Source organism: Cryptomeria japonica, chromosome 6 (assembly GCF_030272615.1).
Source record: "Cryptomeria japonica chromosome 6, Sugi_1.0, whole genome shotgun sequence".
Lineage (NCBI taxonomy): Eukaryota > Viridiplantae > Streptophyta > Pinopsida > Cupressales > Cupressaceae > Cryptomeria > Cryptomeria japonica.
Genome location: NC_081410.1, coordinates 167957717 through 168029805, shown reverse-complemented (window position 1 = coordinate 168029805; position 72089 = coordinate 167957717). Strand labels below are relative to the sequence as shown.

The window sequence follows — 72089 nt, the reverse complement described above, 5'->3', positions numbered from 1 at the left end:
ATGCCTAAATTGATATGAGATGGGATCCATATTTCTCCAAAATGAAGGGTATTTGTAGGAATTCCAAGGCCAAAGCTGAGGTGGCAGGAATTGACGGTCCAGATTTGATCTAAAGATATCAAGGACCAAGATTGAGGAAGTTGGAGAAGAGGTTGGAGGAAGGGACACTTGTCATCTCTGTGGTGACAAGTGTCAAGGAGCCTTGCTCATGAGAGGGCAAGTGTCCAAGGGAGGAGACATGTGGCAAAAGTGCCATGTGTCTCAAGGAGAGAATATTCACACCATGAGAGGTTAGGATAAGGAGGTTAGAATGTGCAAGATAGGATAGGTTTAGTTAGACCCAAGATTAGATTGAATGGGTTAAGTTAGGGGATGGTTAGGTTGGGTGGTTAAAGTTAGGAGCCATGTGCTCATTTGAATTTAGAAATTCAAATAATAGAAAAATGGTAATTAATCTCAACAAACTTGAGTTTGTTAATCTTAATTAGGGATTAGAAGAATTGATTAGTATGGGGAGACATTAATTAATTGAGAATTAATTAATCAAAGGGGATGTGAGATGAGCTATATAAATAAATCATTTAGATTTATTTACTAGTAGATGAATAGAGAAATAAATAAAATTGCTTGTGAATTCAATTAATTGGGAAGGGGAATTAATCAAATAACTGCGTATTTAATTAACTATTTTCAGACCATTTTTAGGTGTATACATTTCCCCCCTCTTTGAAGCGATGTGTGACGACGCGTTGGTTCAAAGAAAACTTGATTGATGATGTTGCTGATATTGATTCTGATAGGATGCAGATTCGATCTTGATTGGATGCGGATTTGGTTTCGATGTGATACTGATTTGATTTGGAGATGATAAATCTCGATATGATGCCCCTGACTCTGATTGATAAAAATTGATGCGAGGATGCCCCCTCGGGAGATGAATCGGATAATTTTTGAATGTTTTTGAATTTTTCGCAATTTTTTTATTTTTTTGAAATTTTTGAAATTTTTGCGATTTGTAAATTTTAATGATTTTCTAATTTTTAGAGTCAATCCGATTCATATCCCGATAATAAATTTGAAAATATTGTCCTGCCAGGTTGATTAGTTGATTAGATGATTAACAATAAGTGGAATAAAAATCCCACTTAAATGCCCCATTATGAGTTTAAAAAGGTGAATTCATTTTTCCACTCCTCATTTGTGCACTGCAGTTGTTGGAGAAAAAATGCTCTGGAGGAAGGAAATGGCAATCTCGTATCACCAGCATAGGTTCGAGCGAGTTCAGCGATATGAGTGTCCTCCGGCATACGGTCCATCGATACGTACTTTGAGAAAACCCAACTTTGTTGATTTTTAAAAAAAAATTAGCTGTTAGCATAAAAAATTATTTTTTAGCATTTTTGTCAGATGGGTTGGGAAAAAATTGCATTTTTGAGATGGGTTTTTGAAAAAGTGAAATGGGTTTTTTTTGGTTTTTTTACAAAATTTTCACTTTGCATCTCAAAAATTTATTATTCATGCATTTTTCAATTTTTGAAAGGGAGAGGGAAAAGGTGGGGCGATGGAGGCCCAACGGCGGCCACCACCGGCACTGCGGGCATCGTGGGCGGCACCACCGCGGTTGCCGCGGGTTTTTTCGCGATTTTTTATTTCGATGAGTTAATTTGATTTTTCGATTCTTCAAATTTGCTGTCAATTGGATTTGATTTTTGAAAGGGTAAGATTTGATTTAATTTTTTGATTTTTGATAGGGTAAGATTTGATTAGCTATCTAATTGATAAAATTAGATGCTCCTGATTGTTAAATTTGCTGATCGGTTCTGATTATCTCGATACATGCGCGAGATGAGATAAGATTGATAATGACCTCATGATAGATGAACGTCATTGATAGGGGTCGAATGAGATTTGATAAAAATCTCAATTGAGCAAAATAGACTGATAGATAGATTGATTTGATAGATAGATAAATCAAGAAACTGATATGATGAAGTGATTTGATTGCAAGAGCACTTTAGCATTCTTCAGTCTCGGGAGTGTTTCCCGAAGACATGGATGCTGATACCCCGCCTCAGTCAGGCGAAGCAAGATCACATTAGCAGATGTGGTCTGTCTTCCCTTCTTGACATACCTCGACCTATGATAAATCGGGAATTACTGACAGCTTTAGCAGAGCACTGGCATAGTGAACATAACACGTTTCACTTGTCGACTGGAGAGATGATGGTGACACCCGAGGACGTCTACCAAATTTTGCGGATCCCTGTAATGGGTGATTTAGTATATTATGATCTTAGCAAGCAGGGTGGGACAGAGGCACTTTGTCGCGTGTTTGAGGATGACAAGATCGGCGGGTATGATATTGCGTGGCAGGAGATGTTAGAGCTAGGGTATGCCACGTTACCGACTATGCTTGCTGGATTTATTGGAGGCTTCCTTTGTCCTGATCATAGGTCAAAGGGATTATCTGTTGAATGGGGTCATCTGCTTGAGCAAATGGTGACAGAGGGGACCCAATTTTCATGGGGATCATGTATGTTAGCACACTTGTATCATGACTTGCACCGAGTTGTGTACCAGGGATCAGTTGTGTTATTAGCAGGGGTGACTTTGCTTTAGATATGGGCCTGGGAGCATTTACCTATCGCATGACCATTGGCAGACAGAGAGAGACCTGTAGGCAAACCTTATGCTGACGGGTATCCTAGTGTCATTGTTCAGCGAAAGCTCGACAAATTAGAGTATAGGGGACGGACCTTCTATGACCTAGATACTATGATATGGAGGCCATACAGGGATTGCGAGATTTGGCCCGAGGATGCAGCAGAGATGCCATATGTATTCATGACGCGATATCTGATTGGCTCGACACCTTATGTCATCGAGCAATTCCTTTGTATGAGGGTGTTGAGACAGTATGGCAAGATACAGGGGATACCACAGGGTATAGCTCATTATGCTCATCGGAGATTGGATGTGGCTGCTTGGGGGCCTTCTATTTCATATGACCATGCCTACGCAGAGTATCGATCATTGGGGCCTATGGATTGGGATTATCTTCTAGGTGTGATGGATAGCAGGATGACACATGAGTACCTCGTGCATTGTATTGTACACAGGTTTCCGAGGTTGACACGTCCGGATGAGCCAGAGCCATTGTTAGATGAGGATGATGAGAGGCCACGACGCAGAGCTCCTAGACGACAGAGGGATGGTAGAGACATAGATGATAGCGAAGATGGAGATGGATATGGAGGAGATGCAGGAGATCAGGGTGCTGGGGATGATGGTGGAGGAGATGATGATGGGGGGATGGGGGAGATGATGATGAGGGAGATGGTCGAGTAGTGGCAGTGGTAGCAACAAGCACACTAGGAGCTAGCAGTTCCAGATCTGCTAGGGATGTATATACATATTGGATGGCCTGGGTGGTTAGACGCAGGAGATTAGGTCTAGGGGATCAGGAGCATCAGGTTCTAGAGCAGGAGGCTCCCCTGGTTGAGCAGGTACCTATGACAGTATCATGGGCTGAGCAGCCACAGGCAGAGGCACCTTGACGGATCCTCATTAGGACGCTGTCACATCAGCAGCAGGCTCAAATTATAGACCTACAGGCTCGGGTTCAGCAGCTAGAGAGTCGACTAGCAGAGAGGGACTCTCAGATGGCCCAGCTAGAGACTCATATGGCTTCTCTCCTAGTCGAAAGAGACGCGGCTATGGATAGGTGTCGATAGGCTAAGACACAGGTACAGTTGTCAAGAGGGTCTACTTCAGGGAAGAGCGCTCTAAAGATGATGCACCAGGGGATCCGAGAGGCTGAGTATTACAGGACATTATATTTTACTATTGTTCCTCCTGAGCGGAGGGCTCCAGGATTTTCACAACTGAGTAGGAGATCAGGACAAAGCCAGACTGAGAGATCGAGGAGTGACAAGGCCACTTCAGAGAGCTCCCCCAGGTGGGGACTTAGGTACAGGGGTACTAACTAGTGCTACTCTACCTGCTGCATCAGGACAGAGTTCTGCTCCACGTCCGAGTGGTCACACTGATATGGGACATTGATCTATTTATGTACACACCTTTTTGTGATGAGATATTGATTATTCCTGCGATGTATATTTGTGATGTATCTCATATATTTTGTGATATCATTGTACCTTGGACATTGATCTTGTTTTGATGATATGATATGCAGTCGATCCTATTCGTTCTACACGACCTATGAGATGATGGATGCATTCTATTTGTATATGATTATGATGTGCAGTTACTTTCATGATGTATGCTTGATGTATGCTTTAATTTCTATATGCTTATGAATTCTATATGATGAATATATGATGATGCAGTATTTACATGATATATGCAAATGCAAATATGTATGGTGATGCTTATAATTTCTATGTGATGTTTGTGCGATTGCAATGCTTTCTATGTTTATGATATTTTTTTATGATTTCTCATGCATGTTAATATGAGATGGATGCAATGCAATGCAAAGGTGTTATTTTATATGATTTGAGATTTGATGAATGCCATGCAATGATCTTACTAAATGAATGAATGATTTGATGCTTTATATGAATGATGCCTTGGTATGCAATGGTTACATGAGATGAACTAACTTATCATGCAGGATGAATGAATTGATTATTTTTGTTATTGTCCAATGTACTCAATCACGTAATAAGAGAGATAACATCATGTTAGCTTTGGCCTTGGAAAAGATGAGCATTGTGATCCCATGCAGAATGAAATGCAAATCTATCTTAAAATGCAATGCAATGCAATGATCGGATCGGTCATGGAGTCATTACTTTGTTTCATCATTGAGCCTTTAAAATGTGGAAAGTGAGTGCAAACATTAATGGTATAATTGAACCATGATGACCTGAGCACTACTTTCCTGGGTTTTGATAGTGCAAGTTAGCACAAGCATCAAGGTATAATTGAACCAAGATGACCAGAGTGTTGCTTGCGTAAAACAAGCAGTATTAACCATTTCTATATGCAAGTCCAAAATGTCTTCCATGATATTCTGATGATCATTTCCTTATACAACTTTGCACATATTAATGATTAATTTACAAACAGTAGACAAGAAAAATATCATGTTCCTTCCTCGTTCCTCTAGTCAAAGACATCCTGGAGTTACTCAGAAATCATGATAGCGAAAATCAAAATAAAATAATTGAACCATTATTGCCAAAGTGTTAAAATCATGAGTCAAGATATATCATCCATTGATATGTGTTTTGTCATGTTTAGATTGATATGTGATAGTTAATGGTTGACAATGTGATCTTATGTTCAATGTTGGATGTATCTCAGTTTTTCACTTGACAAGCGTTGTCTGACTGTTGTTCTACCTGTTTTGATTAAACTCAAAATGATTGCAACTTTCTGCCCCCAACCAGGTTCAGGATTTTGCCCCAGCCTAGAAACAAGCCTTATTATGATATAGTCAATGATCCAAACCATGATGAGAAATCACCTGGGATGCCTGCATATGTACAAAAGGCTTTATGATGAATATGAACAGTGCTGACGGAAAAGAATGCAAGTGGAAGAATGCGGGAACCAATAGATGACAGAGCTAGCTGACAGATAGCGCCTGTTTGCCAAGTTTTCACCATCTGTTTTTATTGCACTTTTTCTCATATTTGATTTTTTTTTGTTTTTTTTTTGCTTTTTCACTGTTTGGGGATTTTTTGCTTTTTCACTGTTTTTGGATTTTTCTGTTTTTTCACTGTTTTTGGATTTTCTGCTTTTTTTGATGTTTTTGGATTTTTCAGACATAAAACTTCTTCAGATGCATGCTATTGATGGGTTCCTCGAGCTGATCTCAATCTTGTGTTGATAGCTGATATGCCCCTAACCCAAATACTGTTGTGACCACAAATGGACCTAACCAGTTTGGTTCAAATTTTCCTTTCTTTTCTCGATCTGACTGATTTCGTGGATTTTCCTTTAGTACTAGTTCTCCAACTTGAAAGATTCATGGTTTGACCTTGTGATTATAACTTCGGTGCATTCTTTGTTGATATACCTTTAAATGGTCAAAGGCATTTTGTCTTCATTCCTGGATCAGTTCTAACTCTTATAGTCTAGACACTCTTTGTTCTTCATCTGGGATGAGACCTTTTAGTGATACACGTAGAGAGGGAATCTCTACTTCGATAGGCAATATGGCTTTTGATCCGTATACAAGAGAGAAAGGTGTGGCACCTGTTGGTGTGCGGATACTGGTGCGGTAGGCCCAGAGAGCAGGGTTTAGTTGAATATGCCAACTTTCCCAGCATCGTTCATTGTCTTTTTGAGGATTTTCAGAATAGTTTTGTTAGATGCTTCTACCTGCCCATTCCCTTGTGGATAATAGGGTGTGGAGAATCTATGTTGGATATTAAACTTCTCACATAGCTCTTGTACATCCTGATTCTTGAATGGTCGCCCATTATCAGTGATAATGGTCATTGGTATTCCATAGCGACAAATGATGTAATTCAAGATGAATGCAACAATTTGTTTTACTGTGATATTTGTGAGAGGTACTGCCTCAATCCATTTTGTAAAATATTTTGTAGCTACAAGGATGAATTTGTGACCATTTGATGAAGAAGGATTTATCTTTCCTACTAGATTAAGACCCCATTGACAAAAAGGCCAAGATGTTGCCAAAGCATGAAGTTCTTGTGCTGGTGCATGGATCAAGTTCCAATTGATCTGACATTGTTTGCACGTTCTAGCTATCTGAAAAGAATCTCGTTCCATAGTCAACCAATAATAGCCCAAGCGTATGAGTTTTTTCGAAAGGGTAAGACCACTTGAATGAGTGCCACAAATGTCGTTATGGACTTCCTTTAAGGCCTTCTCAGATTCTTCTTGTTTGAGACATCTCAAAAGAGTACCATCTAGACCTCGTTTAAATAGGGTATCTGCGACAAGAGTATAATGGGAGGATTGGCGAATAAAGTTTCTCTTTTGATTTTTCGATAAGTCAGGAGGTAAGATGTTATCTTTTAGGTATGTGTAAGTTTGGCCATAGCAAGAGGAATCATGTCCTATAAGTTGACAAATGGTTTGGGAATCGGGACAATTATGAGACGGGTAAAACAACTCTTCAACCGGGAATTCATAACGCTCTTGATTTTCTTGTGTTTGTAATAGAGAAGCAAGTGTTGCCATGACATCTGCTGCTTTGTTATCATTTCTTGGAATTTGTTCAAAAGTGATTTCAACAAAATATTTCTTGAAGTCATCCACCATCTTTTTGTAAGGCATGAGTTTGTCATCTTTTGTTTGATAGTCATCATTGATAAATTGATGACAAGTTGAGAGTCTCCAAAGACCTGAAGTTGTGTAATGTTCCATTCTACAGCCATTTTGATACCTATAACAAAAGCTTCATACTTTGCAGTGTTGTTGGTGCATGGAAAGCTTAATTTGTATGCTTTCGGGATGGTATGACCTTGTGGTGTGATAAATAGAATTCCTGCTCATGATCCATGCTGCGTGTATGAACCATCAAAGTATAGTTGCCATGCTTTTGTTGTGACTATTAGGATATCAGCGTCAGGAAACTCAATCTATAGAGGATGATCATCTTGAAGTGGTGCCTCTGCTAGTTGATCTGCGATGACTTGTCCCCTAATAGCTTTTCTATCTACATACTCAATATCAAACTCACTTAGGATCATCATCCATTTTGCTAGTCGTCATGTCAATGTTGCCTTGTTGGGCAAATATTTCAATGGATCGATTTTAGCTATCAACTTGATGGAGTGAGACAATAGACAGTGTCTTAATTTTTGAGAAGCAAAAACTACTGCCAAGCATGCTTTTTCTGTTGGGGATTAGTTGAGCTCGTATCCCACTAGTGTTTTGTTGATGTAGTAGATGGCTCACTCTTTTCCTTCATTATCCTGTTGTGTCAGCAAAACTCCTAACGATACTTTAGTGGTCGATACATAGAGCAATAATGGCTTGTCTGGAATTGGTGACATTAGAACGGGTGGTTGCATGAGATATGCCTTGATCTTGTTGAATGCATCCTCACATTGATGGAACCACTTGAAATGAACATTTTTATGTAATAGATGGGTGAATGGTTGACATTTATCTGCTAATTGAGCCACAAATCTTCTGATTGACTGCAGTCTTCCTTGTAGCGATCTGAGTTGACTTATATTCTTGGGAGATGCCATTTTCGTGATTACTTTGACCTTAGTTGGATCTACTTTGATACCTCTAGCTGAAACAATGTATCCCAATAGCTTTCCTGAAGTGACACCAAAGGCACATTTCTTAGGATTTAGCCATAGCTTGTACTGTTCTAACCGGTCAAAGATCTTTTCCAGTATTTTGATACGTTCTTCTCTGTTGTATGATTTTGCCAAGATGTCATCCACATAGTCTTCCATGAATGTATGCATCATGTCATGGAATATCGTTGTCATAGCTCTCTGATATGTGGCACCTGCGTTCTTTAATCCAAAAGGCATGACGTTCCAGCAGAAAGTACCCCATGGACATGTGAAAGCTGTCTTTTCTTGATCTTCAGGTGCTATTTTAATTTGATTGTATCCGGAGAAACCATCCATTAGAGAAAACAGGGAGTGTCCAGCTGTTAAATCTACAATGATGTCAATGTTAGGTAAAGGAAAGTCATCCTTTGGACATGCATTATTAAGATCTCTGAAGTCTATGCATACTCTGATACTTTTGTCTGGCTTTGAAACAGGAACAATGTTTGATACCCATTGAGGATATGCTATAGGTCTGATGAATCCTACATCCAGTAACTTTTTTAGTTCTGCTTTGAGCAAGAGAGAAATATGTGGATGCATCTTTCTTAATTTTTGTTTGACTGGTTTGGCTCCTGGATTGACATTCAAGTGATGCATAATAAGCTCTGGATCCAACCCTGGCATGTTTGCAGATGACCAGGCGAAATTGATTTGCCGTCATGTAAAGAATTCCATATATTCTTTCCTTTCTTTTTTTGATAGAGAAGTTGCTGGATGTAGGATCTTTGGTTGTTCTGCTGTCCCAATATTAATTGCTTCTGTTGATTTGATCAAAATTGATGACCTTTCTTGATAGTACTCAGGTAAAGTGTCAAATCTCCCATCTTCCGACTCCTTGAGGAGGTTTTCACCGTTAGATGCGTCCTTTCTTTTTACTTTTTCCTGATCTAATGTTGCCAAGAAATGGTTTTCAACATTAGACCCGATATTGTTTTCTTTATTTTCACTTTTGCGACTAGGAGATTTGGCAACCACTTGACTGGAAGATGCGTTGCTGAAATTCCTGGTGGAAGTTGTTGCGGGTTCAATTGCATTAAGATATATAGATATGGCATAGTCATTTGGAAAGGTATCAATGGTAGTATGTCCTTCATTTTCCCATTCAATAAGTTCGGGGTGGAGTAGAGGTAAAGGATCATCTAGTTGAGATGTTTCGAGAGTATTTAGGGTCATGATTGAGTTATCAAAGTTTTCAATATATATGTCAGTGTCCAGAACGGTACCCTCATCGGAATGACCTCACCCAGGAAGTTCTTGATCGTCCTCAATTAAGTCCAAGTCAGCCGAATGTGATTCTAATTCAAGTGAACTAGTTCCTAATGTTTTCCCTGCATACGTGTGAACTACATCGACTCCTACATCTTCTTTAAAGCAATTTTCTTCAGCTGATTCTTCAGAATGATAGGAATCCCATTCCCATTCATCGGAATCTGTCTCACTTGCAGTTTGCAATCTACAAATTTGTTCATATAGCTTTTGATGTGTTTCTTCTGTTTGTCTTGCTATATCTTTCCTTCTTTCATATTCAACTTCTTCTGGACTGAGATTGAGTTCTGTCAACTTTACTATCAGTTCTCCTTGATTAGTACTAGGTTCATGCTTGTTTTGATTGAGAGTTAATGCTTCTTGGGAGGTATTATTGGTTTGTTTCTCTTGGTGGGCGCCAATTAATGTGATGCTAAAAATGTTGTTAGTATAAGAGGCATACACATATAATGAGACAATAAAAACATAATTGAAAAGCTTAATTGAAAACTAAATCAAAGATGCAAACCATAAGCCTTCCTCGAAATGTCCCATTTTCCTCTATTCTTGAGGACCATGAGGGTGTTGGATTGATGGGCTCTCAGTGGAGCAATGACCTCCAAAGTGGCAACTCAAGAGTTGAGTAGCTATTTGATCATGATTGACTATGGAGATGATATGAAATGCATGATTCGAGAAACTAGATTAACATGCTATGATAAATCCAAAAGCTAATTACTAGATAATTGAAATAAAATTTGCCTATAGTAACAATGCCTAAATTGATATGAGATGGGATCCATATTGCTCCAAAATGAGGGGTATTTATAGGAATTCCAAGGCCAAAGCTGAGGTGGCAGGAATCGACGGTCCATATTTGATCTGAAGATATCAAGGGCCAAGATTGAGGAAGTTGGAGAAGAGGTTGGAGGAAGGGACACTTGTCATCTCTGTGGTGACAAGTGTCAAGGAGCCTTGCTCATGAGAGGGCAAGTGTCCAAGGGAGGAGACATGTGGAAAAAGTGCCATGTGTCTCAAGGAGAGAATATCCACACCATGAGAGGTTAGGATAAGGAGGTTAGAATGTGCAAGATAGGATAGGTTTAGTTAGACCCAAGATTAGATTGAATGGGTTAAGTTAGGGGATGGTTAGGTTGGGTGGTTAAAGTTAGGAGCCATGTGCTCATTTGAATTTAGAAATTCAAATAATAGAAAAATGGTAATTAATCAAAACAAACTTGAGTTTGTTAATCTTAATTAGGGATTAGAAGAATTGATTAGTATGGGGAGACATTAATTAATTGAGAATTAATTAATCAAAGGGGGATGTGAGATGAACTATATAAATAAATCATTTAGATTTATTTACTAGTAGATGAATAGAGAAATTAATTAAATTGCTTGTGAATTCAATTAATCGGGAAGGGGAATTAATCAAATAACTGCGTATTTAATTAACTATCTTCAAACCATTTTTAGGTGTATACAGTATACGTGGTGCAATTTCTAGAAAGCTGGTAGCACAATCTACTCCGGACTGGATAGATTCTATACCAATAAGGACTTCTTCTCCTTTATCTCGGACCACCAAGGCTGCCCGGTGATGGTTAGACCCTCCTCCCTCTCGGACCACCACCCCATCTTTGTTGAAATTGTTACTAGGAGTACAAACAAACCTCATAGTAAGACTGGAGGTAAATTCATCCTCAACAACAATCTCCTCAAAGACCAGGACGTTCTTGTGGCTATTCATATAGTAAGAATGTTTAATAAGTGGAATCCCTCTAGTGGCTCCTATACAAACAATTGGGATACCTTGGTTAGAGTTGGCAGAAGATACTTGGCACAATTGGCAAAAAGAAGGCCAAAGATGCCAGATAGGTTGAGCTGGTTCTATCCTCTAATCTGCTCAATGCAGAGCAAGCCCTTCAAAATGACCCTAGCAACTCTCATCTTGATCTCTAAGTGGCAATGGCTAGAGATGAAATCAGGAAGAGGCAACATCATAAAGAACTAGGTGCTCGAACCAGAGCCAGGATGCTCTGGCTCTCTGAAGGAGACAAAGGCTCTAAGTTCTTTTTCAACATTCTGAAGCAAAAACAATGTAAGGAAAAGATTGATAAGCTATGGGTGGATGGCAAGGAAATTTATGTTGACGAGGAAATCCTGAGTGAGTTCCTCAACTTCTACAAGCATTTGTTCTCCTCCAAGGACTCTCCTACTTCTAGGACTGCAAGGATCAAATGTGGGGATCTTATACCTAAGCTTGTATCTCCTGATGAGTCTATCTCCCTTAGTAGACCCTTTTCATCGAAGGAAATTATTAAAGTCGTTAATTCCCTTCATAATGGCAAAGCCCCAAGACCAGACGAGCTTACCATAGAGTTCTATAAGGCTAATATTGCATGGGTCGTTGATGATCTTCTTGAGCCATCAAGACTGGGACTCTAGGAATTAACATCAATAGAGGATTGATCAAGCTTATTCCCAAAGAATGGGACAAGGCTCTAATCAAGAAATGGCACCCTATTACTCTACTCAATGTCTCTTACAAGATTCTTGTAAAAATGCTCACCTTAAGGCTTGAAAAATATCCTCCCCAAGTTTATATGCCCCACCCAAACTGAATTCATTAAAGGGAGATACATCTTGGAAAAAATGATTACAAGCTAGGAGGCCATGGAATGGGCTAGAGTTTCAGATCAAAAGGTGGCCATGTTTTTGTTAGACTTTGAAAAATCTTATGACAGGATTGAATGGGGTTTCATCTCCACTATGCTCCAAGCCTTTGGGTTTCCTGAGATATTTTGCCACTTTGTTAAGGTCCTTCTTAGGGACGCTCATGCCTAGGTAGAAGTGAATGGTTTGATTTCTCAACCCTTCAAGCTCAGTAGATCTATTCGGCAGGGCTGCCCTCTTACCCCTGCTCTCTTTGTGATTACCTCTGATGCTCTTTTTTATCTGCTCAGGGATAACTCTCACTCCCCTAAGATTAAGGGAATCTCCCTCCCAGATGACTCAGGGTTGATCAACATCCAATTTGCAGATGATACTGCTCTTTTTTTTGAATTATCAAAAGAGAATTTGGATGCTCTATCATACAAGCTTTCCTTGTTATGTGACGCCACAAGGGCTAAGATCTCTCGGCCCAAATCTACCCTACTTAGATGGACTAAGAAACCTCTAGACTGGCTCTCTACCTATGGGTATCAGTGGGGAGGGTCGAACATAATTGTCAGATATCTGGGGATCCCTTTTGTGATCTCTCCTTTCCTTAAGGACATGTGGTCATGGATTAAGGGGAAGATTGAATCCAAGCTCTCCAAATGGAAAAAAACACTATTTATCGCTGCCAAGAAGAATGCAAGTGTACCAAAAGATCCTCTCATCCTACAATATTTACTATGCATCTGTATGGATGTTCAATAACTACCAGATCAATGAGATACATAAAACCATCTGGGACTTTCTGTGGTCAGATGGAAGAGGTCACATAAAAGTTCACTCAGTCAAATGGGATTGGTGCCGCATGGATAAATCTATTGGAGGTCTAGGTCTTAAGGATCTAAAAATCCAAGGGATTGCATTGGCTGCCAAATGGATTTTTCATGCTCTGGAAGGTAATGAACCATGGAAAGTGCTCATTCATAATAATATAAGAATGGGGGTTCCTAAGAAAGCTAAATCTTGGAAGTTCCTCCCCATTAGTGATCTACTAGTTGGATCCTTTCTAGTTTCTACCAAAGGCTCTATTATTTTTAAAACCATCTAGAAAGCATGGGAAATTATTAGATCTAATGTTGGCAATTTTTGGAGCTATCGTGTTAATCAAGTTTGTGGGGAAAAGTTAATCTGGTGGAACTTAACCCATAAAGATAAGCCTCTCGCCCTTACTCAAGGGTGTTCGGCCAAAAAATGGGCTAGCAAAGGTATTTGTTGTTTCAAATACATCATAGCAAATGAAACTCTGATCCCTTGGGATGAGTTGTCTGCTAAATTTAATCTGCCTCTATCTAATAAGAGGACGTATAACATCTTGTACAATGCATGTAATTTCCTCCAGCCTCCCATTGCTTGTGATGATAGACGCCTTCTCTCCTTTACTTGGTCCGATGGAAGCTCGATTGGGAACCTTAAACCTCTAGTTATTTACAAAACCCTCTCCTCTGACTGCAGCATCCTCAACCATCTCAATTCGATCTGGTATTCTGACCTGTCGCATGCTCAATGGGGTAATATTTTTAAAACTCTCTGGGTGTCTCCACTGGCTCTGAGGAAGAAAACCTTCAGATGGCTGCTACTTCTTGATAAGCTCCCTACTAGATCGAACTACTCAAAAGAGGACCTATGTTCTATTTGTAAAGTCAAGGAAACCAGTAGACACATCTTTTTCAACTGCATTATTGCAAAGGAAATTTGGCTTTATGTTTGGATTTACTCTTCCTGTGCATTGTAATATTCTTGATGTTGTTACAGGGGTCATTAAAGGACTTAAGAAAGATACTAATGTGTTCTGGAATTTACTTTTTGGTGATATCCTTTGGTATTTATGGAAAGTTAGGAATTTAGAAAAATATCAAGGACAAGTTAAGGTCCTTACTGAGTCTTTTCGAAGTCTCACCCTCCATTTTGTCTACTCGCAGGTCACCATGGTATTTAGACTCAACAAAGAGAAGTTTCGTAGGTTCCTTTCAGATGGACATGCCACAATATTCATCTTTGAGCTATCCCATGGTTACACTTGGGGAAGAACCAATACCAAGAGAACTCCTTTTGTGAACGCCCTCGATGCTCTCATGGAAGAAATAAGAGGAAATGGCCACCAGGTTAGAGAATAGATGATCCAATCTGCCAGAATGTTGGATGATCGCAGGCTTTTTTTGATGGAAGGACCTACAGGATGGATCACCTGGATTTAATCCAGGCTTCCACCATGGACAATATTTTGTTTTTTGATACTATTGTAATTAGCCTGACGTATAGCATGTACTGACAAACCACTTACTCACTGTATATGGTGAAAGTGGATTACACAATTTTGTACAGTTACTGAGTAATAGGTTGTTTTTATTTTGTACAGTTATAACGAACTGCTAAAAAAGTTACACCCTTTTTTATAATCCAGTTTATTAACTATATCAATACAAAAAAACAATCTAAGCAAGCTATTTTTTTAAGAAGAGTTCCATTGTTTCTGTATCTTCAAGGATTCCTCAAGTCATGGTTTTTCTCTCAGATCATTGAGCAATTGACCTTTAGAATGACAACTCAAAGAATGAGTGTTATGATAAAATGATCTATATGCTTATGCAGCTAAGTTCTAAGATATTATAACAAAGCCTGCTATAATGAAGATTTTGTGCTATGATAATAAAATTAACATTCTATGATAATGAAACTAACATGCTATGATAATGAAATTGTAATCTAAAATGCTTCTAAAATGCACTGGTGAGAGAGACTTGTGTAGCACAATGTATATCACTTGATAAATGAGATAACTTTGATCACGTGTAGCATTGATAATGAGAGAATAAGTTCTATTTGTAGAGGAAACAGGCAATTGGATGGCTAATATTGAATTGATTTAGCAAGGGCTATGATTAAATGAAGAGGGCTTGATCCTCAATCCATTCTTGCAACTTCCACCAATGTCAGGGTGACAAGTGGCATCATGAGAAGGCTTTAGAGGAGAGAGAAGAGGCATTAAATTCTTGAAGAGACATGATGGTTACCCTAGGTGGTTTGGTTAGGGTTAGGTTAGTGGATAAAGTTTTTATCCCAGGGATAAGTGAATGTGCAAGGGTTAAAGGGTTACCTTAGTCAAAATATTAAATGCTTGAAGAGACTTGAGGGTTAGATGGATGGTTGAGTTGGAGGAAAAGTCTCTAACCAAGGGTCAAAGATGAGTTAGTTAGATTAAAGCCTTTAAGGCTTAAGAAGACTTTGAGGGTCAACTTGTGGAAGCGAGAAAGCTTTTAATGCTTTTGAGAAGTGAGTCCTTCCTAATCCTTGATTTAGGAATGTGCAAATGTTTAGAAGGGGATTATGCTAATTTAGAAGGGATTAGAAGAACTTAGAAGAAAGGTTAGTGTGCAAGTGGGTTTTGTAGGAGAATGCAAGTGGGTGAGGATAAATAGGATTTAAATAAATGATTTATTTTTTTAAATGTGCATGTGAATTTTAGATTTTATTTAAATAAATCTTAATTTATTTAAATTGGAAGAAGGGGGATAAATCATTAAATGCTTGAAAACTTGAAGGAAGTCATTAAAGACTTAAGAGGCCTCTAAAAGGAAGTCATTAAAGGCTTGAAGACTTTGAGGGAAACCATTAAAGGCTTGAGAAGACTCTATAACGAAACCATTAAAAGTTTGAAGACTTTAAAGGAAGCCATTAAAGGCTTGAAGACTCTAGAAGAAAACCATTAAAGGTTTGAAGACTTTAAAGAACTCCATTAAAGGTTTGAGTTGATGGGTTTTGGGTTAACCTTTGGTTTAGGAATGAAATATTCATTTATTTAAATGTGAAGGAGGATTCAATTAAACAAATATGATTTATTTATTTAATTAATGGTCTGAATTAATTCGGGAAATGGTGAGCGAAGGTCAAATTCGACAAAGGTAGTGGCAGCGACATGCTTCTAACCGGCGAGCAGATTGTAGTGGTTTCGATCAATGGTAAGGGAGGTCAGGGGAAGATCAGATCATGGAGCGATGAAGCTGACGAAGCCTTTCCAATCGAAGCAATAAGGAACCATACTACCGGCAAGCGACCAACTTTTAAATCGTCAGCATGGAATGATCAAACCCCAGGCCGACCGTGGAAGGTGGATGCACCTAATCCTGTGTGGAGAGGAAGGAGGGATCTTAGAACACAAAAGAAATCAGATGCTAGTCACCCCTACACAAATAGTAATCTTAGGCCAATAAATTCACAAGCATGGAAGAAGAACGACTTTTCTTGGAGCAATGATGGTTGGTTTCGATTTGTGAAGCTTCCTACTTCTGATTTGGCCCACAATTGGAACTCAATCTTAAAACCTAATCCCTCCCTATTGGAGATGGGAACATTTAACACCCCTAATGGTCATAAGAAAGATTTCAACCCTCCTCTGGGTTATGGCCCTAATAAGTTTCAGAATGGGAGGTTTAGTCAAGATAGAGCCTCGCGAGCCGATCGGGCAGAGGCTTGGCGCTCCACTGCCCCAACCAGAAATCAACGATCTAATCTGGATCAAGTTGGGAAAAATGAACCGGGGCGAAGATACCAATCAATGGTTTATCCAAACATCCACAAACCGGTAAGGAAATTCTCGAGACCCACTGTTATTTTGGATGATAACAAGATCAATTTGGCTAGGTCAAATCTTCAAGATTTCTTTTTTTTACTAAATGGGGTGGAGGCAAATGGTTAAGGGGTAATTTTGAGAAATGATGTAGATTGCAATGGGGGGAGAATATTAAAATTAATGTCCTTCTGAATGATTATTATCTGATTGATTTTATGAAAAATGAGGACATGTTTAAAGCTAAAAATAAAGGTCCTTATACTTTGGAAGGGATTGGGGTGCACATCATTGACTGGAAACCAATTTTTAATCCCTGGTTCCATTCCTTACCAGAATGCACAGTCTGGTTAAGGTTATACAACTGCCCATCGAACTATTGGCACATTGAGATTATTAAAGATATCTGTAAAGAGCTAGGCACCTTTGTATCTGTGGATGATATTTTGGAGGATAGGGTTTGGGGTTGCTTTATCAGGATTTGCATTAACACTGGCCAAATTTCCAGTATCCCAAAGGAAGTCAAAATTATTGGTGCCGGTAAGATTTGGATTCAAAGGATTGACATAGAAGATCAGGTGCACCTTTGCCCCAAATGCTTCTCAAGGGAGCACATAGGTCTTGATTGCGAAGTTTCAGCCTCTATCCTTAAAAGTTATGCTTGTGTGCAAACTAAGTCGATTGACATGAAGTTATATAAGGAAAATACAGAAAAACGTGAAACAAATGATGTAGAACAATCCTCAGCTGCCAGTATGAAGGTGGGGCAAAAGAATAACCCTATTGTTAATTCTCCTCTCGTTGTGACTAGTCATCAATAGTTCCTTACTGACAACAGTGAGAGTACTCAAGCAAGCTCTTCTAAATCTTTTGGATGATGCTAAATCCCTTCAAAAGGATATTGCAATAGAGCTTGCAACTTCTCTTTCCTCAGTACCCAATAAGGCCGGTGTTTTAAGTGTGATGGAGGATAAGATTATTTCCCCTTTGCCAGCTGATCCAATCGCCTCCGGTGATTTGGGCAAGAAAGGCCCCACCATTGACTTGGAAGAAGGAGAAATTGATTCCTCTGCCTCGGAATGGGAAGAAGATCTTGAACCAGTTGCCAGCCTAATATTGGATAATACAACAAAAGGTTTTGGTAAGTCCGCATCACATATTATTGCACCAAACTTCAATACAAAGGGCAAAAGGGGGCGCAAATCAAGGAAAACAATGCTGAAAATCACAGGCGCAACTAGTGGACAGTCCAAACTTAATTTAGGGAAGGGGAACCCCCTTCCCCAGGAACCATGAGACTACTATCTTGAAATGTCAGGGGCCTTAATGCCCCTGACAAATTACGCTTAATTAAGCGCCAAATTGATGAGACTAAGGGAGATATTTGGGTATTGCAGGAGACTAAATGGAGTCAGTCTGAGATTATAATAAAAATGAAAGCATGGAAACAATGGAAAGGTCTATTGAGGCAATCTGAGGGAGCCTCAGGTGGCATGGGAATAATTTGGAACCCTCTGAATGTTCGTGTCACTCTCCTTGGTGAAGATAAATATTGGTAGCATTGTTTGGTCACTATTTTATGCAAAAATGAGAGCTTCAACCTATTTAATGTCTACGGACCTTCTACTGCCAATGACAAACATGAACTTTGGGCACTCCTGTTAGACAAATTCCAAAATATTCCTTTGGGCACCTGTGTGTTTGTTGGTGACTTTAATGCTATCATGGTAGGTAATGAAAAGAAGGGTGGTATTCAGAGGATTGGTATGGCTCAGAAAGATTTCCAGGAATTTGTTGATAAGAACTAGTTATTGGATATTGTCCCAAAGAATGGGACCTTTACATGGACAAATAGGCGTACCGGTTTCACTGAAATTGCAGAACATCTAGACCAGTTTCTGGTTGTCGGTGATTGGCTAGCACAAAATCTTATTCTTGAATCATCTATTCTACCCCTTATAGGGTCAGATTATTTCCCTATTTGCCTAAATGTGTCTTTAGGACAATTTGAGGGTTGCAGTCCTTTCCGGTTTGAATTGATGTGGCTTAGAGTGCCAGACCTACATGATTTGATAGCAGCATGGTGGAATGAGCCGGCTCTCAGAAACAACTCGAGGTTGTTCAAGCTAAATAAGAAGCTCAAGTATATTAAGATCAAAATCAAAGAGTGGAATTTGAGTCAGTTCCAAAACATCTATAAGGAGAAACTTAGGATTATGGCAGAGCTGGAGGTTTTAACCAATTCTGTTATAAATTTAGGCATGAATGATGAACTTTTCAAAAGGGAGAACTCTCTCAAGTCTGAACTAAATGAAATTCTTCAGTGTGAGGAAATTTACTAGAGGTAGAAATCTAGGGAGCTTTGGCTCAAGGATGGGGATAGAAATACCAAGTTTTTCCACATATCGACTATAGCCAACTGTAGCAAGACCAGAATTTCAGAGGTTGTGAGACTGGATGACAGTATTGCTAGAGTTTATGAGGATATTGCCTAGGAAGCAGTAAGACATTTTGAATATTTGATGAATGGCAATTGCCAGAGTGTTCAGGAAGCAAGAAACATAATCCTAGACTCAATCCCCTCTATAATCACTGAAAGACAGAATAAAGAGCTCTTTAAACCTATTGACTTAGAAGAAGTCAAGAAAGTTACCTTCCAGTTGAATCTTGATAAGACTCTAGGCCCTGATGGTTTTCCTGCGGCCTTCTTTTAGCATTTTTGGGACATTATTGCGTAGGATTTGCACCTAGCGGTAGAAGAATCCAGCAAAAAAAAAGACTATGCTGGGAGCCATCAATCACACCTTTCTAGCTTTAATACTGAAAAAGAAGAACCCTCAGCAAATGGGTGATTTTAGACCAATTTCTTTATGCAATTCAGTATACAAAATAGTAACACTAACAAACTGAAACCTCTTCTAAAATATATTATTTCAGATGAGCAGAGTGGCTTTGCCCCTGGTCGCTCTATTGTTGAAGGCATCATTACTACTCACGAAACCCTCCACACTGCAAGGAAAACTAAAGCTTCTTGTATGATATTAAAGTCGGATATCATGAAAGCCTATGATATGGTGGACAGGGAATTTATTGTAGAAGTATTGAGGAAATTTGGCTTCTGCAATGAATGGATCACTTGGGTTAGGAATTGTATATCAACCCCCAAATTCTCAGTTTTGATTAACGGTTCATCTCATGGTTTCTTCCCTTCAACAAGAGGTATTCGTCAAGGGGATCCTATGTTGCCATTTTTGTTTATAATTATGGCTGAAGCCTTAGGTCGGTTGATTAAATCTCTTCACCATGATGGTCGCTGGCTGGGAGTCAATGTGGCTACAGAAGTTGAACACTCAACCCACTTGCAATTTGTTGATGATACTATTCTTTTTGGAGCCTCTAGTAGAAGGGAGGTAAGGACCATAAATACATGTCTGGAAGACTATTGCAAGGCATCAGGGCAAAAAATCAACTAGAACAAGTCAAAAGTTTTCTCTATCAATACGTTGCCAAATATGCAAGGTGTCCTTTCAAGGATTCTCAATTTAAGAGTGGCAAACTTTCCAGGTAAATTCCTTGGGACTCCTCTTTGCAGTGGTTGTAATAATATTTGCTATTGGTCACATCTTATTGAGAAATGTAAAGCTAGGCTCGAAATTTGGAAAGGGAAGTGGTTATCATCTGTTGGTAAACTTACTATGATAAAATCAGTCCTCTCTACCATACCGGTTTTCTCCATGGCTTGCATGAAGTTACTGGTTGCTATAGAAGAAGACTTAATTACTTTAATGATAAATTTCCTTTGGAATGGATCAGATGACAAAGGGAAGTTTCCCTTGATTGCCTGGAAAAAAATAAGTCAACCAAAAAGTGTAGGGGGTTCTGGTATTCGACAGATTTCTATTATGAATCTGGCTATGGGAGCAAAATTGGTGTGGGAAATTTGTAGAGGAGGTAATTAGAAGTGGTCAAGAATCCTAAAACACAAATATCTAGACTCACTTGAGCCCAAAAGGATTCTCACAGTTATCAACCCTCCCAGGGGCTCGGCCATTTGGAATTTTATTCTGGAGTGCAGAGAAATCATAAGCGATCAGGTCACTTGGGATGTCAGAAATGGGAGAAATGCATCCTTCTGGCTAGATTCTTGGAGTGGCGAAGAAGCCTTGTGTCATAACCCGACCCTCCAATCTATAATGAGAGAAACATGTCGACTTTGGGGACACAAGGTCTGTGATTATGGTCATTCATTTAAAGAGAATGGTATTGATAAATGGGTGTGGAATTCTCTGGACCCCTTGGCCTTAACCCAAAATCAAAAAGATCTTTTTGTTGGTATTTTGAAGGATCGAATCATTCATCCATCCCCGGATGAGGACATCATTAGATGGTGTGGCTCCTCTGATGGTAAGTATAAGGTATGTTTTGGCTATAAATTGAAAGAAGCTGCAGTAGATAAGAAGGATTGGCTGGTTAGTCTATTCTGGCACAAACATCTTCTTCCTAAAGCAGGTTCCTTTGCTTGGATGGCTTTTTAGAAGAAAATATTAACCAGTGAAAGACTCCTTCAACTGGGTATTAATGGACCTAGTAGATGTGTATTATGTCGGAATCGAGAGGAAACAATTGACCACCTTTTGCTTCACTGCAAATTCTCCAGCATCTGTTGGTGGCATTTAATGGGGAAGCTAAATCTGGTATGCCCTTTTCCAAAAGGTTTGGATGATTGGTTTCTACTATGGCCTAAATCAAAATACAAGGCGTTATTTGGGGACTTTTGTTATCCTACCCTCATTGATGATTTGGTAAATTTGGAAAGAAAGGAACCGAAGAATTTTCCAAGATAAAGAAATGGGCCAGTTAGCCCTCTGTGGGAAAATTGAGAACCACCTGGTTGATCTCCTAAATGAATTGACCAAGTCCAAATTGTTGAAAAATAATCTATATACTGATTGGGATTGGAAGCTAAAGCTAGCATTCCCAAATTTGATCATCCCCTTGCTTTTCGAAAATGGCAATCCTGAAATACTGGCTAATCCAAGGTTGGATGTTAAATGGGTAGTCCCAGAACCAGGGTGGTATAAGATTAACTTTGATGGTGCCTCTGTAGGGAATCCAGGGCGGAGTGGTATTGGTTGTATTATTAGAGATTCTGACGGCATCTGTATTAAGGAATTTTCTAAAGACATTGGTTTGGCCACTAACAATGAGGATGAATTCCAAGCGACATTAAGAGGTTTGCAGTTAGGGTCTTAGTTGGGAATAAAAAGAATCCATTTGGAGGGTGATTCATTAAATGTTGTCAATGTTGTTCATAGTAACCATACCCCCAATTGGTGTCTCAACCTATGGCTTTGACCTATAGTGGGGTTTCTTGAGACCTTTGAAGGTTTTCGGATTATCCATATCTATAGAGAAGGCAATATGGAAGCAGACAAACTATCTAAGATGGCAATTGCAGATGGAGGCCTTGATCCAGGTATTCGGCTAGGGCATAGATAAATTTGATCACAACGATTATTAGGGTTAAATGCTGCATGTTTTGGCCGCTGAATGAACTGCTTTGGTCCCCTAATGTCTTGGTTCCTATCGGTCCATCATTTATACCGGGAGTTGAACTCTTACCGGTTATGGGTCTCTCTTGATGGTGGTATTCAGGCTCCTACCGATAAGAGTATCCATCCTGGTTCCTCGACCTCTTCCGGTTGGTGATTTTGTCGCTCACATAGGTCTATTGTACCTGTCCCTAACCAGTACTTACTACATTCTGGTATAGGATCTCATTGGGGTTACTACAATCCTGTTGCAGATTTTGCCATAATGATAATCTAGCAAATCTCTGATAAGCGACAACAATCGTTTCTTTCCTTAGATACCCTGTTTGGATTGAGGCACATCTTTATTTTGATTATGGTGGTTTATAAGGCTTAAGTGATGTAACCGATCCTGTTCTAAGAATGAAATGTTTGTTTCCTTGATGTATTGGCCCCTACTGGTGGTAGCACTTACCGGGAGACGTATTCTTATCAGGTCTCTTGCTTAGACTCCTACCGGTATTCTTTATGGTTTCGATAATTTGATCTTACCGGGGCCACTAACTCCAGCTCCGGTTGAGTTGTTGTCAGAAGATAATCTAATTTTCATCATTACCGTTAGATATCATAAAGTCGAATGATGACTGACATCAAAGAGGCAATTAATAGCGATCAAAGGTGGCATGCTTGAGATGTGCCTTGTTTGTGCGAAATAATTTGGCTCGATTAGATAAGTCCTCAAGCTCCTCAACCTTTATGAGATTGCTGAGATAAATAAAGAATGACCTGCCTATTTTTAACATATCAAGCTCTCCCTCTTTCTTGCTATGTTGTCCTTACAATGGAAACACCAATTTTGCTGGAAGCAACCTGCTGTCAGATGGCATTCCTAGGCAAATCTTCTGATGAGTGTTTGCAATCGGTTCTTTCCTCAAGCCACCCTTTGATTCTTCACTGTGTTAAAATAATTTTGGGGGAGGAATTCCTTAATGCATACCACAGATACATAGCCAATGCAGACATCCCGACCTTCTTCCTAGCTATGCTGCTCTATACGAGGATTAGCAAACAAAGGGCGAAGCTTATCACCCAATGATGTTCGAGCACTGCTTTCTTGGGGAAATTGACGCAGTGTTGGACAATGTTGACGACAATCTCAGATTGCCCTTCCCCCAGAATTATTATATGAGCTTGGGAAATGGTGTGGAGGTGCGGAAAAAGGTGATTGTAAACTCTCTTGACTTCAATGCCCTGGAGGCCTCCTGGCTTGTTATTAACAAAAATATTGAGTTCCTTTGCAAGATTGTCGGTATATTTCCAGGCTTCACGACTTCCTGGAGGAGCACCTTTATCTAGGAGGAAGGTCTTTCAGGTAGAGAAGACATTGGCATTATGGCCAACAGTGACATAGTTGAAGGCAACTCTTGGGGTCTTGGCCGCGACGAAGAATGGATTCTGGATGATGTCCGCCACCCCTGGGAAAAAGCAGAATCATTGGCTCATGCTGCTTGTGGGAGTGATTGCTCGGTTATTCTGGATGCAGCCGCTGCTCCTGCTCCCGATGATGAGGACCCAGACTCAAACGATGAAGAATCTTGAACGCATCGTCCTCCTTGGTCCTATGCTATGGCCCTCGTTGGTTTTCCTCGTTGGTTTTCCACATCTAATTTTCTTGCACTGTTTAGATAATTGTAGGTTTTTGGTTTCAACCGACTTTTGTCCTCCTCTGGTTGTTTTTAAAATCTTTTTAGGATCTTTGCCAGCTTGACTGGCCCTTTTTTTGTTGGAGCAATGGTGGGGGGTTTTCTTCCTGCCTCTTTCCCCCCACGACTCTTTCTGAACCAGGTATGTATTTCTCAATTTTGATTAATACAAGGGTGCTACCCCTTTGCAACTATTAATCTATTAAAAAAAAAATTAATGGTTTGAATTTAGTTAAGTGAACTAAATTAAATAAACTAAATAATTTATTTAATTAATAGGAGAAGAGGGTTGGGATGAATTAATTAAATATTAATTTAATTAATAGTTGGAAAAGGGGAAAAGATTAATTAAATGTGAATTTATTTATTAGTTGGATGAATGATAATTAAACAAATATAAAATTCATTTAATCAAGTGGACAGAACTAGGTGTCTACACTACCTTCTAACCAAGATGACAAAGCAAAGCACAAAGTCTTTGAAATGCTATCTTATTATAATTTATCTAACTTTTTCTCAAAATAACAAGATGAAGCTCAAAGTATTCAAATTGTTACCTCTTTTACTAATTACCAATTCTATTTAACAAGAGCTGAAGTGTAACACAAAGTTTACAAGCCAACACTTATTCTACTCTCTAATATTTTCTGAACACAATGCTTTTATTTGATCACAATAAGATTTTATTACAAGAATGACATAAAAGCGCTCTCACCATAAATCACAATGAATCCAACACAAGTCTGAATGCCAAAGGTGTCTTCTTATTTGATCAAATTTGCGAAACAACAATATGAACTCAAAGTTTCACTTTTGCTCTTCAATTCAACAAAGTTTCGTTGCATAAGATTAAAAGTAGTAGATAGATTTACAACGAGCACCCTCATATATATAGGCAAGGTACAATAAGATAATCTAGGAAAACTATGACTAAATCAAGGAAGAGTCCTAGTTGACTTAGAACTTGTGCACATTCTAGATGCAAAAGCATGAATACAAAATGACACGGGAGGTGTCAATTGAGATTACAAAATGACACTAGACTAGAGATGCATAAAGATGACTATGTGTATGGAGCTTCATCTTGTTTCCAACATTCTTCACCAATGGAGTCTTCATGTCCTCACTTGGTAGCCTGTACTTTGAAATTCTCAAGTCTTGGTACATGGAATTTGATGTTTGAAATGGAGTTGCAACAATGGATTTGAAGAATTCCCGACGTTAGACAAAAAATACCCAAAATTGCCAATCAGGGTTTAAGAAGTGCATTTCAGACTTATAAGTTTGATTTGTACTCAAGAGACTAAAAAATACAAAATGGTGTAAATTGGGCTTAAAAGTCCGATTTGCACATAGGGAGATCGAACAATACCAAATGGTGGCAGTTGGGCTTATAAGCCTGATTTACACCTTGCTCAAAGCAAAGGAAAGGAAAACTGGATTTTGGTGTATGTTGGGGTTATACCCCTTGACATGCATCATGGGAAGGAACCATGGTGTATGGTGGCATTATATCCCCGACATGCACCATATGAAAGCACTTGGGAAAATCGTAAAAGAAAACAATGTGGGCCGGGGTTATAACCCCGACATACATCGTGAAGGGGAGACACACCATTTTTCTTGTGCATCGACGTTGGTGTAAGGCGGGGTTACGACCCCAACTTACATCCAAAGGGAAGGACTTGGTGTAAGTTGGGGTTATAACCCCGTCTTACACCAAAAACAGGTGTGACTGATTTTAGGCCTCAGGTGTAGTTCGGGTTTATAAACCAGACCTACACCTAACATGCATTTTTACATGGCTATAAAGTGGTGTAAATCAGGGTTACAAACCCGATTTGCACCAGACCTTATAAATTTGAAGGGAAGTGTAATTCGGGTTTATAACCTCGATCTACACTTGTGTGCACAAAAGAGGTGTAATTCGGGTTTGTGAACATGATTTACACTAAAACACAAAAACTAACTTAGAAGACCCCAAAAAGGACTAGAACCTTTAATCAAGAATCGAGGGTCCTAAATCACGTATGAGGGGGAATAAAGACTACCTTGAAAAGCATGCTTAGAGCACATGGACTACAAATTGGACAAAATTTGTAGGGGTTATCTTGTTTTTGTGACAGCCAAAAACAAGGACAACAGTAACTTAATCATTTGATCATTCCCCTTTAAAGTTAATTAAATATTTTATTATTTACTTAATTTCAATTTTTATCTTAATTAAATATTTTTTATTATTTAATTAAGTTAAATATTCGTTTCCCCATAATTAAATAATTTCTTTAAATTATTTGATCAACTAATTATGTCTCCAAATTAAACAAATTTCATAAATTCATTTAATTAAATTTCCCTTCATTTCGAATAATCTATATTTCTTTCAAATTCTAATTTTATTTAATTTCTCATTAATTTGCATGTCATTTGGCATTTTCAAAAATCTAAATGCAAATTAAACTTCATTTCATGCCAATTTCCTACAACACGTGCTAAAATTCCAAACTGCTACTCACATCCAATCAACTCTCAATCAATCTTTTATGACTAACTAATTAAATCAGTTAACCAATCAATCAAATTAGTCTTTTGATTAATCAATCCACTTAACTGAGCAATCAATTCAATTAACCATCGATCACCTTTTTTTGACTAAGCAATCAATCCGATTAACTATCAATCACCTTTTTTTGACTATGCAATCAATTCTATTTAACTCCCTATTAGATCAGTTATCTCTCTAATCAAGCCAGTTGATCCACCAATTAGATTCAGTCAACATAAGTGATTCTCTCTCACCAACTTGTCACATGAAATCTTAATCGTCAATCAAATCAGTTCTCAAATCAATCTTAGTTGTCCAATTAATCCCTCTAGAATCTATAAATTTAGCATCAATTCCCCTTTTCAACAACCACTATCTTCAAATTCTCGTGCTAACATTCTGTAGGTTTTCACAACGCAACTCTGAGAGACACCATACCACAAGGAGCAAAAGAGCAATAGGAGTCTTGATGCTCGTGATCAACAATGGATTCTATTCGATTTAATTAATTTGATTGTTAATTTCAATATCATTCTTATTGTGTTGTATTCAAAATTTGTTAATTAGATAGATCTAATGGTTGCTTATTAATCCTGATTAACGATTATGATTTCCCGTGTACAAATATTACATTAGGCATTATACATACTTTCTCTTTTATTGGCTTTGTGGCATCAATACAACTAGAATTTTTTTTTTGGGAGCAACAAGATAGTACATGTAAAAACAGTTCAATCGATAAAATAATTTTTTTTTATAATGAGATTAGGTAGAGGGTGAAAAGTTTTTTTTGTGGTATTTAATCTTAAAAATAATTCATTTAAATGATTTTATTGATTTATTAGATTATATTTTTTTACCAATGATAATAAAATAAATATATAAAAATTCATAATGATGGAATTTTTTTATTTATAATTTTTTAAATTGTGATTATATATTACATTTTTAAAATATGAAAAAGTAATATAATTATAAGAAGCAAACATTTAATATTTTTAAGTGAGAATGATTTTATTATGTCAATATTTTTTTAAAATACATTGATTTTTCATTAAACACAAATATTAATTAATTATACACATAGTTAAAAGATAAAAATCAAGTTTGAAAGTATAATTATCAAATTCATATTTTTCTTTGTTAGATATCTAAGTTGTTGAATTGTGGGATTTTTCGAGCAATTCTAGGTACAAAACGTACCAAAATTGGATCTCTTGTGGGCACGTCCAGGGTTCATGTTTTTAGATGCTGAAATGTTTCCAAAATGTTTAGTGATTTTAGTTTGATCTTTTTGATATTCTTAAGACCTACAATGCTAATTGGTGAACTTAGAACTTATCTATCATGAGATTCTAGATTGATATTTTTGATATTGAAAACTAAATTTAAATTAGTATGTTATGTTTCAAAATTTTAAATTTATAATGGTTTTGTTTAGCATATGCATCGATATATGACATTCTAAACTTAATTCTATTTTTTAGCTACACATACATATGTATGTATGTATGTGTGTGTGTGTGTATATATATATATATATATATGCACATGCATTTTTATCTATATATACATGCATGCATGCATGTGTGTGTGTTCGTGCACGTGTGCGTGCGTGCGTGTGTGTGTCATTCATATATATATATTATTTTTGTATGAATGTGCTAAAAACATATCCAACTCCCCAATTTTTTTTATCAGTTTCATATTAAAGCTTTAGGAATAATATATAATAATTTTAAAATTTGATTATATAAAAATATAATTATATAAAAGTATGAAATTGTAAAATTTAAATTTAACTTATATAGATTAAAAAGATTAAAGCTTGAAATTTATCTTATTAAAAATTTACTTATATAGAGTTTTTTTTTATAAATATTTTATTCTAATTTATAAAAAATATAAATGATAAAATAAAAAAGATAACCAAAATATGCACATTAAAAAGATTTAAGTTTGAAATTTATATATTTGTATGAAAATCCAAAATGATAATTAAAAGCTATTAAAATTGATATAATTAATAATTATCTATCTTATACAAAATATATATATTTTAATTTATATAATAAAATAAATTTCAACCTTTCTCCCTCTTCCTCTTTCTCCCTCTCTCCTTACTCGTTTTGCTATATCAATTTAGCTTTAGATTAGAATTATGGTTAGTTTTAGAGCTCATCCGGACTTAGAGTTAGTGTTATTCAAATCTTAAATGCTTTAAAAATTATTTTAGAATAAAAATTGATTAGAAAATTTATAAATTTTATTTTACAATATTTAGATTACCATCTTTTATGAATTGAATTACAATCCTCAACCTAATATAATTCTTAAATATTATATACCAAAATTACATAATATGTACCATCTACTAATTCTAGTTAGGGTCAGTGTTGGTTTAAATTAAGCTTTTCATTTTTCAATTTAATGTAAATAGTAAATAATATATAACAAAATTAAATAATATGTACCATCTTTTGATTGTAGTTAGGGTTATGAGTTAGTTAAAATTAAGGTTTCCATTCTAGGGCTTAATTGGGGTTAGAGTTAGTCTCAGGATTCAAGTACATGATCAAAATTCTAGGATAAAGTTTGGGGTTAGGGTTACAATTAATTAGGCATAAGGTTAGCATTAGAGTTCAATTAGGATTGGAGTTGGTGTTTCTAAGATTTAAACTAGGGTTAGAGATAGTGTAAGGATTAGGTTTCAATTAGTACCAAAGTTAGGCTTATTATTATGGTTAGAGTTAATGCCTGTCATGTTAGAGTTAATTGTTTCCTTATTTAAGTCGAAGGCAAATTACACTCACATAATGGATGCACAAATACGTGTTAATAGAAACTAGAAGCATTAAATTTGACGTGTTTGTGACACTTAAATGCATTAAAAGTTAAAAAAACATTTTATTTGTTTTGCTCCATCATAGTAACAATTAACTTTGTAATTATGTCAATCTAATATTATAATATTAATAATATAAAGATATGATAATATAATCATAATAATTACTCTTAATAGATTTTTTTTTGCTTTGGTGAAGGCTTTAATAGAAATATAAAAATATAAAAAATAATATTATCTTAATAATTTACTATATCTTAATAATTTATTATAGATTATAATATCATAATATAATTATTTAATATTCATTATAATATAATAATATAATTATTTTTTAAGTGGAATAATGAACACACATGATATGTTTCAGTGTACTTTACCTAGAAATTGAAGGATCGTAAGAGACTTATGGGGAGGATCTCAACTATTGATTTGTGCAAACAATATTGTCCAAGACATTTACCCAATAGATAAACAACCTAAATATCTTTGAAGCAAGTAACAAATTTTTGTACCTTTCCTTGAATTGTGATAGTTGTATATAAGATGTTTCAACAAATTGCCCCTGGTTAAAAAAATGCTAATTATTTCAACTTTAAAACAATGTTAGCTATGTGAGAATGTTTTAGAGTTCTAAGGCGAGATGTGCTTCTAAGAATTAGTTGCTTTTCATTGACGGGTTTATACTTAAAACCTTTGATGTTGGGTTTATACTTCCTTGCTCATTCTTACTGCGCTCGAGTTGGACGACTCGGTAAGTTTCCGAGGTTGGGGTTTAGGTCGTCTGCAGGATTTATTCAATTTCCTTTACAACAATCACACTCTCTCAACACTATTACAGGTGCTCCTTTACTTCTCTTTTCTTTGTCGGGAAAGCTCTAGGCATCCTCTATATTTTTCTCAGAAGTATACAACTTGGGTAGACTTTAACATTTGTAAAAGCTTTCGGAACTTAATTCATTGCTGTTCGGCAGAGGAGCTGTACGCTGTGTGAGTTTGAGGAGAGCCGCAATACATATTGTGTCAGTTTTGAATGTGGGTTTTTCCATAGTGATTGAGCTATCTCTGTTTCCTCCTATATTTTGATGGTAAATGTTCATCAAGATTAATAGGGAAATGACAAGGCAACTGAATGAATAGTCATGTTTTTTTGCAGAGGAAGACATGGGAAAGCAGAAACAGGAGTTACCCTCAGATCCGAGTCAGTACACCATCCTCAAGGAGGGACAGGCCGATATTCTTATGCACGGGAATGATGTCTTCTACAACAAAACCCAGGTATATATTGATGTATATCTAGCCCTTGTCATCTTATATAAATGTTTTTTGAGTTTGCCTTGTTTATCCATTGTCCACATTTAGGCAAGAGCTAAATACAGAAATGAACCTTTTGTAGATTGTTATATTTAATTTTCTATGCATATGCAAATCGATCAATACAAATAATTACTTGGGTTTTAGGTTGTATTAGTGAAATCCAGCATCTGCAAGAGCTAAATAGAGAAATGAACCTTTTGTAGATTGTTATATTTAATTTTCTATTCATATGCAAATGGATCAATACAAATAATTCATTGGGCTTCAGGTCGTGAACAGAGATTTGTCAATTGCAGTACTGCGGACATTTGTGGCTAAATCTAAGGAAGAGTATGCTGAAATGTGGGCTAAGAAACAGGGCAGGAAAATGGGTGCAAGTGGCACCCAGGCTGCTCCTGTACTAGCAGCATGTGATTCTTCTGAACCCGGAGCATCTACACCAGCTTTTGATCATGAAATAAATGAGGCAGCTACTGTTGTGAATACAGCCCATTTGGAAAAAGACAATGGGGTAAATAATTTCTCAAATGGAGGGGCTCAATCAGAAGTCACAGATCAAGTCTGTGAAGTTTCAGATGAAATAGCTAAACCAGTTATAAAGAGAGTACGCGAGGAACCAAGGCCGCTTCGCATTCTTGAGGTCAGTGTCAACATATATCTGAACTAAAACTTTAGTTTTAGCATGTTGTTAGTATTCTAAGAATTAACTATCTGGAACTAATTCGGCCAGAGTTTTAGTTTTGAAAGTTAGCTATTACTTGTGAGTCTGTCCTTAATTTCATGCTTTGTGTCAGTGGTAGCATGGGAAATATTAATTGTGAGTTTTTAAAATGAAATCCAGGACACACAAACACTAATATGATATTGGTTAGATATTGGACTAGAAGGATGAAACCTTAAGAGGAATTTTACATTATTGGATATGAATCTTATTGTTCATGTGACAGTTTTTATGGATATGGGAATGGTGAGCTGTATTCATAGTAGTAGCATCAATGCACTTTGCTTGTTGAAGGATCCTTTCTCAATTGTGAAATTATGGGCATGTTCTTTATTAGAAATTTGACAAGGACAAAGGCAAAGACATTGGTTCAATAGCTCACACTTCTTGGGGTAGCATATGCCATTGTACAATATATGCTTTGCACTATGGTCCATCCTTGCATTGTTCCTTTGCTTCCTTAGGAGAGTCGATAGCCAATCCAAGTTTCTAATTTTGGAGGTATTGTTTTTTTTTGCTACCAGATTATTGGTGTTATTGTTTTTGTTCAATTTAATATTTTATCTTATTGTGTAAGCTAAGGAGTGGACCTGAGAGGAGCTAGACATCCTCTCAAAAGTTTGCTTGCTGTTCACTTCTGATCATTTGCAAAGATTACTAACAGTACTTAGAGTGGCAAACATAAATTTGTGTTGAATCTAGGGGTCTGTTCTGTTTTCAGCTATTTCTGTATGACGACTTCGCTTCAAAAATAGGTTCAATCCTCACACATCCTCCAAACAATTTGAGCAATCTAGATTTTTTTTCATTTGGACATGTATGACCCCATCCCCTCCATTCTTCTTAGGTAAGCAAACTTTATTCCAAGTAGAGTTACTCTCTTCCTCTTCTCTGACTAGCCTAAGAAACTTGGCGCTGAATGTCAATGTTATTCTCTGCTCCCTTAGCTGGGATTCGTTGAACTGACATAAATCAGACAGGAAAGGCTCATAAAACAGTCCTCACCAATTGTAGTGTATGATCTGTTGTAAGCAATTTACCATTCCAGTCATCCAACTTATTCTGTTACTGGTTCACTTAAGGAAACCACTGGATCCAGGTACAATTTGCCTGGTTCGTTCTGCAATTGATCTGGGCAAATCCAGGTAGGTCTGTTCTGCAATATCCGCAAAGAAACCAGGGTGAACCCTGCTGCAATTTAGATTTTTAATTTTTTTTCCTTTTGGACCATTAGGTTGATTAATCAACCCAAAAACATGAACCCTAACCGCAAAAATGACATCTAAACACTTCGAAAGACTAAAACAAACTATTTTACCTTGTTTATAATGCAAAAGGCACAAACCAAATACACTTGCCGAACTTACATTGTTTCTTATCATTACACAAATAGAGCTGAAGATTGATAATTGAAGGTTGCAAAATGGTTGGATTGCTATTCGTATGTGTGTGCAAGAGCCCATTAGCTGTCAAGGAGATCGCAGAAGAAGATTCTTAAATTGAAGGCAAGCTTTCTTTTTTTCTTTTTTTTTTCTTTTTTTTAACAAACGAAAATATATGGCACCATTTTATATATATTCTTTGTTTGCAATGTGTTATTTTCCAAACTTGGTGCCAGTTCTAGCTCCGATTGCCTACCACTTTAATGTAAACCCAAATTCATTGTTATAGGAGTATGTTGATATGATATAGTAGGTTCCATGTGGTAGAGGATATTTTTGGATTTGTAGTGGATGTTATGTAAAATATATAAGTAAATATAGCTAGGTGAAAGCCCATTTGTTTGGTCTTTTTGGAATGGGCATCAAAACTTGCCTAGGCAAGAAGGGCTTCCTCGTCAACATCTAAAATGTTGGAATATATTAGAGAGTAGGAGGAAGCATAAGAAGCAATTAGCTACAGAACAAGTGATTGTTTGACAAGGAAGTAATATCAAGCAATGAGCCCCCCTATTCCTCCATCTATTCTTGAAGTTGTGGTATAGAGCCACTCATTTTTTCTCACACATCAAGAAGAGCCTACCTCACATAAGAAAGTGAATGGACCAATTGGAAAAGACATTTCAAAATGAATATTTAGAGATTGCTGTTCAACCCTTTTCAAGATGCATCTATGCAAATTGGTTGGCTTTCAATGCTGTTCACTCACCATATTGGCAAGAAATGGTGAGCAATATTAATGAGACTCCAAAAAGGTATGAGGGCCTTGGTTATGAGAAAGTGTATTGGCAAAGGAGGTGAAATTATGTATAAGATTCATTGAAATAACCCATTAGGGATTTGTGGGTCAAGAGAAGGGTGTTCATTGTTTCCAACAGATGGAAGGATATGTGAATAATTGGCCCTTTATCAATGTGATTGCAATGTACACTAAAGGGGCCATGTTTTTGAAAGTTGTGAATAGGCAGATAAAGGAAACACAATTTATTCCTAGCATCCTCATAGGGGTCATTAAGGAAGTGGGGCTTAGTAACATTGTAAAAGTCATAATAGAAAACAAAAAAATGTTGAGTGATTGCTTTGTTGGTCGAGGTATGTTATACATGTCTTTTGAACAGTGTTGCCCATTTGCTCAACATTTGCTCAACCTTATTCTACAAAATATGTGCAATAAAATTGATTGGATCAAACTATATGTCGAGGATGAAGAGATCTAAATGTTCATCACCATCTACTACATGTTGTAGGCCATATTTAAATCATTTTAAAAATTGGTGCTGTTGGATGTAGGGCCGTAGGCAAAATAATACAGTTTTATGTTTCACTCTAGTAATTTATTTTTAAAATCGTAAGTATGTTTTTTTCTTTGATTTATTTTTTATTTTTATATAGGTTATTCATACTTGATTTGTCTCCAACACAATCATCTTGAGATGACTTGTGAAGGTGTATGAGGCAGTTTTGGCGTGACCATCAAACAAATTTGGTTCATATAGAGGTGATCCAATAGTGAGTGTAACAAATATTAAGCAAATGATCCTCAATGACTTCTAGTGGGATTGTGTGTAATACTTTTTTAGTTTCATTGAACGCATCTTGAATATGATCCCTTATATTGACATTGACAAGCAGTGTTTGTAGAGAGGTATATGGTGGTATCAACACAATGATTGAAAATATGAATATTGTCATAAATGAGAGCCAGACCTTAAAGAAATTATTTTCAGATAAATGCAAATGAAACAAAGTAACCATATGGAGATCCTTAATTTGTCGAAGAAGATTGCATCATATAGAGATGTGTAAGTCAGTGATAGGTGCAAGCTAGTGCTTGTTAGACTCTTTTCTGATCTTGATTTGGAGGATGTAATCACAAAAGATTTTGTTAATTTTTTACACTCCAATGGTCAAATTATTTTCACTCTTCGCAAAAAGTATAAGCAGCATGCTCACAATTGGTTATACCTACATGGCCAAACGTTCCAACACCTACAATCTCTTGTGATCAAAGTTTTATTTCAAGTAGGTTTTTTTTTTATTATCTAAAATTTTCTTAATTTGATTTTCTTTTTTATTTTTGAAGTTAATTTTTTCAAGTGTGAAGTTTTATTTGTGACTTAACCCTTCCTCAATAGGTTGTCAATTTCTCTTCATCCGAGCAGAAGTGGAGTGCATGCTACTTCATCCTCTTAATAAAGTGCAACTAGTTGACATAAAAAAAGATAGGGAGTTAGTGTAAGTGCATTCCAACTTGTGCCTTCTTTTGCACAAACAAAATGACTACAAGGAAGGGGCAACAAAGCTGTGGGATGTAGAACTTGAGCATATTGACTCGGATGCTTTTGCTTCCCACCAACCTCCTTTTTTGAGGAGTTAGATAGCTATTATACTTTTAGGGTGAGTGCCTTGACACTCTTTTTGGTTCTTTTGATTTTACCTTCATCATCTAATGTCAATAATGAAGATGATCTTTATGAAGACCCATATGATGTTGATTTCCAATTTCATTATTTTAATATTGTACAATGAATATCTATCATGACAATTGAGTTTGGCAAATTAACATTGAAGTGGTATTTTTTATTTATATGGTGGTGTTGATTAGTAATAATTTATTGTATGCAAGCTATGTGGTATACTGAACTTAATTCCCTTTTTAGGCTGCAAATATGTATTTATTTATGATTTTTATTTGTTAATTCTTAAAGACGTACCTAAAACAAACCCAACCATAATTTTTTGTTGTTGCCATATTGGCATATCCAAAACCCCCATACCTGAACGTGAACCCAAACTAGTAACTTAAGTTATATTGATCAATTAAACCATCTGATAGTTGAGGTTTAGTCCTGTCTTGGAACATGGGAATAATAGTACCTGGTTATATGCTTGGAGACAGGTATTAAAAATTAAGTATTCAGATGTTTGGGATTGTCTTATTTTATGCATTTTAAAGAATTATAGTTATATGCTTGGAGACAGGTATTAAAAACTAAGTATTCAGATGTTTGGGATTGTCTTATTTTATGCATTTTAAAGAATTATAGTAGTTTCATAGTCTTCAACTTGCTTGAAGCATCTGGCTATTTGTCAATTTGGAGTACCAATTAGGATTGAATGTTCAATGAACTAAAGATAAGAAATGAGGTACTAGAGGATGCTTTTAATTCTCTAATTCTGTTTCTGGTGACATTGTATCACGAGTCTTCCAAGAGCATATCCTTCCAAGACAAAGAGATAAGGGGAAATGGGATCCCTTTTTTGCAACTCCCTTTCAAATGGGAAGAAATCTACGAGGATGCTGTTCACTTTGTGATGAAACACAACTCTTAACCCATCTTCTTCTGGTGATTCACAAAGCTGATGTGCTCAAGTAAAATTTCTAATGAATTCTAGCTCAACCTGTCATAGGCCTTGGCATTGCAGATTATATCATCATGCCAGGCTGGTTGTTCTTAAAAGTGGAATGAAATGGCTCATGGTTTAATATGATCCATCCATAATTTGACAACCATTAAAAACTTCTCATTGCTTCTCAGAGGTTAAGTTTTTCTAGGTGTTTGAGATTATTACCATGATCTTGGAAATTGTTTTTTACACAGCATTACATGGTGAGTTAGGGCAGTATGCATCAAAATATGCACTCTCTATGGATTTATCATTTAGGAATTGTACCCTAGATAGTTGCATTTATTTCCTTGATCTTATCGGAGCTTCTTGACTCTGAACTGCAGTCCTCTCTTCATCCCACAAAATTAGTGAAAACAACATGCCGCCTGAAAAATTGTTTAACAGTTTTCTGTGCTTCATTATTATAGTCCCTACTTTCTGAAAAAAATGTCAGCTTCCTTTTAAAGTTTCATGAGTCTCCAAAGTCCTTCCAACCAGACATCTTTTTGTAAAAAAATTTAGGTGACAAAAGTTTTGTTAAAAAACTTCGTGTTATGTTGTCTTTATTTCAGCCACCAAACTTTTATACTATTACTTTACGGTAAGCTAGTTGAAAGAAGTTGTTTAATTTGTATTAGAGTAATAAGTATAATTATATATAAATGTATATGATGAAATTATTGCATATTTAATAATTGTTTACAATTGTCACAATTTAGATTAAGCTTACTCTATAATACTTTATGTTGCATTTTCTTTTCCAAATTGTAGTCCTTGAATTTGAAGCTGAACTTGAACCAGGTGACCTAGTTTTCAAATAATATCGATTGATAAGAAAGTTAGGGGAAACCTCTATTTAGTCAAAAAGAAAGGCATATAGTCCGCAAGTGAGATGCAAGTCACCATAGATGATTAGCTTATAAAGTCACCATAGATGATTAGCTTCTATATCATAGATAAGGTCGATCAACTTTACAATGCCTTATTTCACATAAATGACCCTTTTGCAAACATAAACTACGTTATTCCTAAGCATAACATGAGGATAACACAACATTATAACATTGACAAAGTATGGGGCTAGAACAAGATAGATAATTTAGTTCATAACAATATATAAATATCTAGGTACACAACCCCCTGGGAGATGGCTTGTCAAAAGTAACCAATAGACACCTGAACTAGTTTAAGCCCAATGAGCAAGCTTGAAATGATTTTCTTTTTAGATTTTTTGGGCTGTCTGCTATGACCGTTAAGTATTTGAGTTTACCCAATATAAGGTTTTAATCTGTTTTTTTTGCATGTTTTGTTGTTGAACAGTTTCATTGGATTATTATATCGTAGTTTGTTTATGGCATGCCTGCAACAGCCCACACACTGATTCCCAGATTATAGTATCACCATGTTAAAGCAATAAAAAATGATCATACTAGCTTAGATTTCTTATAAGATATACTTATTTCCCAGACCTTTTTGTTCAAGGTGGAACCGTTGCTATTGAAGTTACCAATCTCTTTGCTTAAAGATGTGGTAGTAAAAGCGAATTTATTTTCAGTTATTGGCATGCCTACCTTGCATGGATGGCAATAGAAATAGACATGGTTATAAATTTTTTTCCTTGAATGATTTATTTCAATTCATAGAGGTTTTAAGGTCTAATAATGATCATGAACTCTCTAACTTGAAACCATTTATATTGCATGCTGCTCCTTTTATTGGTAACATCTTTATGTCCAAGAGACTAAGACATTATTTTTCTTTTGTAGGCATTGGCTGCTTCAGGATTGCGGGCTTTGCGTTATGCTCGTGAAGTAGAAGGTGTTGGCTCAGTTGTAGCCATTGACAACGATAAAGGTTTATTCCACTTGTAATCTACTTTTCTATAAAAAATACAGGGTTGTTTTTTACTAATTGGCATGACATACATAATGAGTTTCATTGCTTTCGCCATGCATTGTTTTAAATCTACTTTTTGAAGCTTTATTTATTTACTGTATGAATATTCATGTTTCAATTCGTAATTAATCTATATGGAGATTGTTAAAAAAATCTCAAAATCCTCACCAAACTAAACTCACAATCTGTTCTGGCTCGTGAGTTAATTGCCAATAACCTGCTAAAAACTCGTGAAATTTTGACATAAACTTGGATGTGGTAGCATAAGTTGATTCCACTAAAAGAACTACAATTTTTGCAATTTTTTTGAACATTTGAACATGTGTTGTGAAGGATTGTGTGGTCTTGAAGGTCTTCATTTGTTCTTGATGGCATGGGCTCTGCCCCTTGACTGCACCCTGTATCACGACAGAGTATGTGCCGAGGGCACTGCCTTAGACTCTGGTGGGGGCTTTGCTCCCAGACCACCATGAGGGATGTTGTCTTCAATCCTGCTGGGGGCTGTGGCCCTTTAAAAAGCAAAAAAGTGTTATGGGCCCATGTTTTCCATGGATGACATTTGTAAAATAAAAATATTAGTCTGGATATGTAATTTATAATAATTTGACATTGTGATGTGAATTGAACTCATTTTTTGATTTATAATAGAAGGAAAAAAAAACTTTATGATCTTTGTAAATTCAGTTTTATGCATGGTTTATAAGATTATTTGACAAACATATGTGTTTTGAGTGTTTGGAAAATTTGTCGAGTCTGAGTGTTTGAATATTTTTAGGACTCTGAGATTTCGCTGGAGTTTTTAAACTATGATTCAGAGTATCCACCTTAAAATTGCTTGTATTTTTTATCCTCATTTGCAGTGGCTGTGGAGGCCTGTAAGCGAAACATCAAATTAAATGGTTCTGTTGCTTGTTCGAAGGTTGAAGCTGAACTTGCTGATGCCAAAGTCTACATGCTTACTCATGAGAAAGAGTTTGATGTGGTAAGTTAATATTTACTGGTGACATAGGCTGATCTGTTTCTTGATGGTCCATATATTCTGTACTTTACTTTTTACAGTTACTTTGTGTTGGAAATATAATGCAGATTTTATTACCCATACTGTAACTACACAAGTTTACTCAAGTGGCAGTGGTTTAGTGCATGTTAAGAGTAGTAGAATTTGTACATATTTGCATGGCCATGAGCAATATATAGAAAAGTAAAAGAATTCCAATAACACAAAGGATTTCTTATCCTGCAAATCCCAAGGCAGGGAAAACAAGTTATAAGTAGCAATTGTACATCTTCCTTTTCATTCCTTGATCAGGATACAAGAGGGGATGAAACAATCCACTTGTCTCTTCATTTGGAAGAGGAGATGAAATGCCCTACAGATGACCTTTCATGTTCCACACAACTCCTCACGTCCCACACATCTTCATTTCTAAGGCAAGAAGACCTTTCATTTGCTTGGTTAGCACCTATTTAAAAAGGGCAGATTAGAGCATTGGAGGAAAGATTGAGTGTTGAAGTGACTAAGAGAAGAAGAATTCTGGTTGAAGAATGAAGTGGCAGTTAAAAACAAGAACTAGAAGTTGTATCTCATATCTTTGTACTTGTTTAGAGGTAAGTTGCTGGTCCTTGTATGGGGATGGGTACTGGGTATGGTGGTACGACATTTTTTTCCTTGGGTACAAGTATGGGGTCAGCGTCATATATATATCTCATAATTTGCCAATAAACAAAATATTTAGATATCTTATGATTTGAATAAAAAAATACTCATTTTCATAACTAAATGATTTGTCAAATTTCAATACACAATGAAAATTACAATCATATTTAATAACCTTTGTATTTTCTTTCATCGAAATCATCTAAGTCAACATTTGGTTCAATTTCATATGAAACACAATGATTTACAATGCTACTTCCACTAGCCATGTCATATGTAGAAGCTGTTTCATCAAAAGAGATTTTTGGCAAGTTGTGCAACAATAATGTGTAATGTCCCCATCTTTTTGACAAGCAAACATCAGTTTAACTCTAACCTCTTAATTCCTGGGTTAGAGTTAATTAAATTAAGAAGGGAATAATTTATTGGCCAAAAAAGCTATAGTAATGAATAATTATTATAATTGCTCATTAAGTCATTAAAAGGGGGCCATTTAAGACTTAACATTTAATGCCTAGGCGATGTCCACATGGGGTGACATTTAATGATTAATAAAATATGAATGCCTGGCCTAAGTCGCTCAAGGGGGGCTTTCTAGACACATCCGATAGCTTTTTGGAAAGAATGAAATGAATTTAAGGAGGTTCAATGCCAAGGAAAGAATTCATTCTGCATTCATCTTATTTTTATTCCTACCTCTAAGCGATTTGGTATTGCTTCCAGGACGAAACCCCTGGCTGTGTGTGTTGGGACGAAACCCTCAGCACAAGTGGTGATTGGATGAAACCCTCAACACAAGTGGTGATTCGATTTTCAGTTTACTGCAGAAGTTCAATCATTGACAGCGCCTTGATTGCTTGGTGAAATCACAGACAAGCCTCTCAATAATATCGATTCCTGGAGATAAAGGAGCAGCTTTTTGTGTGATGCAGGGCTGACATTTGGAAGGTCTGAAAGAAGATATTTCTGAGCAAAGGAATCCTACAGTGAACAGTTTCAGTTGCAGGACAGACTGCCAATCAGAGCCACAGTTGTGAGAAATCAGTTCTGAGAATGGATAATTAGCAGTGAGGGCGAACTCTCAATTTGATTAGCAATCGGGTTGATCTGGGTATGAAATAAAACCCTTAGTCCATGCATGTACTTCAGCAATAGGGTTCATATGTATTGATTATGAAATGAATAAGTTCAATTAATGCAATTGAATTTAGTTTGTGCATGTCCCAAGTTCACTTGTTTTTTTTGAATAAACATATCGTGCATGTTCAATTGAATAAATAAATTCGTTGAAAGGGAACCGAGTCTGATAATAAAATAGAGATGGAATATTACATAATGTCTAAGTCAACACATTCAAGAGTTGGATCCCATTCCTTGTCACTCTCTTATTGTAATCAAGTTTCTTATCTGACAAGAAATCTCAATAACTGGTGGTTATGTTACAGGCAGTTATGCAATCATCACAGTCCACCCACCATGTTAGCTGGTGGTTATGTTTTAGTCACTTTGGCTACTGTATGATTTAGTAGTTACACAACTGCTACTTGTGTGAACTGGTGGTTTGTCACCATATGAAAATACCTGTTGCTGCCTCTTTCTGATTGATTGGCACAAATGTTTTAAATTACATGGATCCATATAGATCATATTTCTTTCTGGGGAGGCTTTGGGTCCCACAAAGCCTACATGATTATAAGACATTAAAGGATCTTTCCCTCTAATTCGTTGGAGCTTTTGTATAGTTGTTGGTGTTTCAGCATTGAACCCAACGTGCCAATTTTCTTGAGCCTTTGCATTATTTCCTTTGTATTTCCCTACTAAACATTTCCCTTGCATCTGCCTTGTTTACCTAAAGGTGATGCTTCATTCGTTGCTTATTCATCCCAAGAGAAAGTATCCAAGATAGAAGCTATCATTGCAAACTTCTTCGTCAGGCAATGTTCAAGAATCCAAAGGACGTTTACATCCTCAAGGAATCATGCTTGAAACTTGCAATTTGGAAGTGATACCCAATTCTTATCCTCGTAGAAAAGTGAATCGATTTGTCTCATATAGAGTTGGTTGTTCCTCTCTTGCTTTCTGACAATCTGACTGGTTTTGTGGTTTTACCGTGATTCTTTTTAAATGATGTCCACTCACAGCTTTTCCACAATGATATCTTTTTGGATTTTATTGCTGAGGATATGTTTGCATCATCCTCCTTACGTGGTGTTGAACTTTTGTTCGTGCTTTTACCCATCCATGGTGACTATAAGCTAAGAATGATGCTGCTACAATCCATTTGTTAGCTGTAAAATTCATGTCTCAGCTTCCTTATGATGTGAAAACATTCTACGCAGTTTCCATGTTCAATTTACGTTCATCATTCCTACTACAACTCATTGCTATAGTGAAATCATACGTTGTTATCAATACGTTCATATCATATTCATATTCAAGCCTTTAGAGAAAGCAAACCAACTTTCTGCCCATGTTGTGATGCTGCCCTATTTTATCATTTTTCACTAAGAATTCATGACAGTTCTCTTGCTTGCAATATGATCCAATTTCCTCTTGCCTTGCCATGCCATGCTACTGGTGGATTTAAGTGCTCATCACAAACATGAAATTGTAAATGCTAAAAACAATATCTATTCTTCCGTACATCTTCTAGGTGTACATGCTCCTCATGTTCATCCTTGATGAGTGGACAAACCTCCCTTCTTGCTTAAATATATGGAGTTGGTTTCCTGTTGTTCCATCAACAATTGGAAGCATACATTTATAGATCTACTAAATGCCCATACATATGAAAGTGACTCGAAACCACATTCTTTGCAAATCATATAAATGCTCAATCCAGGAATAAAATGAAATTCCCTTACAACAACTTGCATGTAATAATGATGAAGATACATATGAGAGTTGTGCTCTTGTAGGCTCTTCTTTGTCGTTTACTCCTGGCTGCCAATTCTTTCTTCTACCATACCTGAGTGGAGATTTGAATGGATTTTCCAACACTTTCCATCTCAATGTCTGCTAACTTTGCAATGAGTAAAAAAAGAAATCGCTACACTTGCATATGTTCATAACTTATATCAAGTGGCCTCTCATCTCTTTTATAGTATGTAGTGGTCTTCCTCCTCTTGTTTTCTTGATGAGTGAATCTTTTCTATACCATTCTTCCTAAAAAACTTGACTCTTCAAACCTTACTAGATTGAATATAGCCATACAATGGTTACTCTTCCCAAAATAAGTGCAAGGAATAAGATACCAGCTTTTTTGTTGCAGCTTCTCTTCTTTATACTTTCTTTCCCTATCAAGCACAACTATACCAATGATAGGGGTACCTGCACATTGCAAATAGAGGGTTGCACCTGAAAATCCAAAATAATAATAAAAGCTTCTCCAAATTTGTGATAAACCACATAATTAATATTTGATTGGTTACTTCTTTACGATTTAGTCCTGAACTGAGTACCTTTGCAGGCATTCATTTCACACAGCCAGTTTTAAAGCTCAAATGATGACGATGTATCAAAACAGAAAATGAACAGTCAATTAAAATTCAGCTGCAAACAATTGGCAAAACGGCCACACAAAATGTTACCAAAACGTGAAGATTTGGATGACTGAAGTTACAACTTCTCCCTAATCACCAACTTATCCATAACCATGACCTATAAAATATACCTTCATGGCTTCAAAAGTCCTTCATAGACCCTGCAGGAAAAAAACAAAAATTAAAATACCCCCAAGAAAAACTATGCCATCACAAAATTAGAAAATATATGACAGTGGCACCATTGAACACTCCCAAAATGCCATGAAGGTGGACCAAAAATAGAAAGTACTGCTTCTGTCATTGCAGTCATCAGGGTTCTTTGATTGCCATAATAAAATGGACCAAAAATAGATCATAACTGCTGCCGGATCTGCAATTGCCAGGATTCCGAAGCCAACATAGCAACTACTGCTAGCTCGGTGACAGCAGTTGCCAAGAAACCGATCATGCTCAGAAATAGGAATCTGCACCCACTACACACCTAGAAAAGACTAAATCCAACACAAGAATGCAAGGTTATTTAAAATTTTGGAATTACAGAAAATTTTCCTGCATCAATTTATATAGAGATTAGTGAGCCCTTATTTGTGACAAAATGTATAGCTTCGTACCACACCAACTAGATTCTATGAACCTTCTAGAAGATCCTCAGATAAGATATCTATCTTTATAAATTATTTTTTGAACAACAGTAATGCTATTATGTGACAAAATATGAGCTTTATAGCAAAATAGCTTATTTATGTTGCATAACAAAATATGCTGGGTAAAGGAACACAACACTCTCTTCCCCTTGAAAAGCCTTATCTGAAAGCTTGAGGATCAACTGATAGCTCTTCCTTGCATCTTTTTCTTATGCTTCTTTGTCCTTTGCATGGAGTTGATACTATGAAGAAATTTGAATGTGTGGAAGCGATTCAAAATGTCATCCATGTTCAATGAGACATGGGGTGATGGAGACAATATCATAGTCATCAATGCTATAATGGATCAAAGTGAGACATGAATAAAGAAATCATCATTATCTTTGGACGTTTCCATGGAATAGTATTTTTACTGAAAACACTCCTCAATCGATTTATCTTGACTAGCCTCATGAATATGTTTCTTAACCTTTCTCATGGATGCATTTCCCTCATGAAGATTCACTATAAAAAGATGAGACCAGAGATCTTTATAGCTTCTTGAATTTCCTCTTTATTTAGAGACTTGTCATAAAGAGGATAATCATAAAAAATAGGCTGAAAATATTTTAGTTCATCACATATAATAAAAGATTCATAAAAGAGAAGCCAAATAAATTATGCTCATCCAACTGAAAGAAATCATCATACAAGTCCATACGAATGTCTTCCTGAGATATCCATTTGTCCATTTGGTTTGCATATTCTGATATCAAGTCTAGATGAATATTAAATCTATTGAAGGTAAATTGATAATATCAAAGATACAAATGCACTCAATACTCTTTTGGCCTCTTCTCTCTTAACCTTGTTTGAACACAATCTTTGTTATTCATTCAACATTCTTTGTAACCTGGGATATTAAGGCTCGAAATGGATGTCCAATTAAAACCTTTTTTTCCTCTCTTGATTCTTTGTGAAAAGCTATAAAATGTTAAATTTGTGCCCTAGTTCAGTAATCAGATTTGTGACATTTAATTATGCCCTAGTTTATTAATCAGATTTGTAACATTTTAGTAAACCATAATCAAGTAAACTCAAGAATGAAACAAGGAAACAAGAGACAAACTCAAATACCCCGGGAAAACCTCCAAGGAGGAAAAACCCAACATTAAAGACCCACAGGTCAGATTATATATTCTCTCTTAATTGCACAAATACAATACGTAGCTTGCTTCTCCAGATCTGATCCTTTTTGTATATCAGATCTGCCCTTCTAAGTACTTCAAGTCTGCACCAAAAAAACCCTATATCCTCTTGGACAAGTTCGCACAATCCTTGGACAAGTTTGCACAATCCTCTTTAGTAATTTCACACCTTTAGTTGCAGAGCTAGTTCGCTGATTGCATGAATGATGTAGTTAGGTATTGTGTTTGCAATTTATCTTTATTTATATGGGTCTTTAACCCATATATCCTAGGTCGGCCTTAATCCTTTTGGCGCCAATTTACTTTATTGTGGCGTGGGGCTTTTAGTGTAGTGTGGAGGATGGGGCCGGACTTGTCTTGGGGGCACGCTACCCCTTTAAGATAGCACCCAGTCGTAAATGGGTTCGGATGTTGCCTTAAGGCAATCCGAACCCATCTTCCCTAGTTATAAACAACATAAAAAACCTTTCATTTTAAATCTTATTGAATCCACTTTTCAACATAAAAAATAAACACCTTAATTACTAAATGTTTGAGCAAAACGTAATGTCCCTACTGGGAGGCTGCCAATTCCCAATGATTAATATATAGCACTATTTATTATTATGTCTTAAATCAGATTATTAAAATTTAGGTACAATTAGGATTCATAATACATTTGACAGTTACTATACTTAAGCCCCAATCCTTACTTCTTTCCTAATCATCAACCATAATGGAGGATGGGGAATTACTTGTCGTAGGGCGCTTAGAAACCAGTCTACAAGTAGGCTCCCTCAAGGTTTCAGGACTCTGTCCATATCCCATCTTGGGCTTACCTATCTTGTGAGGTATTACTCCACCTCTCCCTAACAAAACCAACCTATCCTGATTAGGGGCAATAGTGAATGTTAAGGGTTAGGCTATTATTATACCAACTTCTATTATGAATATATATGAAATTAAGTATGACTGTCATACGTATTGCAGTCTATATTAATATTACTATTAATTTCTGCAGAAGAACATAATCAGGCTTCATATATTAAGCATACATATTAAGCACATCCCCATGCATACCACCAAGAACAAGGATGTTACTGCCTGTAACTTAAAAACAGTTCGGATCTGATCTGATCTGATCGATGGTGATCTTCTTGGATGCTTTCCTTTCTTTTATATCTCTCAATGTGAGGGAGAGGTTACACCTCTTCATCATGTATGCCCTTTGGAAAGAGACACACCCTTTCACCATTAGCACCCTTGAAAGAGTCCAACTCTTCATTATTTCTGCCCTTTGAAAGGGACACAATCTTTCGCAATCAGATCTGCACTAATGATTCCCCAAAATTATCTCCCCTTCAAATGAGTTCTCTGCTCCCTTTTATACCTCATATTTGGGGGAGTCAACTTATCATTTCATGCCTTTTGACCATTCATTAACTTTAATCAAATTTTAGTAATATAATTTAATTTATATTTTTATTCTTTTGTATTTTAATTTTATTATTATTATTATTTATCATTAAATTATATTTCGAAGTGGGGACATTACAAAAGGGACATTACACAAAAATGCTATAACTTTCTGCAGTTAGGTACCAATATTTGTGGTTTTTTGGATGACTCCAGGATAGCCACTTGAGACAATTATTATCTCTTTCCACAGTTTCAAAATTGTCAAGTAAAGCGTTTTTGGTAGTGGCACTTAGTCTACTTTCCCATTGAAAATTAGTACTTCAATCTGGTACTTGAGCTGAAAGATATTGTTTCTGCAACACACTTCCATTTTTCTCCCTTGCACAACAAAACTTGACTCTGATATCACCTGCAGTATAGCTGAACCTGGTGTAAGCATAAGTATGCAAAGATAGAACAATGTGGGCACCTTCACAGCCAAAAAAGAGGATCACACCTGCAAATCCAAAGAAATAATGGAGGAAAAACTTGTCCAAAGTGTGATAAAATACATAATAATGTTTGACATGAAATAGGTTAATATTGAATGACATAGAAAGGGGTGAGCTTATTGCAAAATGGCTAGTTTGTATTACATCAACTAGGTTAAATGTCTAGAATATTTTCACATAAGCCACATTTCACATAAGCCACATTCCCTTTATTAATTGACTACCTGACACAACTTACATACTGTCATGTGACAACATAGGAGCTTTATAACAAAATAGCTTGTCTAATTACATAACAAAATATATTGTGATAAGGAACGCAATTTCTTCTTTGCATTTGCAACATGTGGATGGAGTACTGATGCCCTATCTTCTCCCCAATACTTAAAAGGTTGTCTTCTCTTTGGAAATGCTTCCTTGTCCTCTAAAGGTAGAGTCATGCTTCTTTTTCTTTTGTCTTGATTATTCACTCCTCGAGAGTCCCTACAGTCATCTTGAGGCTTCACAAAAATGATATTAAATATGTTTTTACTTTTTGGGCTTGTCTTGGGAGGTAGATTTTTTGTGTGGAATTCTTCTTATTGGAAGCTATGGATGCTTGAGCCATGTAACATCATTTTCCGTTCTACGCTTGACCATATTCAAGGCATGCATATTGAAGTCTTCTCAACCATAATAAAATTGAGAACTCTACAGTCATTTTTGCTAAGCCTTTGTCCATAGTAATTATTAAAGTATTATTTGATTATTTAATGGTCATTTAGGATTAATTAGTTTTCTTTAGTTGTAATGGATAGTTTCCATTTATGTCAATTGTTTCGTTTAGAAACATCAATATGTAATTGTCTTTAAATGTAACTTCGTTTTCATTAATTGAATATCCAATTATTATTTCACGGTATCAGAGTAGGCTAATTTTTTGATAGTGTTTTGAATAACAAATTCGTGGAAATCCTAAGAAATTTTTAGAAGTTTTTTAGTTCGATTTTTTGAATACAAATCGACATGTTTGAAGGAAAATTGTGGCTAAGAGTCTGGTGTTTTTTGGTGTGTTTTTGAGGTGCCGATGCTGTGTTTTTTCGTGTGGGTTTTTCACCACATAGTTATTCTCTACAAATCATGTTTTCTTTTGTGTTCTGAAGATCGATTAAGGGTTTCTGAGAAGAATCAAGGTCATTTTTTTGTTGCGTTTTTTGTGCTGCAAATGCATAAATCGTGACGCGATTTTTTGCTGCCATGCCCGAGTTTTTTTGGCCCATGCGCGAAGGGTTTCTTTGTGAGCCTGCGTTTTCTGCATTACGCGGGGGATTTTCTAAGAACAAACTGCAATGGCTCTGTTTTTAATGTGCAATGTTTTGTATTTTTTTCATGTGCCGATTCTATTTCTTCTTCCATTGTTGGTTTTTTTCGTCTACACATGATGGATTTTTTAGGTGAAACAAAGTGATTTTCAGGCAAAACAAATGAAGGTTTTCAGTCACACAGGCTGCAAGTTTTGCACGAATTTTTTTTTTGGACCTGATTTGTGCACCTAGGGTTTTCCGCTAATTGGGGTATTTGTCCCTGCAACCTAGGGTTTGCAGTAGATTTTGTAAACTCGCAACCCTTGAATCTGCACTTGTTTTTGACTGACTTTTTGGTATAAAAAATCAGGGATTTTTTGCAATCTCATAGTGGGATTTGTGCATTGGAATCTGTGCCTTGAGTTTTGTGCCATTTTAAAAATTGTTTTTGACTAGTACATCAGTGTTTTGTAGTGCCTTGGAATCTATGCATGAAAACTGTCAGTTTTTGACATGTTTTTAAAAGTTTGCAGCCATGTGTATTTTTTGTGCTTTGGGAATCGTGTAGGATGGCATCTCTGACAAACATTATGCTGGAAAGCCATCAGAAATTCAACGGTTGCAATTATAACAAGTGGAAATAGCACATGTTAACAATTTTTGAATACTAGTGTCTAAACCAGATTGTTCTGGGTAAGACTGCTCAACCCTTGGCAGCAGGAAAAGATCAGGACAAGTTCGATGAGTGCAACCGAGAAGTGGTGATGCTTATCAAATTGTCAGTTGCCGATGATCAGTTACCTCAAGTGCCATCTTGTAAGACAGCTGTAGAGATCTGGACTCATTTGAAGGATCTCCATCAAACCTTAGATAAAAGCCAAGTTTTCTTTCTTAAGAACATGCTGTTTTCTATGATGATGGACGATAAGATGTCTTTGCAGGAGCATCTTACAAAGATCAAGGATCGCGATCAGCTGGAAGTTGATGGTCGCAAAATGGAGGAAGAAGACATGGTGGTGATCATGCTCAAGAGTCTACCTTGATCCTATGAGCATTTTGTTGAGACACTCAATATCACTTCCACTAATGTTGATCTGAAGTTTCCTGATCTCTGCAACAAGCTTCTCCAACAGGGTTGGTGGAAACAACAGTTTGAAAGCAGCACTAGCACATCTTCCACTGAACAAACATTCATTGCCAAAGCCTCGGACAAGGGCAAAGGCAAGTCCTTCCGATAGAAAAGACGAGGCAAAGCTCAGGAGAACCCCAAGAAGAATATTTAGTGTAACTACTATAACAAGTATGGTCATATGAAGAAAGATTGCAAGAAACAATTGGCGTTTTGAGCAATCGAAGCAAGCAAGGTCTCAACAAAAGGCCCATGTTGATACTGAGCAGGAGTTTTCCTTTTATGCTTTTATCGCCAAAAGACTAATAGACCATGTCAAATCGTCTGCTTGGTACATCGATTTTGGAGCTTCTCGACTTTTCACTCATCGACAGGACTGGTTCACAGAATACACGCCATTCAGAGATTCTGTGATCTTTGGAGGAGGCAAAGTGTATACTGTTGTCGGCAAGGGCAACGTTTAGATTACATCTGGAGAGAGAAATTTGATATTTCTCAATGTATACTATGTTCCCGACATGGAACTAAACCATCTGTTTGTCAATTAGATTATGCGCCATTCACCGAAGTTGGATGTCGTCTTCAGTGCACACAAGTGCATCATTGTTGGCAAGGAGACTTGCACCATTGTTGCTCTTGGGACTTGAGGATCATGGTCTTTACAGACTTGTTGACACTGGTGATTCTTAGGAGCATGCTATGGCAACAAAGAGTTCATCCATCGGTACACTTTAGCATCAACGATATGGGAACTTGAATGTTCACTATCTCTCTCAGTTGGTTCGAGAGGGTCTGGTTGTTGGGTTCCCTGAGATTCAGTCATAGAGTCATAGTGTTTGTGGAGCTTGCCATGTCAGTAAGCAACATCGGACTCCTTTCTCAAACGGTGATGCTTGGAGAGCCTCCAAGGTTTTGCATCTAGTCCATGCAGATGTTTGTATGCTGATGAACATTGCATCAGTCATTGGTACCAGGTATTTTTTGTTATTTCTTGATGACTTCATCAAAAGTTTTTTGCTCTACTACTTATGTTTGGATTCTAGATGCAAAGATATCAAAACTGGATTCAAAGAGTCAGAAATTGATGTTCACGAGCTATAGTGATAATCATAAGGCTTATCAGCTGATTGATATAGACACTTATCGTCTCATATTCAGTCGAGATGTTGTGTTTGATGAAGGAGGAGGACCTTTTCAATTAACTTCTCCCGTTTTGAGTCCTGAAGATCAGCCTCTGAAGGCTAAGGATTTGGGTGTTCGACTTCCCTTAGCTCCATTAGATTTTCCTCAGGAAAATTTGGATCAGCATCTTGATGAGTTTCTTCTAGACACTCCTGCTCACGCTGATCCTTCGGCGTTGGATATTGGTGCTTCTCCTTGTTGACCTAAATGGTAGGAAAAGACCATTGGTGCTGTTTGTAATGATAAACTTGTTGAGGGGAGATCTTCTAGAGGCAAGAGCAAAAAGAACACAGTGAATTTTGCTCTCATAGCAAATCTTTAGAGTATTTATGAGCTTCAGATGTATTCCGAAGGAAAAGGAATACCTGAATGGGAAAAGGCTATGGAAGTTGAGTATCATAGTCTTCAGAAGAACAACACTTGGGTTTTGTTAGATCTTCCACTTCGAAAGAAACCCATTGGCTGCAAATGGGTCTACAAAGTGAAGTACAAAGCTGATGGAACTCTTGATAAGTACAAAACTCGGTTGGTGGCTAAGGGCTTCTTGTAGAAAGAGGGGATTGACTATGATGGAACCTTTGCTTCTACAACAAAGATGAGCACCATTCGATTGGTTTTGGCCATTGCAGCACGATTTGGTTGGAAAGTCCATCAAATGGACATCAAGAGTGCTTTTCTCAATGGTGAATTGGAGGAAGAAGTCTATATGACATAGCCTTAGGGTTTCAAGTTTGCCGGTAAAGAACACCTGACATGTAGGCTGGTGAAAGCAATCTATGGCCTCAAACAGGCTCCTCGGGCCTGGTACATAAAAATTGATCAGTATTTGGTTGGACAAGGCTTTTAGAGGAGTTCTTTAGATCCCAACTTGTATGTCAAGAATACTGGTAGTGAGATCATTCTTCTTGTCATCTATGTTGATGACCTGGTCATTATTGGTAGTGTGGCATATTTGATTGAGCAGATCAAACATAATTTGTCCCAGTCGTTTGATATGACAGATTTGGGACTTTTGCATTATTGTCTTGATGTAGAGGTTTGGTAGACTAGTGGCAGTATCTTTATCTCTTAGTTGAAGTATGCCGAGAGTTTGCTGGATAAGTTCAGGATGGATGATTGCAAACCTTCATCTACACCTATGGGGAAAAGGTTGAAACTATCAGCCAAATCAGATTCACCTGTGGTGAATGAATCAGCATTCAGGCAACTAGTTGGCGGCCTTATCTACCTTATGGCCACTAGACTTGATCTCAGTTATGCTGTGAGCTACATATCTCGCTTCATGACAGCCCGTAAGGCAAAATATTGGGTTGCAGCGAAGCGTGTATTGAGATATGTGAAGGGTAGACCTGACTTTGGCATTCTGTACAACAGAAGCAAAGATCCTTAGCTGATTGATTTTACAGACTCAGATTGGGCAGCATCAGTTGATGACAGGTTGTCTACTTTTGGGAATGTCATCAGTCTTGGCACGGGTGCAGTCACATGGACCAGCAAGAAGCAGCAGGCGGTAGCTCTTTCCTTGACAAAAACAGAATATCGGGGAATTGTCAAAGCAGCATGTGAGGTAGTTTGGCTTCGAAGGATGCTTTCTGACTTGCAAATGCCTCAAGTAGGTCCTTCACCCTTGTACTGTGACAATCAAGGGGTGCTGAAACTTGCCAAAAATTCAGTCTTCTGCTAGCGCACCAAACATGTTGAGCTTCATTGTCAGTTCATTCGCCAACTTGTAGAAGATGGATTTGTTCAGTTGCAGTATGTTCCAACTGAGGATCAGACTGCCAACATCCTCACCAAGTCTCTGAGCCCGGACAAGTTTGTAAAATTTAGGGGGCAACTTGGTGTAGTTGATAGGATGACCATTACGGGAGGGTATTAAAGTAATATTTGATTATTTAATGGTCATTTAGGATTAATTAGTTTTCTTTAGTTGTAATAGATAGTTTCTATTTCTGTCGATTGTTTCGTTTAGAAACATAGATATGTAATTGTCTTTAAATTTAACTTCATTTTCATTAATTGAATATCTAATTACCATTTCAGTAATCATATCAGCAACTCAGAGCCAATACCCTCTAGCATGCTCCTCAAAATTGCCAATAGTTTGATTCAATGTAACAATTAAAGAATTTTTTTGTGATAGATTAATTTGTATGCATGCTCTGCTCATGGTTCAAACATCCAGAGATTAGTCCCCTTTCCTGTGTAGATTCTTCTCTCCCTTCCATTCCTTCAACATCACTTTGGATTTTTGCCAAAGACTCTTCCTTTGCCAACAGATCTTGCCATTCAACTAGGGTACAAATGAAGAAATTCATAGTGCCTTTTTCTTCTCTTGTACTTGCACACAAATCTTGGAGCTTCTAAAGTCTTTCTTCTCAAGGATTTGGTCATGGCTATTTTATGCAGCTACAATTCATGCAACACTTTGTCAAATAACTTTGCATATAATCTTGTTATACACAGAATTTCTATTAACAAAACATACACAAGGAACTTGTTACTCTGATACCAGCGATATGTAATTTACTCCTTACAATTTTCTTGCTATGGAAATTAAATGCAGATTTTTGTGTGCATGCTAAAATTACTTGACTTTACTCAAATAACAGTGGTTAGAGTATGTTAGATTAGTAGAATTTGTACATTGCTTCCATTTAACACTCTCCACTCGTGTGCCTCCAGTTGAAGACTCACTTCTTACTATCTTATACTGGGAGTCTTTTTCTGTGAACGAAAGGACTTGTAAACATCTTAGAACTAAGGAGACATCATTATTTTGATCGTTAGTTAATGACTTATCAATTCATCCTGGACATTACAAAGCTGTTGCTCTCATTAATCAGCCATTATGTCTTAGTAACTTTAGCTGGTGCATGAATTTGTATAATACAGCCATAGGAGCAATTTTTTCTTTTTGAACTATAAACAGTCAACACATAAATCATTTTAACTAGCAGCAGTTATAAATATGTGACATTGTCCAATTCAGATAACAATGAATAAGCAAATATCAAAACACAATGCTTATAACTTAAAAGAGTACCTGGAGATGTGTAAGAGCTTAAGTTGTCGTGCATATCAATTGGATGCCTGGGTTCTTGTTTACTTATCCAAGGGTGCATCAAATCCAACCACACAGACTGCTGCGCTGGCCACCCCAACTGAATGGACTTAACAAGCTATACAGAGAAGCATCCTGAATACATTGTCAAGGTCAGAGGTGGGGGGGGGGGGGTAAGGAGTGAATTATAGTTTCTTCAAGGAGATGTTTGGGAAGAGGACTATGATGCATCCCATATTACATCGGGTGTTGATTGTCATCCCATAAGGGTCATTGATGCCATTGAACAATTGAGAACAAGATCGAAGGTAAGGTTTCCACAAGTGATAAACCTTTCCAAGATGATAAATTCTGACATCTATCGCCCTGGGCCACTGGCGAGAAGTCTGTTCACTGACGAAGGGAGTAGTACTGGAGATATAACATCACATGTGTTGATTTTAGCCAATCAGATGTTAATCTAGTTACTTAAATTATAAACAGACTGAGAATAAGCAGAAATAATAATAAAAGCACACAACACAAGACACAAGTACCCTGGGAAAACCTCCCTCTTGGAGGAAAAACCCAGCATCAAAGATTCAGATCAGTTCCTTATTTATAAGCAGATTACATGAATCAGATTACTTATCTGATTGAGTGCCAATCTAGGGCAGACTGAACCTAGTATATGCAGCTGTAGTATGTCTTCAGAGAGAGCAGAATATCGACACCACTTGAAGAGGGAGATCACTGAAGTATAGCGCACCACCTTCTTCCAGCAAGTTGTCCAATGGATTCGCTCAAGGATGAAGATATGGATCGCTTTCTACCATGCCAGATTCGCTGACTGTTCTTGCATAAGACTGACGGCACTTGATAAGGAATGTGAGTTGTGTAGAATGAATGCTCAAGTTTTCCCAAGTCGGCTTTTGCCAAATTCCCTTCGTTTTACATATTTAATTTGCACTTTTTGGCGCCCAAATTTGGGGCCTACATAACCTGCAAGTTGAGGCACGTTTCCTTTTTGGGCCCAGCCCTATTAGACATGAACCACACGTTACATTTGGGCCCAGCCCTTTTTGGACATAAACCACACGTTACATTTGGGCCCAGCCCTATTAGACATAAATCACTTTAACCTTATTACAATAAGATAATATTTTAATTGCCACAAGGCATCATTAAAATATGATCCGAACTAGCTAATCATTTCAACAACATGGCCTTGGTGATATTGTCAATATCCATTCACAATATGGGTAGCACTTGGTATCAGTCACCTCTGTGCTATTGGTGACAGGTGGCTAACCCCCTTGATTCAACGATCAGCTCTTGGTATGTGTTGCCTTACATGAGATTGGTAGCAACCTGCTAAACTGTTCTAGTATCACAACTAGGACAGCTCTTGGCACCCTTCACCTCTATGCTATGGGTGAAGTTTGGCTAATCTAAATGATACGAAAGTGGCTCCTGGCTTTGGTCACCTGTACTGGTGACAGCCTGCTAGCTACTCTGGTATGAAGGATGTTCAGGCTTGTGGTCATCTTCTAGCTTGGAATCTATTGATGTTCTAGCCATAATAGGCTTAAGATGGAGGGCATTCCAAGGTGAAATAAGCTGATTCAGGGCAGCTGGACACATGGGAATACTATCCTCAGACTTTTGAACTACATCAACCTTAAAGGTCATTAAACCTATCCAAAGTGAAGAAGAAGATATTTCTCATATTAGAACAGAAAGATCTAAATTAGGTTACCGGAAAGGCCACCGAATTATCAATTCAGTTCATGAGATTGCTCCATTAGAGAAATACATCCTTAGGCTGCATGATTCACATAGACCACACACAATTTAGGGGTCCAAGTGTTAACTTCTTCTAGTTTCAAGGGTGAGCTGTTAAAATGACAGCTATACGGCCAAACAAAAAGAAATATGGAGGATGCTATAGTTTTCTCATGGAAGTCAGTTGTAGGCCTGACTTTGTTGGAATCACCGGTGCCGTTACACCAAAAGCTCGAACTGTCAGTAAACGGGTGTGTGGCCAGAGTTAAGGATCCACGGGAGGCTGGAGAAAGCCATGTCACGAATCCACAGGAGGCACTGACCCACCGAACGGCCAACAATCCCCCCCTCAGCGACTACTGAGGATTCCAGGGGCAACTCCAGGGATTCGAACCCGTGACCTGGGGCTCTGATACCATTTGTTGGAATCACCGCTGCCCTTACACCAAAAATTCGAACTCTCAGTGAATGGGTGTGCGGCCAGAGTTAAGGATCCACGGGAGGCGGGAGAAAGCCATGTCACGAATCCACAGGAGGCGCTAACCCGCCGAATGGCCAACAGACTTGTGTTGTTTAACTGTTGTTACAAATTCATCCAGTTGGCAGGCAGTTCTGACTGGATTAGTAGAGATGGGTATATATGTTGAAGATGAAATCTGCCCTCATGACTTGTCTGTTAATTATAAGAGGGCATAAACAGAGATTTGGAACGATTCGTGCTCTCAGCATGTGTGGGCCCATGGTAGTCACTCGTAAACATTAAAAAAGGTTAGTATCTCCAGTTAATGCTTTTGGATGTGACCATTAACAACCATGTTTTACCTTGTATCCACTCTCAAAGTGATATAATTTGTTAACAGAAATGATAGATGTCAAATTTGCTTCCAGCATAGTGGGATATATGCATCCAGGGGCTAAAATTCCACCTGTGCAGTTATATTAGTGACTAACTATCAGCAGGATTGTCTATCCTCAGATCATAACAGCACTATCTCTAATTTTAGAAAAATGTGTCTTATGTTATCTTGGAGGACAGGATTTAAGCCAATCTTTCTGTTCTTTCCATCCTTTTTAAAGTTAGTTAATCTTTCTGTTCTTTCCATCCTTTTTAAAGTTAGTTAATTTATTGAAGTTCTATAAGCTTTTAAAAGAGTAATATTTCCAGCTATTGAACTTATCATTTCTCAGATATGTTAGCAGCCATAACACTGCTATATCTCCATTCTCATTGTGAAGGAGTGTATAGCTAAAACAGAGATTCATGTTATGTTAAATTAATGTTTGACGATTACAGAACTTACCAACATATCACTAATAGATGCTATCATGTATCATCTACCTATTCAATATATGTTATATGCTTTTCTATGTTTGAATCAGATTTCATGTGCAATGTAAAGGTTTTTTTTTTGGTTAATTTATATAATATGTTCTTATTTAGTTTCCAATTTTTTCCCAAGTGTATCACTCACACTTTCCAAGAGCATTGCTTCTGCTTTGACCTCAATAAAATTTACTATGATCTCAGCTTATGTATCTGCTTGTTACCTGCAATTTTCTGTTCTTTGTTATGCTTGTAAAATTTGCCAGTTATACAGTCTTCCATTGTGTCCTTTTATGAACAATACATTATTTGAGCTAATTTCCAATGCTTTTGAATTTGCAGATATGGCTTGTATAGGTTCACAGTGACGTACTATCTAGAGTTATACTGTTTTGTGTGAGCTGGGATATGCTATGTGGTATTGGAATTAAACTCATTCTTCACTGTGATGGTTTTCTGATTTATATTTGTCATTTTCAGGTTGATCTTGATCCTTATGGTTCACCTTCTGTTTTTCTGGACTCAGCAGTTCAGTCAGTTGTGGATGGAGGGATGTTAATGTGCACAGCAACTGATATGGCAGTACTTTGTGGCAACAATGGGGAGGTTTGCTATTCTAAGTGAGAAAATTTGTTTAACTTATTGCCATCAGAATTTTATTTTATTCTTATTTTGTACTGTAGTTTTTGCCTATCCTTAAATTTAAAGCTAACATTTTTCTATTAATATCAGATACGGTTCATATCCTACTCGTGCAGAGTATTGCCATGAGATGTCTTTGAGAATTCTTCTTGCTTGTATTGAGGTTTGTATTATTGGGTCTGCCTTTTTTGCATCTGTGATAATACTTTTTTCTTCCCTAATTTGATAATTTGAATTTTAATCATAATGTGCAGAGCCATGCTAATCGGTACAAACGATATATTGTTCCTGTTCTGTCTGTCAAAGTAGATTTTTACATTCGTGTTTTCGTACGTATATTCACGTGTGTATCCTGCCCTTTTCTCTAGCAAGTCATTATTTAACACTTCTGCTTAAAAACATATAGCATGCGTTCTACATATAAATTTTTTGCCTTACAGTTTAATTAGAAATCAGACAATTACAGAACTTGATATTGCATGAGTTATTGTTTCTTCCTTACATTATTATGGTAAAGAGTAACTCGATTCTTGAATGTTTTGTAGTTCTGCAAGTGCAATGAAAAATACCCCTCTTAAATTATCGTATGTATATCAGTGTGTTGGATGCGATTCTTTCCACACACAGCCTCTGGCTCGGACTGTGAACAAGGTATGTTCAACTTTACTTTTCAGGAAATGATACTAGTTCTTCAATCTTTAATTAAAGTTAATTTCTGGATGGAAACTCTTTTGATATAATTAACTTTGGGAGCTCTTTTTAAAAGGCCCACTAACATAAACTTTGTAATGAAGAATTTTTAGAAGACTGCTTTTGACAGTTGAGGTGGTGTGCCTGATCTGCCTCACGTTTATGCTGATTCTGATGTGCTGTTTTGGTGTGCTGAAGAATAACAGCTTGCGATATTTACCTGGTCATGGCCCAGTTGTTCCTCAGGAGTGCAGTGATTGTGGTAAGAAATTTAATATGGGTGGGCCTATATGGTCTGCTCCAATTCATGATCCTGACTGGGTTTCATCCATATTATCAAATGTCATCTCCCTGAAGTCATGCTATCCTGCATATGACAGGATATATGCTATCATGACATCTGTATCTGAGGTAAGGTATTGTTTCATTAGAGTAAGTAACACATAGTTAAGTGAAGTTCACCTGATTGGTGGCATTGTCTTTTTTAGTCCTTTGATCTTGACTGCATAGATTTTAATTAAATTATTAATCAAAGTGGAATTGGTATATTACAGGAATTACTGGATGTACCTCTTTACCTTTGTCTCCACAATATATCTGGCACATTGAAATGTACTTCTCCAAAAGCAGTTATGCTTCGATCAGCAATTATCAATGCAGGATATCGTGTTTCAGGAACTCATGCAAACCCGTTGGGCTTCAAAACAGATGCTCCAATGGATGTCATCTGGGATATTATGCGCTGCTGGGTACCATAGCTGTTTTTTTTTGTTCTTGCATTTTTTTTTCTCATTTCTTTGTTTTATTTTGTTTTGTCACTGGACAATGTTTTTGCCCCCTACTTGAAATCCCTTCAACAATTAGTTCTGCTTGAATTAGTTGCCTTACCAGTATTTGAAATTTGATTCTCTATTTGAAGAATTTTGCGAACAAATCTTTTTATGCTCTAATATTATTTTTATTTACATTGGTTTTTATATGAAGGATTCATATAGTTTACAAATCTCTGTTTACCTCCAGGTACAATTGCATCCAGTGAAAAGCCAACCTTCTGATCAGTCAGGAAGTGTTATCCTTGCCAAAGAGCCTACTCTCAAGGTATGAAAATTCTTGTGAACTCTGGACTCTGCCCATCATATTTTCTTTAACTTATTGATACCATTTGGATGGATGTTTTTCCAGGCCAATTTCACACGGGCACAATTTGCTCTCAGCCATGCTCAATGTAAAAAAGTTCCTCGTTTTCTTCCCAATCCTGAAAATTACTGGGGACCAAAGCCTAGGGCTGGTCGTCGAATTACAAACAAGCATACTTCCCTGATGGGACCAGAATTCATTAATAATTTAACTTGTCAAAGGGAAAGTGAGTTGCCTGATGCAAAGCGCCCAAAGTTGGAGGAAGCTGACTGTAAACAAGATTCTTGAAATAGACATAAAGTTAGATAGAGCTGTGTGTACTGTTAAATAATTGTATTACTTTGAGAAAGACTGCTAGGTAGTAGGCCTGACACTTTTTCTTTGCTATTATGGCAGTGGGAATTGTTCCGGGTCTTAAAAGAGTTCGTTTCACTTGCTATTAAAACATGATGTATACTTGGGCCCAATTTACTTTGAGCCATTTTTGGACGTCAATATAATTTATTTCCTTCCTTTTTCTACAGTGCTGCTTGTTATATGCTATAACAAAACAGGTTATTTTGTTGATTGTTGAATTACTCATTTTTGGAAATTCTGGAACAACTGTTGGCTTTTTTTCTCAATTTAGAATGCCTTAGTGAAAATTCTGTTGTTCTGGCTAAGGTTATCCTACATCACACTATCTTTAGCAGAGATGAAATAATGACTGGGAATCAACACTTGCGCTTCAAAGCTGCATTGGAAACTAGAACGATTCTCGTATCCATATTTTGAAACTGGTTAAGTCCAATGCCATGTACCATGGTATTAAATTGCAATTTCCACCCGATAGTTCAATTCTAAATTACTTTGGCCATTTTTAGACATCATTATAATTTCTTTCTTTCCTTTTCTACTTTGCTGCTTGTTATATGCTAACAATAACAGGTTATTCTATTGAATGTTGAATCACTCATTTTTTTGGAGATTCTGGAACAATTGTGTGCTTTTTCTCAATTTAGAATGTCCTAGAAATTTTGTTGTTCTGGCTAAGGTTATCCTACACCATGTTGATGTGTTTTTTAGGACAGCGTCTAACACAGAATAAAGTCACCAACGGTCACCTTATCCTCTCTTGATCAAGATTAGTCCGTATGCTAGGATTGCTTAAAGTTCAAACGGCTAATCCCAAGGTTCCTTCAGTGCGTAGACGTGACTCAAATGTTTGATGGATTAGCTGATAACCCAAGGGGTCTTACGTGTGTTCAATTGAAAAAAACTCATTCCAGCTCAAAGATTTCTGAACGAATGATTTGCAATGAAAGTTCTAGTTTTAGATCTTTTGGATTTTTCAAATTATGTAGAAAGCAAATGAGAATGGGGTAGAGAGAACTATGCTAAAGCTAATTTAATCCTAAGAATAGGAGACGAGATAACTCATGCAAAATCAAACTACGCTTTGTTTCACCAGTAGAGCACAACTACACGAAGACGGTGCAATCTTCAAAGGGTGCGTGGAGGTTTTTCAGATCATCAATATAGACCATCGGATCGAACAATCTTTACTGATGATCGAAGTTAAGCGTATACACATCAAAAGGCTTAGGCTAACTTTGCACGGTATACAACAATCAATTGCACACCAAAAGTATTGAGCTCAGATTCTGCAACAAGTGATCCTATCAAATTCAGTTCTCCTAACAAGATATAAGCAAATCTAATCTAATTGAAGAGAGCAAGACCACACAGATTGCCAAAATGAAACAAGAATATACCATCAAAATCGAACAATGTATTAAGTTGGCTACTAAAATTTTTGATGCAACAATCTCAGATAATAATCTCTCCTCCTTTTACAAATGAGGGGTGTCACCCTTTTATATAGGCCTCAGGCTATGCAAACACTAATTAGGGTTTCACCCCAGAAGATTCCCCACTCAAGATGCAACAAGGTGGGAATCGGTAATTAATAACCCATCATGCCCATATACAATTAATTCAAAAGCCTAAAATAGCGCCCACTAGTGCATTAAATGCGCCCCATGATGTTGATTATGCCCAAAATATAATAAACACCTCCATGCAAGGAATAAATGTCCATCATTCTTCATGTGACGACGACATGCACGGAGAATCTGTCATAAAACCATAAATGAAGAGGCTGCATGCAAAAAGATTCCTCATCCGGCGGCGAGATGCACGGAGAATCTGTCATAAAACCATAAATGAAGAGGCTGCATGCAAGAAGATTTCTCATCCAATGGTCACTTGCATTGACTAGACCCATACTTAGTCAAAATACCCCCAGTAGTAAATACGCCACCACTATTCAACTAAAAGATTCTCGTCCAAGAATGGACGACCATTATTCCGCTCATTTATGGCGTATGCAATGAATCTGCTAATGACGACTTCTAGCTCTCCGATGGAGACACTTGACACATTTTCAATGTCGAATTCCATCAAAGCAATTTCTTCCTCGCTCTTGGAAAAGAAGCTCTCCCACTCCATTATGACTTCCTGTGTCTTCTTCATTATATCGGAGAATGAAGAAACATTCGCAAAATGCTCCTTAGGGAATGAACCTACGAAGAAGAAATCGCGCAATTGAGATTTCAGGGATTTCACTATTATTCCACTGTCATTGAGTTTCTCCATGAACAATGCCTCATTTGCACTGATGATTTCCTCCTGCACCCCTCTGATGGATTCTTTCAAAGTAAAGGAGTCTACGCTGAATTTATTGAAGGTGTTCTTTCCTGAGCAAACAACGTAGAACCATTGGGGAAAGTCATAAGCTTCATTTTCCTAAATTACTTTCCCATCAATTAGAATTTGCCTTGGAACCTTCGTCAGAGCCTTGAGTCGTGGAATGGTTAAGTCCTGGTAAACGTGCACATCCTCCCACAATCCTTTTGCTATCTCTAATCTGCGTAGGAGGGTCACGAACTTTGAATGAAGCTGAGCCAAGTCCTTGACAAATTTTCCCGCTTCAGTATAAACATCTTCTATCCATTCCCTGGAATTTTGCGCCATCGCTCTAATAACTTCCGCATCATCAACCACTTCCTTAGGAAGGAAGGAAGGAGGAGTGAATGAAGGACTTGCCTCTCCGAGGGGTCTTTTGAAACTTCTAATGTACTCGCATAGGGGTCTATTTTCTTCCTTCAATCGCTTACATTTCGCCTTTGATTTCAACATCCTTTCCCTCATGGCTAAGGAAGATTCTTCAAAGTCTCCCATTACTCGACCTGTGGAAGCATGACCAAGATCAATATGTCTGACAACATAATCCTCTTGCCTGATTTCGCTTCTGTCTTTATCTACTGCAGGCTCGGCAACGTGCAGGGTCCGGGATCCAGATTCTTCCCTGACAACCTTGGAAAATTTCCGTGGAGCCTTCCTTTCGGCTGGCTGATCTATCCTTTTCAACAATTCTTCTAATTCCCGAGCTGGATCAATTTCCCTTTCTGATTCCTTTCTCAGCCTTCCCACCAACCAATTTGGAACAGGGATGGAGTGACTGTGATCCTCTATGTGCTCCTGCTCCTGTGACTTCCTCCATTTCACCACGAAGCTATCCTGGTGAGCCTCTTCCTGATGTGGGGGACTTTCTTGTCTTTGACTTCTTGGTTGATGGTGTCCCTGTGAAGCGTTAATGCTGAGTATATCTGGTGCCAGAATGCTCTTCGGAAGTGGACTTGCTGGATGTCGAAACATCTCTACCTCCTGCACACTCGAAGAACTTGCTGGTGAATGCTCCCTCTCTGTCCTTCTGTCCTTGCTTTCTTTTGTGGAGGTTCTTCCTGCTAGACTTCTTGTTGAACCTCCTATGGGACTTCCTGCTAGATATCCTTCTTCTTTGCTATCCTTGGTCTCTTTGGGGCATTTTTTCCTTTATCCATCCGAACTTCCCTTCCTGCCTGAACCTGTGAAGAGCTCTTGGTTGCCTCACTGTGGGAATCTAGACTTCCCATTAGCTGATATGTCAAATGAACATTCCCTTCCGCCAACTTCTTTATCTGTCTGTCAATCCAGTGCTTAGTGAATTTCAACACTGGTCTAACTAAGACACTCAAATCATCCATCTTGAGCTCTGACCAATCTGACAACTGAATAGGCCGATCTTTCACTTTCTCAAATTCAGGTTGTATCAAATTTGAGTCCTCCTTTACCTGATCTGGTACTTGATAAATTTCACTTAACCTAATGGTGTCGAGGGACAATCTGGAATGCATTCTCTTCCTGACCTCAAGGTCATCCTCGACACCTGCCCAATAATTTTCTAAGTGAAACTTGTGTATGAACTTGACGCCAACAACCTTTCTGATTTGGCGATAAGGATCATTTTGGGCCCTGGATGTATAAAACGACAGGTGATAGAATGCCAGTTCCCCTGCTACACTTTCAACGGCTTCCAAGCCTGGGCATATTTCCATGAAGTTACCCAAGACAATTGGGAATTCAATTGATTGCTTTTTCTTCTTCTTCTACAATTGATCATAGGTAGTTAATTGTCTCATGAGCTCTAGCAATACGAGCTTGTCTGATGGATATCTTAGCAATTTGTAAGTCTGGAATGAGAATACTTGCATCCTGATGTAGGTGAATTTAAGAAATTGCAAGAATGCAGCTCCATACTTCTGGACCAAGGCATTTGCTTGCGACAACTCCCTTACGTGCAACTTCTTCTGCATAAGCCGTATCAAGTACATAGTGAAGGTGTCATTCGCCAACCTGTAAGAATTAACATTGTGAAGATGCAGCTAGGGATAACACTTATGTACTTTCAGCTGAGCTGGTCCGCAACCCATAATTCCTCTTGTTGGCAGACCATCAAATCCTCCCCTTCGCGCAAGCATATAGAACAGGTAGGAGCTCATGAAAAATAGCTGGGACCCTTTTTCTTTTAAGTTTTTAAACTGCTCATGCAAGTAGTGACTGATCAATGTGGCCCAGTCGATTAGCCCATTTGAATTCATGATCTCGCCTATGTAGAAGAACATCCAGACCTCAAAGTTCACAGAATGTGAACACCCCATTACTCTGCTTAGCATCTTTATCAGGTCCACATACTCTTGCTTGAACTCGAAGATAGTGAGAGTCTTTGGCATCTTGGAGGCATGCACCCTAGGCTTTAACAACCATTGCTTATTAATCAAATCAACACACCTGACAAGACCTGCTTCATATACTGCTTGAGGTTCGTTGCTGGTCCTGTATGTCATGGAATAGTGCGAAAAAATTCCGAAAGCCTCACCAATTGACTTCGGAGTCAATGTTGCCAACAGCTTGCCATCTGGCGTTGAGATTGTCTTCCGCTCCAAATTATAATGTGCTGCACATTCCAGGACCAAGTCTGGGCACTGAATAGCGGGAGGAAAACCGCTGCCGCAACAATTCCACTTTTGACAATTTTGACAGCTGTTGGTGATGGACCGTGTCCTTCTGTCCTGAACATTCTGATCTTGAATGCAACCAAATTGAATGTGCCTAAATTAGTATCGTTGATTTCTTCCCACCTTGAATTCAACCGAGAATGGGGAAGGAGACCTTTCATTTTTGCCTTGATAAATCCCTGCCTCGAGAGGGTAGTTGCCTTGCTTGATTCCGCCATCCGGGAAGCACCTTGGAAATGATGAAAACAAAGACCAAGTATGACCACCCTTCACTTTTCCAATTCTTCTTTCTTGAATTCTGCACATGAGAAATGAAATGCCTCTCCATGCTTATATAAAATTCTCCAAAACGTCTTGCTAAGTTAGGAGACATTAAATTAGCAATTGCATTCATGATGTGTCATACTTTCCCAATCACTACGCCATGCCAAAAGAAATTTCCCATGTGAGTGAGTTTGAATTTAGAAGTTTCATTAAATGCACTAAGTCATGCGTCATACTTGGAAGATTCTCTTTGCCAACTCATTAATTTCCATTCTTTCCAATTTTGGAGGGAAATTGAAGGTTTTTTTCAAGATTTGCTTGATTTCAATCTAACTTGTTGTCTTCTGCCTTAGAAGGAATTTTCACGCCCTTTTCCACATCCCCTATTTTCTAGGGATCCCCCTAAAATTTAGGAGCCAGCTTCATTGGATAGAGAATTTCACCCCGATTTCGAATCTATAAAATTTTCACGCCCTTTTCCACATCCCCTATTTTCTAGGGATCCCCCTAAAATTTAGGAGCCAGGTTCATTGGATAGAGAATTTCACCCCGATTTCGAATCTATAAAATTTTCCATATTCCGATAAGATTTAGTGTCTAAAAATAGAAATTTCAAAAAATTGCCTGAGGGGATTTTTACTTTTGATTCCTCATTGACCTTTGACTTTCATGCCTTAGACAAATTTTTTAATTTTCAAGTTTGAGCGTGGATTTTCACTGAAAGGGGAATTCCATCAATTTCGTGAATCTTTCATGGATGTTTGATTTTGGTGCCCAGTTGGAGAGTAGGGCGGAATTTTGACTTGGTGGATGAAATTCATTCATTTCATACTCTCCATGAACATCCTTGTTTGGCGCCCTCACCTAGCACTTGGGTGGTATTCCTTCCTGAGGGAGGAATTCATCATTTTGTATGTTATCCATGACTATACCATTTTGGCGCCTTCCTCCCTGTTAGGGCGCCAATTTGCCTCAAGGAAGGAGTTCATACTTTTTCCATCTTTCCATGCATGCCCTCTTTTGGCACCTTCCATAGTGCTAGGGCGCATTTTTGACTTGAGGGGGGAATTCCTTTGTCTAGTATATTGTCCATGAGAATGCCGTTTTAGCGCCTTCCTCCTTGTTAGGGCGCAAATTTGCCTCAGGGAAGGAAGTCCTTCACTTCCATGGATTCCTTGCATCCCCCAATTTGGCGCTCTTTCCCTCTCTTGGGTGCTATTTCACCCTAAGGAAGGAATTCAACGTTCTTTTCTCCTTCCATGGCTCTTTCACTTTGGCCCCTTCATCCTTGCCAGGGCGCAAATTCACCTAAGGGAAGAAATTCACAACTTTTCTTTCCTTCCATAACCACTCCATTCTGGCACCCTCATCCTTGCAAGGGCGCAAATTTGCCTTGGAGGAGGAATTTTGATGTTTTTGTGAATTCCAAGGCAACCTAATTTTAGCGCCCAACTCTATTTCATGGTGCTATTTCACCCTTGGCATGGATTCTTGCAATTTTCCACCTCTCCATGCATGCTTCATTTTGGCGTATGTCCTTGGCTGGGGGCGGATTTTTGCATAGGTGAAGGACTTCATCATTATTCATTGCTCTCCATGGAATGCTTAGTTTAGCGCCCTCCATCTTCCTAGGGTGGGTTTTTGACTTGGCTAAGGATTCACAGACTGCGGAGTGAATTCCATGATGCATCAACTTTGGCGCCTTCATGTGTAGCAGGGCGGCATTCTTCACTGGTGGAGGATTCACTGAATTTGTGAATCCTCCACGGGACCTCCATTTTGGCGCCTATCTCTGGCCTGGGGCGAAATTTTGACTTGGTGGAGGATTTTGTGAATCCTCCATGCCTTCTTCATTTTTCTAGATTAGAGAATTTTCCCGAGCTTTCCATTTCAGGAGTGGGCTTCCAGCATTCAACCATCTTCTGGCTTTCTTTGTCTGCTTTGTGACTTTCCAGAATTAGAAATATTTGCCAATGCTTGATCTATGTCACCCTACTCGAATGGTTCTGTCAGAACAAACTTTCCAAAAATAGAAACCTTCAAAGTGTCAGTGTTAGATCCCTAGACAGGATACAGGGATGACCTACTATAAAAAGAAACTTAATAAAAATAAAAATTACTAAAAATAGTAAGTTTGATTTTTGGCAAAATGACGACATTCCAGGACTTAGTAAAATCCCTAAACTTTCTAAAAATTGAAAGTTGCTCCGTTTTGACTCAAATTTCACTGGGAGGTTTCTTGAAGGGTCCTGATTCCAATCGTATGTTCAGTTTTTCCAAAACCCCAACATAAACCTCTAAAATCTAGGACAAAAGGTAGAAACCCTAAAAAAGGACAAAATAGGCCCTAGACTTCATCAAACTTGCTCAAACAAAAAGCAAATTAACTCAAAATGACCCTCGAACACCTGCAAAGTAGAGAGACTGATGAGACTGCCACCAAAACCCACAAAAAAACAAGACCAAACGACTAAAAGGGCCTAAAAGTTAGGGGGGTCCTTATCTGGGATGGGGTGATGTGTGATTAGGTCCTAATGCACCACACTATCTTTAACATAGATGCAATAATAATTGGAAATCAACACTTGCATTTCAAATCTAAATTAGAAACTAGAATGATTTGACATCCATATTTTGGAACTAGTTAAGTCCAATGCGATGTTTTTGATGAGTTAAGCAGGAAAATGACCCATTCCCATACATAAATCCAATACCATGTTGGTTTTCGAGAAATATGCAGTTGCCACCCAAGAGTTTGAGTCTAGATTAAAGTGAAACCGAGAAGAGGTGGCGTGAAAGAGTTATCAAAGAAGGTGCAATGAGCCCTTGGTATGAACATTGGGTTATGTAACTGTGAATGGGGGAAAAATGTTTGTGATCTTATGGATTCAAGATCCAGATTCAATCCAACATTCTCAATAGAATACCTGCAAGAACAAACACATGTAGCACTGAAACAAACTAGACATGCAAAACAACATGAATTTTAACACTATTGCACTCCTATCAATCAAGACTTAATGCTCAAATTTTAGATGCTCTCAGTAAATGCATTTGCACAAAGAGCTATGATTGAATGGAGATTTGAAGAATAATTTCAAGCTATGAAAGATGAATGCAAGATAAGCAAAGATGCAAGAATGATTAAGAAGAACAAGAATGTGAGAAAGAGAGATGCACAATGCAAGATGTTGAATAAGTGGGATAAAATATTAGCTTGGAGGTGTTTGTCTCACATGCATTAAGTGAATGTAATTGATAGAGGTGAAATAAGATAAATAGGGGATGAAATCGATATGAAAGAGATTTATGAAGTAGATGAAAAATGAATTTAATAAATAATAATGTTATTAAATGGATTGATTTAATATATGATATCATATGAATATTATGATATAGTGAGGAATGATGGAATAATGAAAAATGAATATCATAAGATAATGAAGAATAATGGGATAATAAGATATTATTTAATTTGAATCTACTTGATAATGATTGGTAAATTGAGATTAAATAAGAGAGCATTGTAATGGGAATTTTTATGTGTCTACAATAACTACTTTTCTTGTGAATTATCTTTTGTGGCTCACTTGATCTGGTATCTTTATTTGGGGGATTTGGTTATGTATCTTTATTTGAGGGATTTGGTTATGTATCTTTATTTAATTTGCGGTGTTTCAATGTTATTTCAATCTTATCTTTTGACTCCTTACGTGTATTAATACTTAGCCTATCATTACTTATGCTTGTTTGAAAATACTCTCTTTACATGTTAACTGCTTGCTCCATTTAACACCAACCTCCTTGTCATATTTTATTAAAATTATAAAAGTTAATTTTAACAACATATAAAAGTTAACTTTATTAAATATTTGTGTTACTAATATTTGTTAAACTTAAAAGTTAATTCTAAATTTAATAAATATTAATAAATTTACAACAAGGCTTTAACCTCATTTTTTATAGAACTATATTTATAAGTTATATCAAGTTATTGCTTCATGCTTCTTCACCATTATGTAAATTTGATAGAGGTCAAATTTATTATCTATCCACAATTTGAATTTTCAGAAATATACTTTTAATTCAAATTTGGTCCACAAACAGCCAAACCTTTCAAACTCAACAACTTTTTCATAAGTGAAACCTATGATTCTTTTTTCATTCAATATAAACTTGTCTTATTTACTATAGATGTTTGAATTTTGAAATATCAATTTGAAGTTCATGCAACCTACGATTGTTAGTCCTAAGAGGTGCCTTAGTCAAGTTCTAGAGGGGTCATCATGCCTAAAGTTCACTTTGCTTTATGCTTGTGTTCTCGTGTCCTTGTTAGGTCTCAAAACTATAGGTCCACAATGTTAGATCTTTGGTTCACTTTCAAAGATGTGGTTTTCTTGAAGAAGGTAAAAGGGGACTTTATCAACAAATTGAGGATGGTTGAAAGCCTGCAATGAGAGTGGAAAATCTCTCCTTCTCTTTAGGCTTAACTTAAATATGAGAGGGTGTTCTTAGAGGTCTCTTAATATGATTTTTACATCAACTAAAATGTAACAATGAATAAAACAAACAATCAAGTCCAATAACACACTTGACTCTAATTTCTATCACTAGATCAATTGTAGATGGCTATAAAAGATCTCTATATAGTTGATGACACCCGACACATACACTTACAAATATCAACAATATTTTAATCCCCTAAGATGGTTTCTCTTATTATGGTTTACATATTGGCAAGTGCAACATGTATGTTCAAGTTTTTGTTTATTTATGTTTTAACAATTTTGGTTCACTTTAAATGTTTCCCTAGTTTGCATTACTCAATCATGAACATGTGAAATTCCTACTTTTACTAGCCATAACTCTAGTAAAATATTTTATTGTTTTTAATGTGTGGAAAGTTTGAGTCTTCAAGATGAGTGCATTATTGGATCACATAGTCATATCCAACCATACAAACAACAAACAAGTTGCAACAATGGCATGACACATTATAATCACATCTATTTAATGATCCCTCTCCAAACTCATACATGCAACAAAGAAGAGACCATTACAAATGACAATTTGCATTGATTTAAAGTGTCCCAACATTCATCTCATATTTGTTACAGTCACATTATTAAAGGTGGTGAAGAAAAAATTTCAAATAGCAAGGAACTTGCGATACTCTATCATTTAAAGCCTTCCAAAATACTAACAACTAGTCAAAAGATATATGGTTACAATTATTTGCTTTAGTAGCAACCTCTTTGCAAATTTGAATCTAACAATTCTAATGGTGGACCAATAAATGAATTTGGAACCTTGGAATGCTCTATACACATGTTCTAAGAAAACTTAGGTTGAGCAACCCCTACAAACAACAAAGTGGACATATACATAGATTTCTAGGCTTAGAAATTGGAATAAATAGGGGAAACATGGCGAAAGAGAACTATAGGGGTCACTCAAACCATCGCCATAACCATCATTCATGTTAGCACTTGAACTCTTCATTGCTGAGATTCGCATGGCAATTGGAATGGGCTATTTGTTTGTTGATCCAATATTTGTCACTTCCTGTAACGATTGTAGGAAAATTTGAGTGTGAATAGTTGGAATAGGCTTGCAAAATCTATAATGGATTTACTGGAACATGCGTGAATGCATCAGGCTTCAAAAATCATAGTAGCCACATTAACTCAGGTCTCTTCTTTGAATTCATGCCTACAACACAAAATCTCATCATGACATTTGGTCAAATCATGTTGATTGGCTATAGGGGACATTGTTGAGCATTAATGGTGAATTTGAGCCATTACTATCATTATCAGTTGAGAATGACACAAAAATATGATCCATGTAATGATCAACCACTTGTATTAATTTCGTTATAGCTAATACCATTCACTTACATTTGCTTCATGAGATTAGGGCACAAAAACAAATGTTAGAATGCTTGTAGGTAGGGGTAGGTCAAATTAGCTAGTAAATGAAACCCTATTCTCTTATTAATTCAAAATTGTGCCAAAACCATGGATGATCCTTCTTAGGTGGTGAAATGATGTTTTAGTTAGCTATTAGTACCTTTCTAGGCCATCAAGACCTTTTTGGGCACACATGTGCCTTTTTTGAGCCACTACAATGAATATGTGGAAAGATGGTGAAAAACTAAAAGGAGTTTTGAATTGTTGGGAGTTGGGAAGAATCCATACTTCATGGTAGGTAATTGAGTAGAGGGAAGTTTGATGGGCTTGTATATATAGAGTAAAAGTTGGACTTCAAGTGGGTGACATGAAGGGAAATGAAAGTTTGAAAGTTTAACAAAAATGAAAGAAATTCAAACCTTCAAACCTTGGGGAAAAGTCATTGCTCAAATGAACAATTTCAAAGTTACAACAAGGAACAAAGGGAAGTGGGGGTGAGCAGAATGGTATGCTTAGCAAGGAAACTCTGACAAGTTTTCAAGTTTGACAACCTACTAGAGTTAAGAAAAAAAATAAAAAATGCTAAACACTTATATTCATTTTTTTATTCTTTTATAATATTTATTCAATCATTTTCAATAGCTCAACCAAAAATATAATAGAATTGTATCAAATCAAAAAGTGATAAAGGAGGGTTGTGACACTTATTTATCATGGTCATGTGTAAGTTGGTCTCGAAAAAAAATTTGTTTCCTCCCGTTTTAATGTACCTTGAAAACTAGCTAGACTCTCATTGTGCCAACAAGTGACATGTGTCCCTAGCTAGATACTATTGACACTCAATCTTATAATATTAAATTTTATTGAGTCCCTTTCCTCTGTGTGTCTCGTCCTATTTTGACCATTATTGAGAATTGATTTGAGACATCTTGAGTGGATCTCCACGTGTCAAAAGTTGCTAAAATTTCACACACACACACACACTTGGAGAATATAATTTTTTTTATTTTTATTTTCCCACTCCCAATTATGGCACATGTTGTAGGAGGAATTAGAAGCTTCTAGAAGAATCTTCAATGCCTTGCATGTAACCCCCCCACTAGGTTTTTAATCAATTTGCATGAGTCCAATATCGGAAAAGAATCTCACTCTTAATTAATTTCTCTAGATAG

General features: G+C 37.1%; 1 protein-coding gene across 3 annotated transcripts; it reads left to right on the top strand.

Moving 5' to 3' along the window:
- Nucleotides 1-30095: 30095 nt before the first annotated feature.
- Nucleotides 30096-59886, top strand: LOC131033271 (tRNA (guanine(26)-N(2))-dimethyltransferase 2). Of its 3 annotated transcripts, XM_057964444.2 has the most exons (14): nucleotides 30165-30304; nucleotides 30438-30498; nucleotides 30620-30741; nucleotides 31049-31420; nucleotides 38097-38184; nucleotides 39087-39208; nucleotides 57375-57514; nucleotides 57627-57699; nucleotides 57791-57879; nucleotides 58082-58187; nucleotides 58425-58637; nucleotides 58781-58975; nucleotides 59247-59324; nucleotides 59409-59886. In XM_057964444.2, exons 3-14 carry the CDS (start codon nucleotides 30628-30630, stop codon nucleotides 59649-59651), a joined length of 1833 nt encoding a protein of 610 aa, XP_057820427.1. In that variant the 5' UTR covers nucleotides 30165-30304; nucleotides 30438-30498; nucleotides 30620-30627; the 3' UTR covers nucleotides 59652-59886. The 3 variants fall into 3 exon arrangements, with proteins under 3 accessions (XP_057820426.1, XP_057820427.1, XP_057820429.1); XM_057964443.2 differs by lacking the exon at nucleotides 30438-30498 and having other exon boundaries at nucleotides 30096-30304; XM_057964446.2 differs by lacking the exon at nucleotides 30165-30304 and having other exon boundaries at nucleotides 30311-30453.
- The last annotated feature ends 12203 nt before the right edge of the window (nucleotides 59887-72089 follow it).

Bases quoted from the DNA above. Each gene is read 5' to 3' on its own strand.
- LOC131033271 (XM_057964443.2), top strand. From the start codon at position 30,163: ATGTTGGGTTTATACTTCCTTGCTCATTCTTACTGCGCTCGAGTTGGA. The intron at 30,305-30,619 runs GTGCTCCTTTAC...GTTTTTTTGCAG, and splicing joins CTCTCTCAACACTATTACAG to AGGAAGACATGGGAAAGCAG. The intron at 58,976-59,246 runs GTACCATAGCTG...GTTTACCTCCAG, and splicing joins GGGATATTATGCGCTGCTGG to GTACAATTGCATCCAGTGAA.